The sequence below is a fragment of the Amia ocellicauda genome, chromosome 19 (assembly GCF_036373705.1).
Source record: "Amia ocellicauda isolate fAmiCal2 chromosome 19, fAmiCal2.hap1, whole genome shotgun sequence".
In the NCBI taxonomy this organism is placed as follows: Eukaryota; Metazoa; Chordata; class Actinopteri; order Amiiformes; family Amiidae; genus Amia; species Amia ocellicauda.
The window spans coordinates 13,293,934-13,366,022 of NC_089868.1; the positions used below are offsets into that span (position 1 = coordinate 13,293,934).

Sequence of the window (72,089 nt, forward strand, 5' to 3'; positions counted from 1 at the left end):
ATAAATATATTATCATTATTTTACTTGCAGGGTATAAATTCAAACACATGCACAAATAAACTATATATATACATATACAAGATATTACTGCTTGAATTCCTAAAGTAAACAGTATTAATTTAATTGAGATTTTTTTATTATTAAAAACTAGGTGCATATACTTATAAAATGAAACTCAGTCATCTGTAGTAAGTTAAAAATTGAAAGAACACTGTTGAATTGTATTTGCTGACATTGTGTAGCTGACATTAGTAAGATCCAAAGGTCCTCTGTTGGCAGATGCATTGCTGTGAGTGAAGATGAAAGTTCAACCACAGTTGCACACATGTCCTAAAGCGACTTACACTTCAGTCTCTCCAGAATGTTGTTAGAGGTCTGTAAAGCTTTGCATTTGTTTTATTTGTTCATGTTGGGATCATTTAAATTCGATTTTCCACAACTGATATGCTCATCACTGTTTTTTGCATATGAGATGTTTTTGCCCTTATCCATCATGATCTCTGAACAAGGTGTCTATTTTCATGCCCTTCTCCCTTTTTTTTTTTTTTGTATGCTAAACTTTAGCAACGCCCACTTAACTTCCCTTTTAAACAGTGTCAAAACCCAGCACCTTAAGGCACCTTTCTTCAAGACTGCACCTGTAGGCTAGTGAAATTCCCCTTGACGAGACCTGTCACAGGGAGTTCACCTCCAAAATGGTCAAGGACAGCACGATTTTCGCTTCCCCACCCCTTCCATGAAAGCAAGAACAAGAACTGCTGCCAACGTGTTTTGAGAACTGGTCCAGACTGGTTAGCTGGCCGTATCAGACGCACATTCAAGAGGGCTGATTCACGCCGCGATCTCTATCCAAATGAAAAATTAAACCCAGTTTCACTGCTTTTTTTGTTTTGTTTTTCCCACACCGCTGGAAGCACGAAGCGCTTGTGCGGTTGGATGCAACAGATCCAGCCCGTCTTCCACACACATGACCGGGACGCCTCTCCAGCACGTTGCCTGCTCGTAGGAAACCCGGCAGACATGTCGGCAGCTGCCAGCCAAAACCGGAATATGGGCTCGACCCTCTGGAGTATCACAACTCGGCAGATGCTGTGATCCTACACGCCACAACCGCAGACTTCAACCAGATCTCTCTCTCTCTCGGTAATAATTACCAAGACGCATCGGGGGCTGCGGTGTCACCCGGGCTGCTGCCGAGATCGATGCAGACCCGGCTAACGCGACGCGACACTGGATCCGCTGCTGTCACAATGGCGTGCATGCTTCTGCAGTAAAACAAAATCACCCCCAAAATGACGATGTTGCGATCGGTTACTTTGTATCTGCCATGCAAGCCATCTCGGTGCTTTGTTTTGCCAGCAGTGAGCCGCCAGTGTGTGTCTGCGTTACTGTAGCAGGAGGACTTGCCGTTGGACCGGCGATAGGCTTTCTGTGCCCAAACAAACGGAGAGCTGGCACATGTCATCTCTGCAGTCCTCACTGAGACAGTAAGTATACAGTTTTGTGTTTGGGCAGGCTCAGGAGTCCTCGATGCATATTTTCATGATACTACAGCTGATTGAAGGGTTATTGCTATGCGGCTCTGCTCAGACGAAATATTGCAGCTGCCGCAGCGTGGCTTCACAGTTGGTTCAAATAGGAGGTTGCATAACGCCAGAAACGTCCTGTGCGCCCTGCTCATACCACACACACACTGCTTTTTTGGGGAAAATAGACATGTATTTGTACCATAACCTGCATTGGAACTCAGCCCAATCAAAAGGCCACTGAGCACAAAGGGTTGTGTGCCTCCTGTGCAGACGTCTTGCATAATCGTCCAAAAAAAGTTCAGTTCAAGCGCCTTCTTTTGGGGTCATAGTTTTCTTCGGCAAAATAAAAAGTCTTGACTGGTTACCACTAAGAACAATATTCTAGTGCTTGGTCTTTTTTTTTTCCATCTCGCAAATTGTGAATAGTCAACTGATCAACAAGCCTGCCCTTCTTGTCACCAAAAATAACCTATAAGCCCTTTACAAACCGAGCTTGTAGGCATACTGTGGACACTGCAGTGCTTTTAAATGTCTCTCATGGAAACTGTAAGTAGTCCTGGATTAAGGTGCTTGCTAATAAAATAATGACAACACAGAATGAAATCTGAATCTGTAATGTTTTTGTTGTTGCTACATGAATCAGATTTTGATATATAATGTAATAATTCAAAATTGTGTATTGTTATTCATGCTCTGTGTTGCTCAGTGGAAGGGAATCTTGTATAAGTATACCTTTCTGAAATAAACAGTGCTGGGGGAGGATGGTGAAATCTCAAAACTAGTAATTCCCTTTGTATGTGGAGGCCTGGTGGGATGCATACATGTCAGGACAGCTCAGTGGGGCCCAGTAACCCGTTTTCCCTCTCCTGAAGTTACTGCACACATAGTTGGTGGTTTGTTTTGAATGGGCGCAGGAGGACTCGATACAGGGAGAGTGACCGGGTCAGGGTGGAATCGGAGAGTACCGTTCCCTCCTTTTCTCAATATGAGCTTCACAGTACAAAAAGATTTACAGTAACCAATATGCAGTCGTAGTCTATGAAAATAAAATGTTGCCGGCTCAGCTAAGCCCTGCCTTTTCCATAAGGAACGCCTCCGGGAATGTTGTTGTGGGAGCTGTGAATGCCAAAATGTGTGTCTTGACAGGCCGCTAATTGGGAGCCTTTTCATATGTAAACAGAAGAACAAACCCTAATCATTAAGCCATTCAGGGCTGATGGATAGCCAGTTACGTAACAGAATTAGAGTAGAAAGGATGGTTTTTATTTTTGTACTTGTCACGTGTCTGTAATTGGTTTTGTAATGCAACCAAAAAATATTAGGCCTCCACACTCAAGAATTTGAATGGAAGACATAGTAGTGACATGACACACGTGTTTTGTTGTCATGACAAGAAATTGACTAAACGTTGCTTGAGTGCTGGCTCTGTTACTGGATGCAAGTTTTGTCATGTCTTTGGCACAGTTTATGTTGACAAATGGCCTTGTAGTGCTGGAGCTCATGGCCTACTTTCTTAAAATGATCCAGATTGGGGTTAAGTGGGGCAACAGGATGTAGGTAATTGCCTTTGTGAGGCTTATGTGAGACATAAGAGGTTATGAACTAAGCTGCATAAACAGACAATGTTTTCCCCATATTATGAAATTGAGTGGCACAGCAGGAAACGGAGGGGTGTGGGTCCAGGCAGCCCCTATACAATGCCCCTGGAACAGTCTCGCCACACTGTGAGATGCCCTGAAGAGAGACCAGCTTATCTCACAGTAATTGAAACCGTAGGGTCGATTATTGTGAGAGAGGCTGGTGTCTCTTCAGGAGTTATGATGCAGCATTTCTCTGGCTAACTAGCAAAAGCATCGAAGCAGTCACTAAGGCCACTTTATCTATTCAGTGAAATTTAAAAACTGTCCTTTGCTGTACTGCGGTCACAGTACCTGAACTGAATCATTGTTATTTCTCTTTCACAATTCCTGCATTTTTTCACAATCGGATGTTGGAATATATCCCATCGATATAGAAATGGTTTGAAAAAGGCGTCTGTGTTTAACAGTTTGATATTTGTAGTTAATATCAACTTACAGTGTTCTTTTGTAACGCAAATCTGCTGTATTCATTGAAAAAAAAGTCAAGTGGAAGACAATTGTGTCTTTGAGCTGAACAGGAAGCTTTTTTCCACAATGAAAGTGCTGATCGTGGCTCGTTTCAAGTTCTCGGCGAAATTGCATTTTCCCACATGCTTATGACTGTCTTTACTGTGCAGTAATTTGGAAATAATTTACCAAAAGCTGTTGCTGCTCAAAATCGTCATGTAATATGCTGATGATTGTCAACCTCACCCTTTTGTAACTTTATTGCAAACAGTCCTATTCAGGTTTGAACAAAAATAAAGAACAAAATGACAGATTCACTTTTAAGTCATCTGCTTTTTCAGTGGGACAGGATAGTACAGGTTTAAGTTTAGCCTTAACACAGTTTCTATTTGAAAATACGGAAAATTAAACCGTTTTTATTAGTATACTTGCATTAAAAGATGTTGTATATTTTTCAGGTTTCTGCCATTCTTCTCCTCTACGAAAAGCTTTACATCTACAGAACTTTGCATTTCGTAGGGAAATAATGTGTTGTTCTCACTGTATCACTTATGTGGTGTCATGGTTTGTCGTTGGCTGGTCAAGTCCTCTGTTGACCTGAGGACATGGTGCACCATTTTACCACAGCGGGAGGTATAGTTCTGTTTACACCTCAGTACATAGGGAATGGATCAGTTAACCAGTATGCACTTATGTGATGGAAAAAAATTTGAAGAAACTTCCCAGAAAGAATGAATGTATATGATCATTAGTTTTACAAATGACATTTTGTTTCTTCTTCTTCTTTTTATAAATAAGATGCATCTCCTGGAAATTCTGGCGTGTATGCAAAAATAGTTTGTAGGAAAGATTCAGTCTTTTTAAAGGCAGAAATACGGTGAAGGGAATAGATGACAACCTCCAGCACAGAAACAGGACCTTCGATTATTTTAATGACACTGTGAAATATTTATAACTGAGCTTCAGGCATCTGCGTCACATTTAGAAATTCCTTCACTCAACGTCTCATGCTGTTGTACCATCTAAGAGTTTGTTTCTGCCCCATCAATCCTGGATTGTTTTCTTGAAACAATAATGCTCACATCCAAAACGATTTCAGTATTTAAAGAAGAGGCTCAAATGCACAGATTTCATTTTGAACATCAGCTGGTCTTAGAATTGCAAAAGGCATCTATATACTGCTTAATAAATACCATGTAATATTAATCTTTTAATAATGATGTATTTACACTCTCTGGGCCTCTGTTTACAGATGAAGTGTTCCGCTAAAAGGTTTGCGGTTTATCCTGACATTGTTACAGCCATGTTTATTAATTACAGTTTGTTTAAGTCAGAGGAGCTTATGTAAGGAGGATCACAGAGATGTTAGGAAGTATTGCTGCAAACACACAGGACTGCATGCCAGTAACCTCAATGTACTTTCTGGAGACGACAACATCCCATAATGAAATGCACGGACACAGCCTGCAGTGGCTGCATGGTATAGACTTGTATGATTTACATGGAGAAGCAGATGTTGTTTTAATTACACATTGTAAAGTCTGGTGTGCATTAAGGCTTAAATATGCAATTTATTTGTTGTTCGTGAGCTGCAAATGCTGCCTGTGTGCTTCATTAGCTTGAGTGTTTGTTGTTTTTCCCTAACATTATTTAGATATTCAGAGCTGCATGCTGTGACATTTTATATTGCACCAAAAAAGGTTCATTACCAGTGTCTGGTTACAAAGATACAAATTGCATAGTCTGTTGTGAAAGCAAAACACAAAATAATATAAGCCTTTTTTGTTGTTTGTTTGTAGTTTTGAGTGTGGAAACCCAGACCAGCTGTTGGATTTTCCTTCTAATTTTAAAATATTTACACAACTTAATGTTCCCTCTATTAGGAATGGATAGGTCTGTTTGTATAGTGGGCAGTGTGGTAAAACTGCTCTGTAGCATTGATTTACTTGAATCACTGCATTAATAATAGTTTGTTCAGTTGATTTCTAGATTTACTGCTGTGTGGTCAGTGTTAAGCAATAATTCCACTCTGATAGTTAGTCGGCACAACTATTTTTTTTTTTAATCCCATGTAATTAAATATGATGAGTCAAAGAATTAGCTAAACCTTTAAGAAATATAAACATTATTCCATTAAGTTTACAACTATGAGTGTTTTCCATCACAGCAGCATCTACTTTTTAACTCCCAGTGCCCATTTTCTCTCTGTTTTTCCCCCCTTCTTTCCTTTGTGTGAAACATGATGTAGTTAAAGTCTCATCTACTTGAAATTGGAACAGGATGTGGAATTTCCTTTGTCACTGTGGCTTCGATCCAGTTTCTTTTTTGTCTCTCTGTGCTTCTTGTTTTATTATCTCCTTAACCAGAGTTACTGAACATAATCGTATCTTTTAGTATTTTCTTCTGAAATTAATTGAATTCACTCTGTGTACCCTGGGTGTTTTGTAGTTGGAGTAAACTATTCTCACAATTGCAAATGGACTGGTTCTTCAGGCCGGAGGCAGAAGATCTGATTGTTTTCTGCTGGTGCAGTAGGTAATATATCAGGAGAGAAGAGAACATTGATAATGGAGATCTAGCAGAGGAAACAATCCATAACACAAAGTGAAAAGGGTAATAGGGAACTGCATTTTGTGTTTCCATGTTACTTCTAATTTCCCTGGCATGTCAGTTGGCGTAATTAAATAGCGTATAGCTGTATGACACTTGGTCGCAGTGCTGATAGGGATTTATTGCATATCAATGCTGGGCGTCTTGAACACCATGTCTCTTTAAACCTACATGCCGGTTCATACTAGTCAGTGGTTAATGTAATGAGCACAGACACAGATGTTCCTGTTTTATACGAAACGACAAAACTGTAGGGCTTGGGGAGGAAGGACGCAAATGAAACTTTGGAAGCACACATGCTTGAAATGCATGTTGTGTTCACATCTTCTGCTGATGCTACTACTATCTTTATTATCTTTTCATTTTGTATAATTATTATTAATAGTCAGTAACTGCCAGTTGAATGTTGAAATCTAGATTTTTATGACTACTTGTTTACAGGTTATGCAACTCAATTCCCAGTGTTCAGTTAAGCTACGCTCCATTTCTCACCAATGTCTAACTTTAAACTGGCTTGCCACTTCTAAATTATAAAAGGACTTTGTGATTAAAACAAAACTCTTACATGATAATTAGTTAGTTAGTCACAACATCCGTAGTATTCGGGGATTGTATAGATATTAATCAATAAGTGCAATATGACCAATTAAACCTCAGCTGCATTTGGAAATATTTGGTTTTCCATTTGAACAAGTGTGTGTGCTTTGTGAACCCCAAAATGGAGACTTCTCTACATTCTTGGGGTGGACACTGCAAGATCTTGATTGTAACCTTCCCAATGTCTGGATTTCAAAATATGAATGTGTGGGAAAAGGCTGGCTTGATCCTTTATCACCTTGTTATTTTGATGACTGTAGTACACACTGTTCTTGAGTATTGGATGAAGAAACATAATTAGATATGTCGAAAGAGCTTGTCAACGGCTTTCATTACTTAGGCAGGGTTTAGAAATAGTAGCAGGATGTTGTAAGTCCTTACAGCCACAGACAAGTTATGTAAGGGTGGTATAGTGAAGAAGATCAGTTGAGTATATATACCAACAACACCAATCTTTTATGTGGATTTAGAATATTATTATTATTATTATTTTTAAGAGGGGGGTTACTTTTATACAGCTGATATATCTGTAGATGAAAAAGGCCAAGGCCTACAAGTTGTAAGTGGCTTTAAATGTTGCTGAGCACAGATGTTTACAGTTACTTTTGTAACGTTAGATAAGGCTAATTATATGCTGGAATATAATGGTATGGAGGGTTCTCTGGGTCAAAAAGCACTGTTGGTGTTATAAATTTTACTAAGCGCTTGGGAGCAGAAATTACCACATCAGTTCTTACAGAAGTTCATGGCTCGGTAAGACTTCTTAATTATGCTAGATATAATAGCATCCATGCCAGAAGTTTTGTTTCTAAATTTGCAGGAATAAAAGGGAGATAAAATCAATATATGTGTCAATATCCATTCTGTATTTCCCTGGTATAAGGCTAACCGTAAAATTGCATTTGTTTCAAGTCACAGTATGTTTTAATTCTCATCTATGCTAGTACATCTTTAGTGCTATGCAAACGCTTTTTCGGAATTGCATCATTCTCTTTTAAGGTTTAGGCTGTTAAATTTAGCTGTACAATGGACAAAATAAGGTCAGTGGGGTAAGCTACAGTCTAGCATTACATAGCTAGCAGATTCTGTGATCGAAACAGTTTAGTAATTAAAAGCCTTAACATATGTGTTTTTCCACAGAATTAAAAGTCTTAAAAATAAAGGATATGTAGTAGATATTGCTTTATAATCATTGAGAATGATGTGAGCATGTTAATTTAAGAACATACACACAAAAAACAAGTCCTGAAGGATCAATAGCTCCCTCTGTGCTCTGAATCAATAGAGATTATAATGTGTCAGGGCACAGACAGGACACAACAAGACAAAGTGTCTTCTGTTTGCGTAAATAAATTTGTGTCAATAGTTTTAAAATGGGAGATGCCATTGTTGGCTTTTGAAATTGATTTTTCAAGTTAATAAATATCTGTGTTTAAACAACTTTCAACTTGTATTCCACATGGCTTCAAATAAACTAGACATGTTTTATTTTGTAGAATAAAAAAAATATTATGATAATAACAATAACCATAATTATAGCTGCGAGCAGAAATTATCAGTTGCCTAACAGGCATGGCATAGCAGACAACACAAATATAGATATGTGTCAGTTGGGCAGTCCCATATTTTTGTCACATTGTATGATACACAATAGAGCAGTACAAATAGAAAGTGGAAACAAGATCTTGGGACCTTGGGGAAATTTGGTGGCAGTAGCCATTTTGGCACCACCACACACCGGATGGGTTTGGAGCCAGAGCCACAATAGCTGCCACCACCAGGTTTGCCCAAGGTCCTAAAGACCAGAGATTCCCATTAGGAACATAATCACAAAGAGCAAAGCTGAAATTTGATTGATTCCACTCTACCCAGATTGAAAATCGCATCACGTGATCAAGAAAAACAATAAAATCCAAGTATATTTGCAGTGATGAAAAGTAAATAATAGTACTTCGTAACCAGAATTAATAATGATAATAAGAAAACGAACAACAACTTATCATTCCGGTTATCGGAATAGTGCTTTTTTTTCTTTCAACAACTAGATAACTATTGTTTTTATTTAAGTGCATCTTGAGGTTGGAGTATTGATTCACCAGCACTTAAACTAATCCTCAAGTCAATGAACATAGAAAAATCAATCGGACTTTCCAAGTGTAGAACCTTCAGAAAGTTTGCATCTTCTCTGAATCACAACCTAATTCCACCTGGCTGCAGAGAACACATGTGCAGATGTCTCCAGGAAAAGCATATTTGTTCTGTTGCTTGCGGGTGTTTTTCTGTGTTTGAACTTGAATTTAGTATTTCAATTTAATCTCCTCATGCAGTAAACTTTTGTCTTCTCTTGCATATGAATCCCACCCTTCCTCTTGTAATACAATGAGTATTTTTTTGTCCTAGCTGTTCTCTCTGCAGATCTTAAGCATTTCCAATATAAAAGGTTCGTCTGTTGTAAATGATCTGAATGCAAAGGACTCGGTTACAGGAAAGTATTGTGAAGCATCCAGGACTTTGTAAAATGATATGCACACCCTGTTGTTGACCATGTGCTTTCAGGGAAATGTAACACAAAGTGCATGTGCAGATATTATAAAACAATATCTTTGGCCATAAACTTCTCCCTTATGGCATGGTAATTTGTTTTCCATGATAATAACGTAGCACTGTACGATTTAATCTAATATGCTCTGGATCCTCTGGGGGCATGAGAGGATATGCAGAGTGCTCAACACACACACTCATCTGCCTTCACTCTCCGAAGCCCCAGTGTTCAGTGCTGTGATGAGCTAAACAAAGACAGTGATCCTTGCAACTTGATCTTTTTCTTTTACGTTTATCATGAGGGAGATTGAAAGGATCATGGATAAGATGGTGAAAGACACTGGAGGGGAAAGAAAAGTCGATGGTTGTGTAAAGGACTCCCCAACATTTTTTGTTGTTATTGCTTATATGTTATTGAATGTGATGTCACATAGACTAGGACTGGAACAGTGTTGGGATTGGAAACTCTGGAGATTTATAGGCCAGGATTGAAAAAATAAATGGGAGCAACTGAGAAACGGCATCAGTGTTCCAGTTCTATTCTATGTGACTTCACAGTCCATTTAACACCAACCAAGAATGTGTACAATTGAACAGTCCCTTACAGTTGCAATTGGTGGTCATCATGGGCAGACTGGGACCACAAAATGGTCCTGGACTTTTACCCAGGGAGGTGATGGCTGGTGAAGACTGCGCTCCGTGGATGGTGGGGCGTTGCCGAAGTGTGGTTCTGGGTGCTGACGAAGTGTGGTCCGCGGGGGGGTTTGTGTTGGTGATGTGCGGTCCAGTTATCTATACAGGGCGACCGGCCCACATGGGAATCGACCGGCCCACCGAACTAAAAAATGGACTGGCCCCGCTGGCATTTGCCAGCATTGCCCGATGGCTAGTCTGCCTATGGAGGTCATCACTATAACCTCATAACTATGACATTTCACTAGCTGTTTTCCGGCACTCTGTTGGGGTTTGAAGCTCCACTGGTGTCTTTAGATGGTTAAAGGCAACATTCTGCATATCTCATCCTCTCTTTTCTTTTTTTGCAGGAATGTTCACCCTCACCGAAGTAGCTTCTCTCAACGATATCCAGCCGACCTACCGCATACTGAAACCATGGTGGGATGTGTTTATGGACTATCTCGGTGTGGTCATGTTGATGGTGTCCATATTTGCTGGGACAATGCAGCTAACCAAAGACCAAGTTGTTTGCCTTCCCGTTTTGCAGTCCAGTGGAGAATCCAGGTCACTGCCGGCAGATACAGGTGCAGACAGTGGAGGGGTTGGCAAGCAGCTCACATTAACCACTGAAGAGTTACCTGCTGTAGATGCGAAGAAAATGTTCAGCCAGCCCGAGCCTACAGGCCTCAAGACGAACTTAGACTTTCAGCAGTATGTCTTTGTCAACCAGATGTGCTACCACGTGGCCTTGCCCTGGTACTCCAAGTACTTTCCATACCTAGCTCTTATTCACACCATTGTACTCATGGTCAGCAGCAACTTCTGGTTCAAATATCCAAAGACTAGTTCTAAAATTGAGCATTTTGTGTCTATTCTGGGGAAGTGTTTTGAGTCCCCGTGGACCACCAAGGCGCTGTCTGAGACGGCCTGCGAGGACTCGGAGGAAAATAAGCAGAGACTAACAGGTGCCGCCTCTCTGCCGAAGCACGTCTCCACCAGCAGTGACGAAGGATGCCCCAGCCCAACCACCCCGATGCTGACCAAAACAGGCGTCAAGTTCTCTGCTGAGAAGCCCGTCATTGAAGTGCCGAGCATGACCATCCTGGACAAGAAGGACGGGGAACAGGCCAAAGCCCTCTTTGAGAAGGTTAGGAAATTCCGTGCCCACGTGGAAGACAGTGACCTCATCTATAAGCTCTATGTTGCTCAGACCATAATTAAAACCTTTAAGTTCATTCTGATCTTGTGTTACACTTCAAATTTTGTTGCTAAAATCAATTTCAACCATGTGTGCATACCAGATGTTCCACACCTAACTGGGTACACTGAGTTCGAGTGTACTCATAACATGGCCTACATGCTGAGGAAGCTGCTCATTAGCTACATTGCTCTCATTAGTGTGTATGGCCTTGTGTGCTTATACACTCTATTTTGGCTGTTCAGACGACCCCTGAAGGAATATTCCTTTGAGAAGGTACGTGAAGAGAGCAGCTTCAGCGACATTCCAGATGTAAAGAACGATTTTGCTTTCCTTTTGCACATGGTCGACCAGTATGATCAGTTGTACTCCAAACGGTTTGGGGTCTTCCTCTCTGAAGTGAGTGAGAACAAGCTGAGAGAGATCAGTCTGAACCACGAGTGGACCTATGAGAAATTGCGACAGCACGTCACTCGCAACGCTCAGGACAAACTGGAGCTCCACCTGTTCATGCTCTCCGGGGTCCCGGACGTTGTCTTCGACCTCACGGACCTGGAGATCCTAAAGCTGGAGCTGATTCCTGAGGCCAGGCTGACGGCTAAGATCTCCCAAATGACAAACCTCCAGGAGCTGCATTTCTATCACTGTCCTGCCAAAGTTGAGCAGACGGCTTTCAGTTTTCTCCGTGACCACCTCCGGTGCCTTCATGTCAAGTTTACAGACGTTGCCGAGATCCCTTCCTGGGTGTATTTACTGAGAAACCTGAGGGAGCTATACTTGGTCGGAAATCTTAACTCTGAGAACAACAAGATGATTGGCTTAGAGTCTCTCCGAGACCTGAGGCATCTCAAAATTCTGCATCTTAAGAGTAACCTTGCCAAGATCCCAACAAACATCACAGATCTATCACCGCATTTAACCAAACTGGTCGTGCACAATGATGGTACAAAACTACTCGTACTTAACAGCCTAAAGAAGATGATGAACTTAGGTGAGCTGGAGCTACAAAATTGTGAGCTTGAGAGAATCCCTCACGCCATCTTTAGTCTAACCAATCTGCAGGGGCTAGACCTGAAATCCAATAACATTCGCACAATAGAAGAAGTCATAAGTTTCCAGCATCTTAAGAGGTTAACGTGCCTCAAACTCTGGCATAACAAAATCATCAGCATCCCTTTATCCATTAGTCATGTCAAAAACATAGAATGGCTCTACTTTTCACACAACAAGCTGGAAACCTTGCCCACCCCCCTTTTCACTCTCCAGAAACTGAGATACCTAGATGTTAGTCACAACTCCATTGCGATCATCCCACCCGAAATAGGCTTTCTACAAAACCTCCAGCATTTCGCTTGCACTGCAAACAAGGTGGAGGCCATGCCTAAGCAGCTGTTCAAATGCACAAAGCTCAAGACCTTACTTCTGGGTCACAACTGCTTAACCATAATCCCTGAGAAAATCGGCCAGTTAGTGCAGCTCACACAACTGGAACTGAAGGGGAATTGCTTAGATCGCCTCCCACCACAGCTGGGACAGTGTCAACTACTCCGAAAAAACGGCCTCATTGTTGAAGACCATCTTTTTGACACTCTGCCTCTGGAAGTTAAAGAAATTATTAATCAGGAGTCCAATGTTACCTTTGGAAATGGCATTTAGGTGTACAATTGCCAGAGCAAAATGTTCTCTCTTGTCTTTGTTGTTGTTGTCTTAGCAGCTGGCTCGGTTCATTAGCGAATGCACTTGTGTGATCGTAATGCATGTAGAGGTGGTCAAAGTTCACGTCTCTTAAGCTGCTGGTCAGGTTTTGACGGGAACGGAACCTCAGATGGAGGCTTGGTGGTGGGATTTTTTTCATTTTACTTAATTGCTAGCGTAAAGTACAGACAACATAGCCCTCAAGGGTTAAGTTACTCCAGCTGCTGGGTGGATTGTAATTAACACAATGTGGCCTGTCTCACTTCTGATAACCGTGCTGCGGTATATGAAACGACACAGTCGACTTTCTCAAAGGAAGTAGCAGATGTTTAGAAATCCAGAGACAACCCATAGGTACTTTTTTTTTTGTACAGTTAAAATCTATATTTTTTTATTTTACTTTGTTCTCTCGCTATGAGCACCCAATGCAAAGCTTGGTTTTAATAGTCATTGCTGAGATGGATTATTTTACAATAGTCTTATTTTAAACTTGTTTGTTTTTTCATTCTTCTTCATCTTGCCTGATAAAAGCTAAAGCACCTGGACTGAAACGGTCTGTTCTATCGAATTAGTACATTAACATGTTGTAGCTTGTGCGGGTGACATTGACCTTGAGGCATTTTGGAACTGGGGGAACAAATGCACAGGGGCACAATGGAAGAACAATAAACAACATAATTAACTGAGCTTTAAAACCACATAAAAACTGCAGAGAAAATGGTTTGTGGGGGAAGTCAAAACAAAATGTCGAATGGAAACTTTCAAAGTGCTTCCCTGGATTGTTCCTGGGCCTCTTTTCTGCACTCTGCTTCGATAAGCTCCAGCATGAGTTTTTATACACTGTGTCTATCTTCCACACTATGTATATAAAGGCTGTGTAAGAAGTAGCTAAATCTATTAACTTTGATATCTTACAGTTCCAGGTCCAAATGTGATCCCCTTTATTTGTTAATGTTAAGAGCAAAGCTAGTACAGGATCCCCAGATACAGGTTACACTTCCAAACTGCTTTTCCACAGCAAAACAGACTTTTTAAAGAAGCGCCTGGAGGGTTTTCATCTGTCTAAAAACCCCCATAGCTCTTTGCTTTGATGTTATTCCCCAGTACGTATACACTGTGCTGAGAACCAAAGATCTTTGATTCCAAATACATTGAATTTATTAGCATTTGTCTGAAATAGTGAAACATGTAAACTATTAAGATTGAAAAATGGCACCAGAGAATGTTAGTTTACTCTGTTTTCTCCTTCAATGCGTTTGTGAACCCAAAACAACTACTCATTAAAGTTTCTTCATTTTAAGGCATTGAACTTTAGATGTGATTTTTAATTTCTCCGTCATAAAATGCGTAGTGCTCTGTATGATGCAATTTTTTCCTTTACTATTCAGTTCTGCCAACCATTATAGGTGTAAAAAACCATCCAGAGTCAAGCTGTTGGTTTTGTCAGCTTTAGTTTTTTCGATAGAAGAAAGTTGTATTGGGACAAAACCATTAATTACATATGCAAGAAAATATACTTTTATTTTAATCAAACTTTAAGTTGCTGATTTGAACAAACCATCAAGGTATATACATCTTTCAAGTTGAAACGAGCCAATTTACAACAGTAGATATTAAATATGCTTATTGAGCTAAACATTAATTACCCTTTTTTGTTTGTTTAGTTTTTTCTGCCCCATCCAAGTAAATGCTATTCAGTGGTATAATGTCTGAAGATTAATTCCCATTTTATAAATAAAATATAAACATGCTATGTCTGATAGAGGTTTGGGTAACAAGAATACTTGTTGCCATTGTGTTCAGAAGCTTTGATGTTGTGAAGCAATTGAAGCACAGGTTCATGAGACGTCACTTCTTATTTTTGAAGCAACTGTTCACTCTGAAAGTTTGGTTGGACTCAGATGAACTTTTCTTTTTCAGTCAACACTACTGTGTAAAGACCACAGCAAGACCAGAATATAAGATTGTATTCCACATTACCTTATCCAGAAGGTTTAGGAAATTAACCATCATCCAAAATCAACAAAGACATGTTATATTGTATCAAATTCCAAACTTGATTTATTCAAACTGCGATAAAGGTCTTTGTTAAATGAAATGGCCCACTTTTACTCAACGTTTGCAAGAAATAAATGATAAAAATTGACTGCAAAATAACCCTCTTCTCTAAGTGCATAAACATGCAGTAACAGGCCAAGGTGATTTAATTCACAGCCGATTTGAAACATTGTTTTATTTTAAGGTCTGGCAGAAGAAATAGTTCAGTGTCATTCCATCCCCTTCATAGACTGGGTTGCATGCCTGATCTTGACAAAAGCAACCTGACATTGTTTAGTCTGTGATTTGTGTTTTTAATATATTATTTCCTCTTTGAGCAAGTTAATTAACAAAGTCTTAAATTATTGTTTTCATTTTGTTTCCATTATTATTGTGTTTTAAGTGGCTTTTGTATGAATATATGTGGCAATCTTTAAGAAACGTAAAGTTTTTCTGTACAACGTTTTCAGGATGCATGTCTCTGCTTATGTTATGGATGATATAATATCCATCAGGTTGCTTCAGGATTTGTAGGAGCATCAAGTTGTGATGCTGTAGCCTTTTCCATCTGTTGGGTGTGGTTTTAAGGGCAGGATTTGTGTCCTTCGGTGTCCTTCTGTAGAGTAGCCCAGGTGTGGCTATCAGGATTGCAGCATGGCCCACGTCTGTCGCCCGCCTGGCTTAGACAGTACCGTTGTAGCTAGTACGCAGCTCCGTACTAACAGTGCAAGTCACCGTTGGTGTTCATTTTAATTTCATTCATTTTATTTACTTCATATCGTTGTTGTGTTAAAACTAATAATAATTGAAGCAGTGTGGCTCTGAGCTTCTCCTCCGCCACCGAAACTCTCCCCATCAGAGGCCCGATCCCGCCCGGGACTTGGTCTGATCCTCATGGCGAGGCTCAGGGGCCACAGGGACCGGGGGCTCTGACTGCGGGTCTGTGGGGTGAGCTCAGCCCGCCGCGCCTCTCTCCCTGGGTCGAGCTCTCCTGTGGTGGCCGCAAATCTCAGCGAGTCGCGGTAATTGTCGCGCAGGTGCTCAATCAGGGCAGGGAGGGTCCCGCACTGATGACATCAGCTCGGAAAGACGGCGTGTAGTTTCCTGACGCAACATTTTCATTAAATACGGAGTGAGTGACGTCATGGCCAACAGCACTGAGGCCCGGTTAGTTTGCGTGTGAAGGGAACGGTGATGGCACTTCGTGCCCTGTTTGAAAAGCTACACGGGGAACATGTCTCGCATGTCTCTTTTAGGTTATTATTTTGCCATTCCATCTACTTTATTTAAATACACTTTAAACTAAACTTTTCCAACTTTATAAAAGTAGATGTAAAGTAAAAGTAAAAGTTTGTTTTATATGTGATTTCTGTTGGATCTTGCATTGTTGTTTCGTCTCGGCTAAAGAGTGTTTCCCACGTTTGCTTTTGGGTTTGTTCCCATACAGATTGACTGTGCTGCAGTTGGGCTGTAAAGGCAGAGCTGGTTAAAGGGGTTTGAAGTAACGGGTGGGTGACAGTGCTATTCAGATTACAGCTATATACCTTGTGATTTTATATATATATATATATATAATATATATATATGTGTATATATATATATATATATATGTGTATATATATATATTTTTTTTTTTCCAAAACTGCAATGGCTGAGGAAACATACAATGTTTTCAATAATGGCATGTCATCCATAGTCAGTATACAGTTACTACAAATTGGATCTACTTATAGAGAAGTTAATACTTAGACTTTATACCTTTTTGTGTCTGCATTATGAAGTTTTGCTTTCAGCCCACACTTGTACGGGTTACATATAGTCCACAAAACAAGAAAACAGAATTAGCATTTGATAAGTTGTAAGAACCAAAAAATGTGGTACATCATAAATAAGTGGTAGCATGCCATATATTATTACTGTTTTAATGGCCATTGTTTTTCTAATTGTTTTAAATTATTTTAATTTAATTTTATATCAGATTTCCAACTTTGTACTGGAATGCTTGAGTCATGGTAAGATTTGATGTTTCTTTAAAAGTGAACTCTTTTGTTAAGGAACAACTATGGCATAAAACAAATGGTTGTTGTGCTTGGGAGGTCCATGTGTACAACATGTATTGTAATTATTTAATGATTTAAATCAGTTAACTTTCACGTATATGACATGTATCAGCACAGTTCTGATCTAATTAGTCTCTTATGCATATGTATTTCAACCAAATTGGACTAATTCGTCACCAAAAATAACTGTATTTTCTTTGTTTGAGACGCACCAAATATATTTTAATGTTTTTGTATATCTCATTCCATTTGTCATATTTATATTGTTTTGAAATTAAACCATCGTATTCTGAGGGACAAAACTGTAATGTGTATGTTCTGCTTGGAACATAACTCACCAGATGTTACTAGCAACATGTATCAATGCCCGCATTGTACACAATGTACGCAACACAACTGACTCCACTGCAGCTCCTCTTATAGTCAGAATAATTGAAATTGGCAGTAAACTGGAATGTAACATCAGTAAATACTGCAATAATCAAAAATAAAATCAATCCATTGGTTCTTACTCACTCTATCTGGATATTTCTAAGTGCTGTATATTATTGGCAAGATCATTTTTTTGAAGAATAAATACAATTAAATGAAATATGCTTGAGTTCTGTGATCTGTTCTAGATAGCAACCATCTGCATTCAGCAAATATGGATAAAAGGAAGCATGTACTCTTCATATTCTCTTTCTGTTTTAATATTGTTGAGTCTATTGTCTGTCTTGCAATGATCATCTATAAGGAGGTTATCAAAAAGATAGCTTTTAAGAAAATGTGTTGCAATTGACTAAATGAGGAGAGTTTTAGCAGCAGGGTGCTACAATATTTAGTTTATATTTAACTTGTTCGTCTTAATTTATATGTATAATTTATATTGATAAGTTTTCTTGTTTAACCTTTTTGCATGCATATTTATATAAATAAATAAATAAATAAATGACTTTCACCTCTGCCAGGAAAGCTGCATTTTAAAACCCTGTTTCTTTTAAATGTAGATATTATGATTGCAGTTTCTGTAAAACATTATGAGCCATTATGTGGAAAGGAGAATGCATGATTACTTTGTCAAGCACGGCTCCCCAAGGCCACACAGCTGTCAAAGAAAAAAACAAAACCCAATGTGTTTTGATTGCTTGGGGCAATATCGCAATTCCTGCAGGAGCCTAACAAAGTTTACTTCTGTGTTTGCAGTACTACTATGCATAATGTATAACATTAAACAATATTTTGGTACCATGAGTGACACTCCCACTCCCAGGTAAGGCTTGTCCTTTTCTGAATGCCAGAGCTCCCCCCTATGGACAAAGATGGCGAATTCTATAAAACAAATACTGTATCATGGTTTATTATGAATTGAGTTCCAAACATGTCTATTCATTATGTATTTGACATATAATGTAAATACATGCTCTTGCACATCTGTATTTTTGCATGAGATAAAGATTACATTCGTACTGTATGTGAAAACCCTCATAGTACTTAAAGTACTGAGAAATGCAATGTTTTACTTATTGAATTACATGATTATAGTTTGCACTGTTCGAATACACCACACACATATTTAAAACAAAAGTTTCTTTTAAATGTATTACTTTTAAAGTTATTACTTAGTAATATTTGTAAGCTATTTGTATTATTTTTGATGGAACAATTTTGATCGGGTTCATTATTATTATTATCGTTATAATATGACTTCATACACGATGTACGTATATGCTTTGAGAGTATCAAAAGGATCGCTTTAATTAGGATTATTTTCATGACCGTTGTTACTGTTTGGTGCGGAACCAGAAAAATAAACCTGCATGCCGGGCGGACCGGTTAGTGTGCGACACAAAACCCACACGGGAGGTTTGAACACTAGCGTTGCAGGTAAATCATTTCAATGTCTGTATTATTGTCGTTAGTTTTCTTATCTCGCGTTGTGTATATCTTTATTTTAAATGTATAACTTCACTTAATTCGTGTATTTGCATCGCTTCTGTTTTTATGTCCATGGCGAAGTAAATAAATGCAATCTAGGCCTCTGTATAGCATATTTTCCTTCTTTCCCAACTTCCATTGGCCTTTGTGGGATATTAAAATGAGCGATTGAAGTTTAATTGTGAATATATATGATGTATTAACATTATGAAGCCAATGCAAGTAGAAAGCCCGTCCGTGGTACAATGCCCGGGTTGTTTCACACGACGGACGAGATTGAATGGCCTGGTGCTGCCAGAAACAACGCCCCTCAGTGCGGCTGTGCGAAATACTAAATACACCCCAATGTTGACAACGACGCGTACCATTGCTGTGTGTTAATGCCTGTTTCTATGCCCATGACATTGCTAAAAGAAACCGAGAAAGCTATATGCCATGAACAGAGAACTGCCATCACAGTTCAATTGGGAGAGCCCGCAGACTTTCACAGGTAGGTCTGATCATCCTTGAGTTTTGGGCTAAGTGCTCGTTTGTATTTGTTTCTGTCGTTCATCAGCTTAGTTCATGATGTTTTCTCTGCAAAACTAACTGGTGCACAGTAAATAGGTGACTTCTGCCTTGTGTGTGTTTCCCATGCAGTGCTTAATTGAGTAAATGAAATAATTATTATCTGGCCTGTAGAAATGATACGTGGAAATCTCCGAGGAAGGTTTAGCGGGCCCAGCCAAAGGTCTCTTGATCCATACAACTCCTATGAAAGGTAGGGAATTGATGGATTATTATCTTTATTTTATGTTAACTTTTCAATGGTGACCCAGTTGTAACTTAATTGAATGCCATGTAACTGAACTTGGCTAATGTAATTCTGTGGACAGTAGGTTTTTCATGTAATGTATCATGTAGGGGGCTGGGTGAAGTTGTGCACCTTTACAATTTTAAGTAAACCTTGTTTTACGTCTCAGGTACTCGGAAAAAGAAGACATGATGGCATCACCTTTGGGGAGTGCAGGTAAAAATGCTTTAAAGTGCTAAGATGTAGATATAGATTTATGTAGTCATTGGAATATATCTGAATTTATTTGTCAGTTTATTTACAGGTGTGGGATAACCCAAGTTTTTTTTTTTTTTCTCCCTATAACATCATTTGGAAAAACTCAAATTTTCAATTATTTGATGCACACAAAGGCAAACAAACGATTTGTATTTTCAGACATGAGCCATGGCTATTCTCACAGAAGATTTGCAGGCCCAACATCAAGATCCTTTGATAGCTTTGAAGGAAATAGCCCTGAGAGGTAAGGAAGATACTTCATTGATGTTATTTTTATTTTATAGGTACTTTCAATTCACCTACAAAATGGGCATATGTTTACCATCTTCAAAGATTCTTTAAAGTTAATGGATTATGCTTTTTTCAAACTGCAGTAATGGCAGAAATATTAATAACAAAAATTAAAAGCACAGTATGAATTGTTTTTCTTGGCTTATAGCCTGAAAAATTATTTTCTTGAATTTGTTACTATCGGGGAAGAAAAAAGTACCCTGAAAACTTCTGCTTCAAGTTCAGAGAATTTCAAATATTATTTATGTGGAACAGAGATCAGCAGAACTTGTCTTCGTCTTAAGAACAAAGGCGTATATCATAATGCTACAAGTTGCTGGGTATCCTTTGAAAATAAATGCCTTATAGTTAAAAAAAAAAAAACTAAACAAACTGTCATCACTAGCTTACACATTATTAATTTTTGATATGTTCCCTAGAACTTTATGTAGAAGGTTTGTTGTGAGAAGAACAAGGAAACAATACATGCATTGAGTGTATTTTTCTTAATATAAACATTAGTCCATTTGAGATTTAGTGCATTAAACTGAAACCATAAGATGTGGAGCATGAAAGTGTCAGTTTTTGAGAATTGTTTGTTCAATAGCTTTTCATTATTTTACAACATGTAGTAATATTTAATTTTAAAAATTAAAATGTTATGTGGTGCCGTGGTGTTTTACAAACCACATAAACAAATCTCCCCCCCAACTGTCCTATGTAAAGTTGTTAGTAATTAGTTTTTCTGTCATTCCTTAGTAATAGTATAAAGGCTTTCAATGTTAAAACTACTGATATGATAAGGATGTTGTACAAAGTCATTTTGAATCAGGACTGGGCTTCCAAAGAAATCCTTGATGGAGATGTTCAGTGATGAGTCAAAGCATGAAGATAATTGTTTGTGGGTGTCTGATTTGTCCAGTCAGTGCCCTCTGTCCTTCGCTTTCCTGGCACTTTACAAATCTACATGTATTTTCTTTAACATAGATGCTCAGGCAGACCCACACTTATTTAAATGTGACTCTTGGATTTTGTGCCCAGTCCTGTTCAAGATATGCCCACGCTCTTGTAACGCCCACCAAAGAGGATAATCTGTCTCTTTTGTGGAGGTGTTTTGTTTACAATATGTGCTTTGTGTGATTGTATATAATTTCTATATACGATCGTTCACCTCTCTCCTCACTCTGCGACTTTTCCAGGTTTGGACCTTACGAGTCTTACGACTCCGGGTCCTCTAAAGGTAGCCGAGATCTATACAGATCTGGCTATGGAAGTAGTTTTGGTGGCGGATTTGACAGCTCCTTCCCAAGTAACCGATTCGATAATGACGTGTCTAGCTGGGAGTCGTCCTACCTAAGGTCCAGTTTAAGGTCTGGCTTTTTGGATAATGGCGGAAGAGGTGGTTACTCTTCCTACAGCAGCCTTTCTTCACCCCATATGAAGCCTGCCCCTGCAGGCTCTCGGGGGAGGGGGATGCCTGCTTACCCTCAAAACAAATTTGGAGGTAGAAGCAGTGATCTGGGAGGACCCACAGCAGTCAGAGGCCGAGGCAGAGGAGTAAGTACAGAATCTTCTGGGATTCTATTAACTCACCCTTTCTGAACCCCTTTGACAAGCACAGCTTCAGCAGTGAGTTCGCACCAGAGCAGTGAGAGAGCTGCGTATCTATACAATACAGTATGAATGGCCTTCTTGACCGTATGTTTTCTCATTCCCTCGTGAAGAACACAGTCATAAAGTAACTTGTTCTCCAGACTTTATTTTCAATTGAAATCTGTGACATGATACCATGCAATGTTCTTTTCATCCTGTTCTGTATTTTATAGAAAAAAAGTCTACAATTACAATAAATGCAAAGCTCAGGGTCATTCAAATTCTTTCTATTTGGTCTGTTCAGTAAACTGAATAATAGCGTTAATTCGTAGCTGAAGGACACCTTTTATATCAGTCCCGCAATCAAAAGCCTTTGATTGCGCTCAGGAAAGACTGTTCGTGAATCCCAAGCAGAAGCTGGCACTTCTATCTGGAAGTCGCATTGCCTGCATGACGTCTTATAATCTTTTCAAGTGGCCTTATGCTGTATTGTTGGTCACGTACAAAGATTTGATTTCCCCCCCTGATATTTCACATGTTCAAATACTGTTTACAGACTGTAGAGAACAGAAAGAGGAATTGAATTTATTGAGCATTTATTCAAGATAAATTCACAGAAGGGGGATGTTTACTACAAAAGTAACCTTACTATTGTGTTGCAAAACAATCGATTGGCAGGGTAGGTGGTCTCTGCCCTTAGAGGCATGAGCTCAGAAGTGGTGCTAGTTTTCTGTATGTCCTGTTGTTCAATCCTCATGAATTAGCCATCATGTGTGATTAATTAGGGCACCTGGCATCCCTAAGGCTACTTGAAAAAGGGAAAAGAATGCAACGTGTACACAGCACAACACTGTTTAGGGTTGTTTGTCTGCATGTTCGGCCATTGTTGTGGCAGTGCAGCTTCCTATCAGAAGGATGATCGAGGCCATCAGAGCTTTCATTCCAGCCATAAGACTTGTCATTTCATAGCAATCCTATTTAGTTCATTTGGAGCTGTGGAGGAGTCCCCTCTGACTTCTGACAGTGAAGCTGACAGTTAATCCTAAAGGAAAAGTTGTTTCCCTGGAGGACATTTTTTTTTTTTTTTTTTTAATGTAATGTACCTGCAGTACCTTTAGTGAGACTTTAGGTAGTGGGCCTACACGTCTGACTCGGAAAGTAATGAAATTGAAAATACACAGTTCTGTTGTATGTCAGCAGTGCTTGACTACAGTAAATGAGACCTTAGCAGGCATGTTGCAACCACAAACATCTGATAATTGTGTATCTGAATGACTGTTTCAAATGAACTGTAGAGTTGTGCATTCAGGATCTGATCTGTAAATGAAGTGTCTTGTTTATCGTTGAGTGTAATACAGAGCTGTGGAGTTGCAGTATAAAAGTATGTCCGACTTTTGCAATTAGTTTGTAATTGCTATGTTTTGTAGTATGTATGTGGATGAGTTAAAATATATATATATATATATATATATATGTAGCTCTTAGGTATTTTTTTATGAAAATGTAAAGCAGAATAATTAAATTATCTTTGTGTGTGGAAGGTATGTTTAGCATAGGTTTATTCTTTTGTCAATTGGATGTAGAGATTTTTGATACCGAGCACAGTGATTACAAATGCCAGGGACAAGGGAAGTGTGTGACTTCAAGTAGAATTTTGGCCTTGCTTTTAAAAACAATCCTTGCATACATCATCTTCAGAAAATGCTTATTAATTTTAATAAATTAATGTTGAACACTTGCAAGCTACGTTTTTATGTTCTTCAGTTTAGGGATTTGAGGTTTTAAGTTGTGTTTTAGACACTTTAAAAATGTTCAATGAGCAAGCAAAGTAAAGACCCTTAAACATGTTTGGGTGACATAGGCATAAAGATTAAATAGTGCACTATGTACAGTTAGAGAGAGTTTCATAGTTTTGCACTTATAAAGCTAATGCTAGTCCAGCTAATGGAGGTTACAATAAAAGTTTTTCTGGACACCAGCACAATGAATTTCAGTATTAAAACACATTCAAATATAACAGGAAGTGAATTATATGAGCAGGCGTCACTGGATATCAAAGATGTATATTCTTGATTAAAGTGAGGATCCTCCCCACCTCCTCTTCAGTACTTTGGCCCAGAAAGTTAGCGAAGTCCCATAACGTGGCCTGTAAGTGTGAACTGGGCCTCAGATTTGTGGCTTGTTCCTGCTGTGCCTAAGTGACCCCGAGGCACTGACATTTTTCCACCCTTGCAGCCCATGGGACAGTTTGGGAAGCCCAGGCCGGGATTCCAGATCGATTATCAGCACCAGCCTGCTTTCAGGGGCGTGAAGAGGAAGATGATGTCGCCCACCCGACCCACCATGTTTGTCAAAAAGCAAAAACTCGCCAAAACCAGCCCAATAGCAAAGCCCACAATTGGTAATTTAAATTCCTTTATTCACACATACATAATTTGAAAAAATAAAATTATTTTGCTTTTTAAGGTTGTATTTTATATACATACCACTCAGAGTATCATCACAATTAATTGTATAGAAAGCCAATTTATTTTCCTTAAAAAAAAAAATAGTTTATTATGCTCAAATTGTGAAAATAGTGGGGCAGAAAGTATTCATAGTCTTGTCAAACACAATATGTTTACCTCTTATCACAACACCTGGGGAAAAGCAGGGACTTGATTTACGATATGATCTTTTTCTCAATTAAGTAGCGGTAAACGCACAAACGCAGCTCTCCAGAAATCTTTCACTGCAATTGTGTTTTCAAACTGCATCGCTCTCACTCATATGCCAAATTATCTTTCTGTCTTGACAGGACTGATCAACCCTCCTGAGGTAACCTTACTTTTGCTAAAGAATGGGGCAGAATTTTAATGGATTGAATTGATGAAGAGATGCATGTTGGAGGTTCTCCAACCTCCTTGTATTTCTTTTTCTTTATTAAAGCAGAACATGAGCATGTTGTATAGAACAGTCTTCAAATGGCATTACAAAAAATATGTATCTAAGTACATGCACATGAAGGTTTAAGTTTTATTTGAGGATAATACATGTACATATTTTAACACCATGGTTTTGAACTGGGTGGATAAGTGAAATAGTGATTGTGCTGCTTTGTAATCAGATGCCACTTCATGAACATTATATCTGACTTGCAGGATTGTGTGGAGGCTGAAGCCAGAAACAGTGGTGGCGAAACGGAAGGTAACACAGTCTGCTTCATTTGTGTATGAATGGCTGTAGACCACATTCATTTGTATCTTCTAATACCTTTGATTCTTCCCCAAGCTAATATCGAGGAGGAAAAGCAAAGGAAAATCGAAGCCAGGAGAGAGAAGCAAAGACGGAGACGCGAGAAAAACAATGAGAAGTACGGCGATCGATACAGGTATGAGATTGCTTCCCACCATTGAACAGCACATCGAGAGACTCTTGGAGAACTATCCAAAATACCTGAAAGTGAATCTTCATGACACAATAGGGGATGAATCAGTTTTTCACTTCCCGATCAGAGTGGCCTTAACATGGAGTGAAAGTTGGGCCTTCTAGTTTCTCATTCCTCTTCAAAATGGTGCCTGCTTGTCACCCAGTTTGTTTTTCTCTTCATAGACTGGCCTTCACATGCACTTTCTGCAAATTCCGCACATTTGAAGAGAAGGACATCGAGAATCACTTCGAAAGCCCTTCTCACCGGGAGACGCTCGACTACATCCAGAAGCACGCCAAGTTTGATGATGCCGTGATCAACTTCTTGCATGTACGTCCCCCGTACCAATTTTTTTTCAGTATTCTTACTTTTATTATGTTTCGTAAGCATTCTTTTTGTTACTTGTGCATTTATGGATGCAATATAGATTAACGATGCATGGGAAAATGTAATTATTTAAAAAACGATTGTGAAGATATCAGGAACTGGTGGCGTGTGCTGAAATCAGCACACGCCTCCAGTTCCTGATATCTTCACAATCATTTTCGAATATAGCAACTACTGCTATAGTTAATTGTCAGTATTTACTGTATAATTAAACTGTACAACATTCTGTTCTCTCTTTCTAGGAGTCCATGGTCAACAAATTTCGGAAGACAGTTTCCCGCAAACAGAATAACAACCACCCTGAGCAGACGCTGGAGGAGATTCATAATGAGTTAATGGAAGGTACAGTGTACTTATTCTCCCACATCGTAGACCAGGCAATAGCAGTTCATCGGGGGTGCGATGTTCATGCGAGGTTTCTGTCCTTCTCGGGGCTGTATTGAAGTCCAGTTCCACATCGGTCTCAACAGACGAGCAGACAAGTCTTCAAAACTCAGATCTTCGCTTGAGATAACCGAAGATTTTCCCTGCATCAGCATGACCTCCTTCTCGTCTTGGGAAAGCGCTCTCCTTCTTGACATTAAGAATACATTTGTGCAATTTCATAATCTCTGAAGTGCAAATCTACTGTTAAAAAGCTCCATCGGTCAGGTAAGCCTTTAGTGGCTTTTGGGATTAAAAAAACGTCGAACCAATTTCTTTGTTAATTAACCCTCGACGTGTCTCTTTATCCCGACTGATTAAAAGTGCCCTCTTCTGAATATGTGCGGGATAATTTCTTTTCTGTTCCCGTGCCCGGGTTAGTATACGATGAGTTTTAGAATTAGTTTGCCTTCAGATTAAATGTCACTTCAGATTAAAGCAGGATACATTTCTTAACTTGTTCTTTTAAATGGAGCTTTTCACGCTTTACTCTGCATTATCGCCGGGCTCTTCCTTTGATTGCCGCAGTTCTCTATGACTTTGCAGGAGTTACAGAAGAGGACTACATGAGGAAAGTGGAGATGATTCACTGCGTGGCGTGCCGTATCCACGTCCCTGCCGCGCTCTCCTCCGTACAGCAGCATTTAAAGGCACCTGATCACCAGAAGAATAAAGTGGTGAGTTAATTCACTATTTGCATTAGGTTTGTGCCAAAATATTGTATTCCTTTGTCATATTCCAGTATAGCACATACAGTGGAGAATATTGGTTAGAAACTGTCACACTGAGTGAAGTAAGAGGTGTATGTGATGACCTCTGTCCATTTTGTTTTGTCCTGAAGTTGTATAAAGAGCAGCTGAAGAAGGAGAGTGTTCTCACTGCGACCAGCATCCTCAACAACCCCATTGTGAAGGCTCGCTATGAGAAGTACATTAAGGTAGAGTGCTTTTTCCATGTATGTGTTGAATTGAACACTGTAAAAGATGATGTTTTAATGAATGCGAGAAATCCAGAGCTCCTGTATGGGAATAAGTTGTACTGTTCGAACGAATCGTGCTGGTACTAGCTGCAGATTATGAAGTATTTTATTTTTAATGTATTCATTTTTTATTTAGAAATACAAGAATGAACATCAGGTATTTACATGCAAGTTTAAAAACCAATCCTGCACATGTTTTCTTAAAAAGTGGATTTCAGTTCTTGCACGGTGGTATCTGTCATATGTGCAGTTAGTAATTAAATATAAAAAAGCCATCTTTGCATTGTGTCTGTCATCTACAACCTGATTCACAGTAAGGAAACCATCCCGGTTTCAGAAATTACCAGCAGCAGTTAGTCTCCGAGAATAGGTTTGATGGGATCACAAACAATGAAGTGCGGATGTGCCCCAGTTGGAAGCAGGTGTTCCAGAGACACAGGATTGACACCCCAGTGTTGCTTTTAGTCAGGTGACACACAGCTGCGTTTCTGAGAATCCTTCTCAAGGATCAGGATCGTGATTTCATAAAGCATCCGAGTTTAGGCCGTCCAACAAAATCTCACATGCAGAGATCTGATAGTGATTTAATTTTAGCCCCTGGTCCCACAGAGGGGGCTCTTTCTCACCCAGGAATATAACAGACACTGTTGCTAGTGAAGTGCTGTCAGGTAGTCAGATGTCTGGTTGTTTTCAGGGTGAGGATCCCTTTGAAGTTGAAGTGAAAGAAGAGATTGCAGAAGACAACCAGCAAGATGACTATCAGAATGACTCTGAGCTCAACCAGTTTGATGATGAACTGGGTGAAGACGCCGCAGAACTGGAGGGTAATTGAACATCCCTGCCGCGGCGCTGGGATAGATGGCTCGCTCTGTAAACGGGGGTTCTGCTTTTAGCACACATCCACAGCTGGTATTGCAGACATTGCAGGTACCCTTAGGTTACTAGTCATTTTAATCTGTCAAGCATGGGTTCAAATTAAGCTCTGTAACATTTTAGAAAAAGGGTTTCTGTGTGAGGCACGCATATATCATTACACCAATTTTGTGTTGCATATCTAGCCTGTAGTATTGTTGTTTATCTTGTCAGTGGTGTTTGCAGACTGACGTGGTGTTACCTGTGTCATGTGGATTTCTTTCTCCTGTACAAAATTAGCCTTGTGAAGGTTTTTTTTTTTTTTTTTTTTTTAAGTTTTAGGAAAGAGCATTGTACCTAGTTTCTGTACATTTTCAGTTTTTCTTTTTTAAGTTTAGAATAAAGAAAGTAAGTTGTATGAATTCATGGAAACATTGTGATGCTGTTCTCAAAGTGGGGTCTGGCAATAAATGTTTTAGCAATAGGTATTTGTTCAATCTTTATATATATATATATATATATATATATATATATATATATATATATATATATATATATATATATATATATATATATATATATATAAAGATTGAAGTGAGACTGTCCATTATCATGTATTGTCTTAAAATCATGGAATATGTATTAACAAAGTGAAAATCAGCAGAGGCACTGCCATGTCTTTACCTGATCCTGTTTTTGGAAATGTGATTTGCTTCCAGTAGACAAAAACATGGCTTTTATAAGCTATAAAACATATTAAATGAACTATTACCTCACATTCCATCTGTGCATTCTAGAACATGTTAACAGTACCTTACTTGTGATGGGGATGTGTTTTATGGTTGGAGGAATCTGAGATTGGGTTCTGATAGCCTCGTAAGATCCAAGGGATGCTTTACTGAGTATTTTAAAATGCCTTGTGCAATCTGTCAGGCAGCTGAAGCGTGGTTGCACACTTTTCAGCAGGATAACGTGCCAAAGCATACTCTCAAGTCTACAACCAAATGGTAAAGTGAGCATAGAATCCTTGTTCTTGATTGGCCAACACGGTCACCAAGACTCACTGGGGGAACTTCTGCATGGAGGAGAGCAAAGCCATTTCTACAAACGAGAAGGAGACGGAGCCAAGGGAAAATCCACAAAATATTCACCGGTATGAATTAATTTGGAAATATTTACATATTATCTAAACACAGAACCTTCAAAAGAGATTCTATTGATAAAAAAAATCAGTACTAACAATCATACATTTCTGAAATTACTGAATGTAAAATGTGACTAATCAACTATTTTCAGTCCGCAGACACTGCAGATGTATTGGTTGAGTAGAGCTTTTGGGTGTGAGTCAAATACCATGTTTAATTGCAGTCAAAATGTTTTTCAGATTTTTTTTGTTAAGTATATATCTAACTTTATATTAATGTGCAGACTATTTTAAAGTGCTTTCAGATCTTGAATTGTTTGTGGTTTGAGTCCCTTGGACATGTTGTGATTCCAGGCTGCTCGACTGAAGTTCTCTACAAAAAATACCGTTCGCCACAACCAGGTGAGTAACCAGCGGCTGCCGTCCTCTCGTCCTCTTCCCTGGGGCCGCCCTGTATACATGCTTTTGTTAGAAAAATAACCTTCCAGTTTGAATGTAACGTTAACATCTGTAGCTGCTGTAACGGATTACGCTCTTGGTTGTTAATCTGCCCGGTAAACTGCCGAGCTTGTCATGTTCTCGGTGTGTCGTGAGGGTGAGGAGGATTTCAGAGATCGGGTTGATGGTAAAGTAGGAAGGATGGCCATCATATTCACCTTGACACTGAACCTAGTGGACATGGCCGGCCATAGAGAGCTGATCTTATGATTACAACGTCATTATTTTCTTCGAAAGAGCAGTCTGCTGTGTGTGTGAGGGAGGGGGAGGGAGAGCAGAAGTTCCTCTTTAGTGTACCAGATGGGAAAGTCCTAATAACTGTACAGTCACTCTGGTTTAATGTCACGCAGTCTGAAGTTGCTGGTTAAAGTAGGGGGAGGATTAATGGGCTCCGGCCTCAGTAACTGGCTTATCATTCTCTGTCACTCTGCATAATTATCACACAAACGTCACAGACCATCGCTGACTCCACACGCAGCGCTTTACTCGGAGGATATAGCCTTTGATGCATCTATTGATGATGGGAGGGGGGGTAAAAAATAGGCACCTGCTCACTTTAATAAAATCACATTAAACTCATGTGTTTTGATTGACGGCCTCTAAAAAGTAAAGGTTTTTCAGATCTTGTCTGCCTTTCTATTGTTATATACCACTTTTCTGTGTAATTTAGCTCTCATGCATTAGTGGGCATTCGGAGTGATTTAAACAGCTACGGCATTAAGAGCCCCTGTGCTGACAGCAACATACAAACTCTACTGGGTTGATGGCTGGTTAGCTTTCACTTTACTTGTGAAGGAATTCTTGAAATTGTTGTTTCACTTGTACAGTGTATTTGATGGTAAAAGGCAGATATATATAGATCACGAATTTTGACATTTTTTGCTCATCAAGTCTTTGTTAATCTCTTCCAGTGCAAGTGATCAAAAAAATAGTCAAGTCGTGTGGACAGAAAATAATGCCTCTTTCCTCATCCAGTGTCATAGGAGAGATCAATTCACTTCAGGCTTTAAAGGTAATAATACTGTTACATCTGTGTTTGTGACTCAGTGTTTGAAATGCACTTAAAAGAAGTTCCACTAGTATTTCCTGTCATACCTACTACTAAAGATGTCAGTGGTGTTGATTAATTTTCACAGCATATCCAGATAATTTCATGTTCAATTGACAGGTGATTTTTTTCCCCCTACTTTTACTCATTACAGGTTTCATTTTTAAAAGTTATTAGTATAGTTACTTTTAAAGTATACAGTGGGTTTGTCAAAGCCATTTACAAAATTGTAAAAATAGTCCATTCTATTAATAAGCAGTTAATGATGCTAGTACCATTTTATTGATAATATTTATATGCCATTGTATGTAATATGTTGGTCTATACATTAAAAGCAGTATAGTTTAGTTTAGTTTGTTCAATTATTAAGCACTCTAAACTCATATTTGTTCTGAGATTGGACCACCCACCTGTTTTAAAATCTGCTCAGTTTGATTGGCAGCTTGAGTGGCACATTAATATATTATAAGCGTCAGGTTGGACTACTTCCTATTAAAATTAAAATATTCTGACTGTAGAAGGCACTTTTTTTTTTTTAAACCAAGTAAAGATAGCAGAGTTAAAGTGAATTTTGATTGAACATCATGTCTGTATCCACTGTAGTATCTCGGTTAACTACTGATGGTTCTGGTTCAAGAGTTTGCTCTCCATACTCTCACTTAAATATGTTGCAAGTTACAGGTTTTCTGTGGTTTAATGATGGGCAGGATGTTGTGTGATGTCGTTTGGAAGCTGGACCTAATTGATGGCCAAAGCTGCGAAGCTAAAGGAGGATAATGAACACAGGCAAGAGTGAGGGCCGAGATTCTGGTTTTGAAAACTTCTCGGTGTGTAAATCAGTGTAATGGCCAAGTCTTAGATAAAATACAAATAAATAAGTGTTTTACAAAGAGCGATGTGCCTTCCTGGATCTGAGGCTCAATTAAATGAACAGCGCCTCTGCAGCTGCACTTTGTAATGGGTGGACCGCCGCAGTGCTGTAATTATGATTTAATGACTTCTGGAGGGCATCAGCTTGGGTAAAACATGGAGTTCAAATTAAGACCTGGTTTGACAACATTTCTGAGCTAAAACGCATTTTTTAGAAGTGGTGTTCTCTCTAAAAGAAGGCTGTTAATTACTGTGTAACATGGCATGTTACTGCACCCAAGATGGGTGATCTGGAGGCGCAGTCCTTCTCGATGGGTTATTCTGAGGACTGATCGCCGCTGATAGGCTGTAATTAGACTGGCTTGTTTAAAAGGGCAGCGTCTGACTTTGATGACCATATTATACTGCGGCTGCTGCGAGTCGGCGTGTTCCATCAGTCGCCAGGGGTTTGGATGGCTTGTCATTTATTAAGGTCACTGTCACTATAAAATGACAGATGTCTTGATGGAAATCCCCTGCATCTTTGTGTGTTGTGTGAGTGCAACACACAGTCCAGGGGCTGCGAGGAGAGGGGTGTTGTTCCTTAATAACTGTTAAATCTATTCTTCAGAGGCCTCACAGTGCAGTCCTCTCGTTCCTGTGGCGTTCCCTCGGTGCCAAACTTGATGCTTTATCTTTGCCTCTGCCTCCAAATTTAGAGACACCTTCTCTCCCAATAGCTTTGGCCCTGCATTCTGGGTTCAGTGCCGCTGAAACGGTCGTAAATCTCCATTTTTTTTTGTTTGCTTTGCCTCCCCACCAGGGTTATGAAGATGAGGTTCCCGATCCCAGTGTCCTTACCCCCCCACTCTCTAGCTCCTGCAGGGAGGGAGGAGGCCAGTTCTTTGAGCTTCTTCCGCAGGTAAAATTGGAGGAGACCTTGTGAGTGCCGAATCTCTTAGAAGTGAAAAATCTATAATGTATTTTCATAAGGGCCTTTAAAACTGACCTGTTTAATGACACGCATGATTTCTAGAAGGTCAACCCAACTCCTGGTGAGCGAAATGGTGGCACCAATGAGGGGAAACTGGGTTTACAACAACAAAAACAATCACTCAGAGAACACAACTAGTTTTCTATCTTAGTTGCTTCAAGAACAAACTACGAAGTTATTTACTGAGCAAAGTCATGGTACATAGTAGGTAAGTATTTTTCAGCTATTATCCTTGAGTCTTATACATTTAAAATTGTTTAATTGAGCCATTTTTGCTTCCTTCAGTGTCTAATGGTGAAGCCCATAAACTTCACCCACAACCACTGCAAAAACTAAACAAGTCTTCCTAAATAGCAGGGTTAATCATCTTAAGAGTTCAGAATACTAAATTAAAAAGTGCTGGTTAATGAGATTAAACTAAATCATCAACCATACAATGTAGCTTTTGACTTCATAAGCCATCCAGAATATCTGATTTGGCCAAATCCAGCAAGAAAGGTTTTATTGAATGGTCTGTATAACAGATTAGTCTAGTGTTAGTATTTTTACCTTATTACTGATAATGATGTCATTAGATCTTTGGGTGAAAATGACAGAGCCCTTGACACAGGCTTGATGGTCATTAAATCATGGTTGAGATAGTTTGACAGTCTTAAACACCCCGTAACGTCCAAAGCGTGGTGGTTGGTGGTGGGTAATATAAACAGAAAATAAGTAATTTGTCTGGTGTGGATTTCATTGTGAGAGCCCAGTCCTTCATCATGTGTAGGTAAAATAGTGGACTGACATGTGCCATGAAAGAGAAGCTTGCACACTAACTTACTGGGAAAGCAAATCAAAACATGATTAAAGGGTACATCAGAAAGCAAGATGGTAGCTGGAGCTTACCTGCTGGACCTCTTCTGTGAAAGTAGAAGCAAGTGTGACTTGATGCTGGTCTGTCTTCAGGAAGACATGTTTATCAGTGGTCCTTCAGCCCTGTGTAGAATTGTACATAAAAGCAAGATCACAGACAATATTAGCAATCATGTTCTTGTACAGCATAGACACTCAAGTTTTAATAGTCCATAATCTTTCAGTTCATAAAAGTTCAGTTTAAAATAGTCTGGTACCCCAGTCCCTGTGCTGCTGGTCATTTAAGAGAGAAAAATACGTATTTGATGATATCTAAGACTGCAGCAGCTCGGAGTGACAGACTGAATGTTAAAATCATCTGCATCCTGAAGGCTTCACTTCATCATCATAGAGCCTTTTAGGGAAGAAATCTTGCAAGAATTGTTACCACCCTAGGATGTCCCATGTAGTTTTGGTTTATGTACTTTATTACATATTAGATTTGGATAAGGCATTTTCTGCTCATATGATTAAATTAATAATAAAATGAAAGCTACAGTCAGAACAGGCTGTTATTCCTCATGCAGGAGGTAGAGGGCACCCAAACCACAACTTTCAACAAGTCAAGTAGTATTTTCACTCAATGTATTTTTTTAAAAATTAATCTTCATTTTAACAACTCCAATAGGAAATCAATCGCACATTTAATTCATTTCCCCCAAAACATTTGTATTAAGAAAAAGCCAATGTTTTGACACTAACTGGCCTTCGTCAGGGTGCAGTTTACTTTTTGGGATTTAAGTGATGGCTTAGCCTTGTAGATTGGTACATTATTTACATTTCAGTATTTTATATATTAACATACCACAAATGTTCACTGGAATTCAACACGATACTTGAGAAATGCATGAATTTATGAAGCATGTCTGACATTTCTCTTGAAGTCGTGTAGCTTTAACACACAGCCTGCTGACAGCTCCTGATACACTGTGTTTAATATTCGCAGGAGGAAACTGGTCATGGACTACAGGAAGTACAAGACATTTTTCCTCTGGTTGTGTCTCTCGATAGTTCCATCCATTGTTCTTATTTACACACATTTAATTAAATAGGCTTATATTTATTATCAGACAGAACACAAAACATAACTTAAACTTAAACTATCAATACATAGCAGTACTGATTTAGCAGACACCATCAATCTGTATGGTACCTTTATTTACATTTATATTATATTAAGGAACCAACATGACATGGTTTTTACTTGTCTGCACTGTCAATTAAGATTCATTCTTAGAAGAAATGCAAAAATCTGTTTGCCCTCATCATTAACCTGGCATATTTGATTATCCTCCCATTTTAAAAGCACTTTTACAGGGGGTTCTGTATTCAAACTCTTGAAGAATAACATTGCTTTGTTTGAGGGACACATTTAAAAAAGAATAAAGTACCCTCGACTTATTTGTATAAGCACGCTGTTTTTGTATTGTTGGAATTGGTCATTACTTCCTATCAAGGGTATTTTAAACCTAATGCTACCTGACAGTTATATTCTGCGTTTGACAGCATTGAACTCGTTGAATTCCCACAGAAGTTCTCTAAATACTTGCTATTGCAATCAGTTAAACAACCCCTGGAGGCTATAAAATGTTCCCCAGAGTGTTTGTTCAAAGGAAACGAATCCTGAGACTGAAAGAGGACATAGGGGTCTTAGAGAGAGGGGGCAAAGTTTATCTATGATACCATGACTAATTTTTCTTCCATTACAGAAAGAAAGTGGGAGTTTGTTTTAAGAATTAATCTTTAACTGGGCTTAATTTCCTATGTTCAAGTTGAGTGGAAGAGATTTTTTTGATACTGAATTCTTTGTCAGATCCTACCTACCAAGAAAACCCAGGGGCAATCTAAGAACATATGCATCACCTAGATTTGCCTTCCAGCCACAGTAGCTTGAGCACCAGTGTGTTTTCCCCACTGGCTTCTTTGTGTAAAAGAGTAGAAAGTATTTTGGAAATCAAATTTCAATTACTTTGTATAAACCTGATCTAGGCTTCAAGTCTGGATATAGCTTTTAAAAATTACTCTCAAATTCCCACATTGCCAGCTGTCTTAGGAGATAATTTTTTTCCTATTTTATTATTGTCTTTAAAGTGACTTGGATAAAATAATAAAAACTTTTGCTGATTGCCCAGAGATTTGTCAACTGAAGCTATCAATTTAAGACTTAAATAAAAGGATAAGCAACCATTTTTTTTATATTTTGAAGGTAAATCCACAGTCAAAACCAGAGGACAGTGCCATATATAAAGGTTTATCTCAAATACCCTTGAACTGCTTTTCACATTAGTGGCAAAACAACCAATCGTTCTGTTGTGCCCTTCAAAGCAAGCAATGGCACTAAATTAAAACTAAAATCTCATAGCATTATCATTCTCCTACTAAAACGAAGACAGGCGTGATTACATTCCGTGTCACTCTGTGTGAATAAAACAATAACGCACCCCTGTCACGGCAGCCCTCTGCTTGTTGTGAACAGCCAGATAAGAGCGCCCCGGCGTCGGGATCTCAGAGACGGATGGCTGAGAGTGAGTGTCCGTGGAAGCAGCGATTCCCCCAGCGCCCTCCCTGCATTGACCAACGTGTCCATCAACACAGTCTCTAGGGTCTCGCAAGAACAGCAGTGTTTGCAGAAAAACAACACCCCTGGAAAGTGCACTTGTGCCTGGAAGTGGGTCATGATGGATCGGGTCTGGGGGTGTGTACAATGCATTGTGACAAAAAACAAACCGTATCTGCCAAGCAAACAATTCCAACACTGTATTTCACAACATTATTTTTAAAATTGATATTGGCATTAGATCTAATTACTCTGCTTGTTGAAAGGAGATGACAGGAGATGGTTTATTTGTTGATATTTAGCATGTGGTCAAAGAGAGGGTGTGAATTATCTTGATGAGGTGCAAAGCTGTCCTTCATTTAAATCTATTCATTTGGGGGGTAAATATATATTTTGTTTTCAGATTTCAGTGTTGCCTTACTGAGCTAGATAACTGATGATGCCTAGCAGAATTTCTTGACGAAAAAAACAGAGTGATACCTATCTGTCCCTAGAGCACAAACACAAGCCCAGAAAGGACTCATTTGCTGTATAATCTCACTCCTTTCCTTTGAAGAGAAGAAGACACCGTTCCTTGATGTTCACCAACAGCTTATTTAGGGATTTCTTATTTTCTGTCTTAGTTGTTTTAATTAATGCACGCTTTTCATAAATTAGCCCTCAGAGGAGCTATAACTAAAATTCTTGTATTTATGTAAGTAATAGGTTGGAAAAAAAAATGCTAAACTGAAATAATTATGCAGTCCAACACTTTGCTTTGAGAATAAACTGGGAGAGAAAAAAACTGATGAAATATGAATGTGTTTAGGGTGCAAAGTTAGTTAAATATTTACAACCCCGTGTTAGTCTACAACCCCTGTAAAGATGCTAGTCAACTGCAATAATTGCTTTGCTGCCAAACTTTGCACTTAATTTATTGGTTTGCAGTGCATAGGAGTTAAGGCTGCAGGTTTTTTCACTTCGCTCTGGCTTGCTGGGAATGGGCTAAAAATAGTTAAGATTGGTTTTACAAGTCATACATAATACATATTTAACAATGTATAGGTCTGAGTGTTTTTTTGTTGTTTTTTTTATTTTTTTTAATAGACTCTCATGCAGGTATGTTGATTGCAAAGAAAAACTTCAGTGTTTTTCATCTAAAAGTAGTCTGTCTCTTTATAAAAGGGGCGGGGGAGCAGTCCCCTTTGAGACCTATCTTATATCAGGAGATCGCAGATTTTTACGCTAAAAGAGCTATTCAAACCCCCTGCAGAATTAATTATTAAACTCGCTGTATGTTTTTCAAAGGCTTGATTTAGCTTTTAGGTAGGGAATACATCGAAGTCATGCTTTGCATCGTCTCGTTCCACCCCCCCCCGTCTCTTTCTCCTTCTTCTCCTTCTCAAATGACCTTTACTTTCTAAGCATGCTTTTACTGGCTTTGAAGAGTTATTTTTGTTGATGAAAAAGATACTCAATCTGTTCAAATGTACCATGGCTATTTGGACAGGTCTTAAATAATTTCCCAGTTTAGTTCATACATTTATTATTCGTAAAATACACTAGTTTCATGGTTCGCTACTAACCACAAGCTTCAGCAGCCATGATAACCTGAGTGTGGGAGAAGAGGATGCGCTATTTGCCTTTGAATCAACAGAAAGTGTGTCTGTTTTTCAACATGAGAGTTCTTGGCAGAGTTTCATCAATGCTCCGCTTGATACAAAGATACAGTACAGAGGCCTCACTTGTTAACAGCTTGTATGTTAATGACTTGTATTAAAACTGATCAATTTGCTTAGACACAAGTATTCCAGCGCTTTGAAGTACATCATTGATCGGACAGAATATAAAGGAATTAAACAACACGTTGACTAATGTCTCCTCGCTGAAAGCCCTTTCAAATAAAAAGCGGTACTCACTCAATCAAAACGGGGGAACATCGCGCGCCGAGGAAAGCGTGCTGAATGGCAAATGCTCTGCTGTGCTGACCAAGGAAATTAAAGACCTGAAAAACAAGACCAGATAAAAATCAGTCTCTCCACTCTGCTGCTTTTGAATTCACCATTCATCATCTTAAAATAACACACCAATTAGGTCTCCAAAATATGAATAATAAAAACTCGAGTCTAGTATTTATTTTTATAGCAGTGCCATGATGTGCTAAATTCCAGACTCCAGTGTCCAGGTGGGATTTAAAAAACAGGTAATTTCTGATCTGAAGTTTAATAGGTTCAGTTTAACATTTGACTATGCCATTAGAATGAAGACTATCTTAATGAGTTGCATAATATTTAAGATGGCACTAGTGTCATCTTTCTTGGCATGACAATTTCAATAGTGTTGTATAGGTCAAACTGATATACTTTCTGCTTAAGAGGTGTAGGATTCACCCACTGTAGGCTTGTTACGAACCTGGTGACATTTAGTCGCTTGGAACTACCTTCCTAAATCGTTTTAGAGTTTTATTGTACTCTTTTCCCAAGCTCTCAGCTCAGTGTTGTGTGTGGATGACAAGTACGCAGCTGTGGCCCTAAAGGTCTGGAGGTCCTCCATCTTTTTGTTCCATCTGTTATCTAAATCTCTTCACTGAACTCATTATTTGCTTAATTGGACCAGAGCAGAATATTCAGAGGTCTTAAACTGTTTGATTTATGTTCCTGATTCCAGCACAATGTGTAAAGCACAAGGCCTCGATGTGACTTTCTGGGGTAGTTCGTTAATGAGAGCTGCTCGTTTGGAATAACTGTCAGTTTATAGATCTTAGCAATGTATAGAGCTGATATGTAAATGTCTGCATGCATATCTCTCCCCTCTACCTGTGTTCAAACCTTGAATTGGCATGGTTTTATATCTGTTTTATCTGACAAAGCATGAGCAAACTGTGAGCTCAGGTAGTCTCCGAAATAAAATTGTGGTGAAGCATTCTGTGAAATGAATTAATGTGTGATTGGCACAAATGCTTCACCATTTACAAGAATGTCCCGTTCTGAAGCCCCCGTGTCGATGTGTCCGGAATGTCGCCGTTCAATTTTAAGGAACGGGTTAAAACCGACTGTACGAAGTCCAGGCTTTCTTCTTCTTCACTGAGGGCAAACTTTATTCCACAAAGTAAGTTTGCTAGCAAGAAATGAAGAGAGAGGTTGCAGTTTATTATACAGTACTTTTTGTAGCTTGCCGTTTGATCGCCACTGGATAATTTAAAGACGAGGGAAAAGCAGGCGCAGCGGAAACATAGTTTTAAGCTACCCCCCCACCCCCACCCCTTAATGTGCGAGCGACGACAAACAGTGGGTAATTAAAGCAATAATGCGAATAGGATGTCATTGATAAAGATTGGAACAGAGGAGTATTCTGCAGTATGTCAGCATCAACCACGCTGTCCCCAGATTCCATTTTCTCCTTTCATCTCCAAGACTGGCTATAAAAAATTTATCTGAGACCTAGAGAAATATTTATTGAAAACTTAGGAGAAGTGGTAGCGCTAAAAAATTAATAACCATGTGGATTCCAACAGCTGCAGATCGTTAATTAATTTGATTGCCCGTATTATACAATAAATCCATTTATACAATATTTATTGGGATTTACCAAAATTGATCAAATACATGTATAAAAAGTTAGCCTGGGAGCCCAATCGGACTGAATGCGTTTCTTCTTGTATTTTTTTTTCTTCCCTCCCTCCCTCTCTCTCTCTCTTTTTATTGCACAAAGGCAGAAGTAGCCCTTCAGCAGGGACCTTCTCTTTAGGTCCAGAGGTGCCTTTGATCATAGGATTCATTCCTTCGCCTTCGCACTTTGATAACAAGATAAAATATTGCATAGTTAGTCATGACTCTCCGAGCAGCAACATTAGATTTCACAGTTAGAAAGCTCTGTAGCCCAGCTGTTTGAGTCCAGTGCACAAAGCCTTTGACTAGCAAGTCAGCAGTGGTTGCCATTTTATGTGGCTTATCTGAACAAACACACACACACACAATTGTGGACCGTGGACTAGCTTCTTCACAATCAGACCTATGAAGTCCTGCATTCTGCCTCTCTACCCAGCTGACACGGCCGGGCCATTGGCACAGGAACGACCCACCGAGCGCTGGGTCCTGGCCAGCATGGAAGCAGATGTGTGTCAGCGGGTAGATGAGTGAAGGGTTAATAGGCCGCTCTTTGGACATGTAAAACATGGCCGAGGTCATCCTTCTTCCAAAGAAGGGTCTGCCAAGGCTTGATTGAAGTTTTGCTTCTATTCCTAATGACCCTCCTTTAATTAGCAAGTGTTAAAGAGCTGCGTGATCATTTCCATCAGCATGAACTCATTTCACAATCTCTCTCTGTGCCAGCGTTTCTCACGGATAACAATCCTCCACGAGACGTCTCTCCCAATCGCTACCCAGAGTCTCGTGTGGCACAGCTGGCTTTCCTCTGGTGTCTTGGGCTCCTGCCCCATGAAATCCCCTCTGACGTGTGGGTGGCCACCCTGCTGACGGGCTCACTAGGGGTTTATACAGCATTTCCTAATTACTGAATTATAGGAGAGGAACGAGTGCAATTAGGATATGTGTAGGACAGTTAATGTTGAAACCATTCACAAAAACTCAGGCATTGAGAGAAGGGAAGAAGAGAAGAGAAGATATAAATATAACTAAAGCAATAGTATAATCTCCAGCCTTCCTTCAGAAGACATCCACTGCGGCCACGGACTTCTCCCGTTTTCCCAGGGCAGAGAAACACCTGCATCGGCACTTTCTGTGTAGGAACCCACATGAGTGATCCACTATAGACAGGCCCCATTTTCTGCTTTCTAAAAACACTGTCTTTCAGAGTCACGGCATAAAACCGGCTTCCGACTGTCATATTTATATGTCTATTTTTTTCCCCCATCAGCAGACGTGAGAAGGACACCTTTCTATGTCACCAACCCCTAATGTGAAAAGATACCTAGAGGGAAGTGTTACAGTGATGATTGCTTCATGACCTGGACTGGCACTCAATTACAGCCATAATAAAGTCCACTTCCTTGACACCTCGTTTTAAATGGGATGGCACCGCGCTGCACAGTGCAGCCTTTGATTTTATATCAGCGCTGGCATTTGATCTTTAATGCTTCGCTTCTCAACAAGAGATTTAAAGAAGTTTCCAGGTTGGGTTGCAAATGATGTAACCACCTCGAGGACCTCCTCTGTACAGTAGCCCAAATGAACGCACTGGTTTACTGAAAGTTAGCACCATCCTTTGAATGCTTTGATGGAGACCTTTGACTTTCCAGGCAGCACAGAATGTCCTTCGACTATGGCAACCGTGTTCAACGCACATTTTAGTTTCACTCGAAGGATCAACGTTGGGCCAAATGTGTTAATAATCACACGAACAATAAATATCCTGCATTATAACACGCAAGGAAGAGACGGAGCCCATATAGTAAGTCAACAACAATTAACCTTTAACTGTAATACAAGATTGATTGCTGAAAGAATCAAATAAATGCTGCGGCTTCAATTCAGGCATAGATCAGTTTCATGTTTAACATGAATTGCATGATCTATTCTGGCAGTCTTTGTTTACGCACTGTACACAAACTTTTCTTTTTTAATTATGAATTTATTTATATAAGATTTAATGTGAACATCAATGTATTTTTAATCACTGTTCTCAGACTTCAATTAAAAGTTATTGGGTTTAAAAAGTTTTAGACACCGATTATATTTGGAAGAGTGCTTAGGTGCAATGATGCATATGGTTAAATTAGAATAAAATCAATACAGTTAAAATAAATACAAATTATGTGTTAATTGTGGTGTAACATTAAAGTACAAAAGCAAAAAGATCTTCCACACTGTGGCATTATCAAGTAAACGGTCTGTAATGACTGAAAACGTGTTATCTTATCAATTACATACTTTTTACTTGCCAAATAATTATCTATTTTATATATATACTTCAGTGAGCTTGAAGAAGTATATTTGCAGTTTATTGGTTTAGTTGATTTAAGGGTACCCTTTAAAAATGGCTGGATTGGGGCTCTGCTGGACTGGGGTTGAATTCAGCTGCTCTAGGTCTGAACTCTTCATCATTCTTGTGATTCCCAGTTCTTTCACTTATCTACCCATTTCCATGACTTCACAACCATCTGCCTCTCCTTCACCAGCAACTTTGTCAGCTACCAGGCCGCTTACTAGCGCGTTGTCTCAGTATATTCATTCTTTTCAGTACATTCTCAATTCAGTCATATTCTCAGATTTTGTATTTTGTTCGCTTTCTATTCTTTGCCTTGATGCAGATTTCCATCCTAGCATGCTTTGGGATATTATGAAAAGATACACAAGGAACTGAGGCCTATTCATCCATTTGTTTTAAAGATTTGTCGTCTAAATCCTTTTTGCGAGATAATAATATTTGAACGGCATGCAAACAACATCCAATAACTCCCACTCATCAGCTCCTAAACCCATCTATTATTGAACTACGCCGAGCCTTATGTTAACACTAACCACATCAGTCATCCCTGCATCATGCAGTGATCAGGATCAAATCCTTTATTTCACATTCAGATCTTGTTGGGTCAGGACTTGAAAAGTGCTTCCTTTCTTATATCTCACAAAAAGCAGAAAAAAATAATAAAACAAAACAATCCACAGTAGAATTACTGGAGCACATTCTTTCAGTTACTCTGCTTGACAATGTTTTTGATATGTCACCTTCTGATCTGTAATAGAATTGTGATGGTCTTGCCTTGGGGGTCAGCTATATGCATGTCCAGGAGTAAGAAATGGTTTGCATTCAATTACTCCATATTTTACACTTTCCTCTGCACTGGCAGAGCCATAAATAGACAAACTGATCTCTAGAAGATGTTTTTTTTTTTCCCCTATTGTCAAATGAATTTAACTGTGACTGCTGGGCACAATATGATTTATTGATTTTTTTTTTTTCTTTCCCAAAAGCCATCACTCTTAATACTTACAAGAACAAAAGGCAATGTGGCCCCACAGGGAGTATATTATATGTTTTTTTACATTTGGTGCCAGTATGATCTCTTGCTCAGGAATTTACACCACATTTTCTAAATGTAAACAAATTATAAATGAGGTAATAAAAGGTAATAAAGCATCAATGAGCTCCCAAGATCCCCAACCTGGACATTTGTCCATGAGAGTTTTCCTCCCAGGGAAGAAGAGTAAATTAAGCTTGTATGCGACAACACTGATTTATATTTCCCCTGCATAACGTATATATTTGAATGAGTACTATTGCTCGTATTGTATAATTTATGGTATTCATGTTAACACAAAGATGGAAAGTACAAAAGCTTTTCTATTTGAACTTTTTAGTGGTATTTTTGCATGCACATACATGACACACATATCAGTGTAATGGCTAACATAAAAAGGTTAACTATATTATATACGTATTTGAATCAAAGCTATGTATGGATTTCTTATTCTGTATTTTGCTGAATGGACCTCATAATTCTAGAATATTCATAATGCTCTTTGAAATAAGCCTTATAAGGAGAACAAAAGCATCCTACACACCTAGTGCTTTACAATGGCTGCCCTGTCAAACACAATTAAGGTGTCACCTCTGATGATTGAATAAATTGCCTTTGAAAAAGGTTGCAGGACAACAGAAACAAAACCGTAAACCCTCTGTTGCCGTCCCTGCAGAGTGCTGTCAAAACGTCTCGCTGGCTTATCTAATCACGGTAGTCCCAGGACTGCATATAATTCCCTCTCATGATTAACACCACGATTAACATTGGGGGGAAAAAATAAAAAATGTAAATATAGGTCAAAAATCTCATTAAGTATTTGATGTACTTTTGTCCTTATCAATGTTTGCTAGATAAAATATTCTTCAGAAACCACCCAAGGCCCGTGTCAATTAAATAAATAACTGTCCTTCAAGCATGGCCTGGCCCACTGATGATGGTTCTTTTAATGATTTCTACTAATGTTTGGAGAACCTTATAATTATTAACTTACAGATTTGAATACATTAGCAGACACTACAAGAAAACATGCATTTTATCCCAAGCTAAAGGAACTTACTATGGTTGCACAAAAGAAAGATACAATCATGTTGGTGTCATAACTAAATTATCGTAACTCTTGCCATAAAGAAATTCTAATCTGTTCGTCTCAATTTCTGTTTGATTATAAAGTGTATATATAGCCTTTTAAAATCCTGGTGATAGCCCTGATTTCATTTAGGAAAACTTAAACAAAAAAGAGAAAAAATTTGATCAGAAATACACACGGTTTACTATTGATCCCAGCTCAATATTAAAACATCTCCTAGGTTGGGTTTAACAGCACATGTTGTTTCCTTAATGCTCTCAACTTTGCCAACAGATTTTTCTCCATTGTGTTTGTAGACAATAGGCTGAGTTTTATGCTGGGTGTCATCAAAAGGAAATCAAACGGAGCGATTGTTGCTTTTGATGTGAACAGATTAAACCATCAAAGATTTTAATTGTTGCTAAAACTGTTTCAGATCCCAGTATTCCCTTTGCAGAAACTCGCTTCCATCTGTTTCCAAAACCAAAACTGCGGGAGAAATAGCAAATGCGCAAGGTGTGGTGTGAATTCAGAACAATTGACAAGACACAATTGGGGGGACCTGGAGGGGCCGGGACCCCAGTGAGGCCCTGCTGAGCCATCAGGCATCTCTTGCACAGTAGTTGGTGAGTAAAGATACGACAGTTCTTCGGCATGTGACTGTAATACGCCAAAAATCTTTAATTAAAGGTGTTCATAAAAAAAAAATTACCTAAATAAAGCAAGTGTAGTAAAATCAGCCTTGTAAAAACCCTGTCTGTAATATAATAATATCAATAAAACAGTTTGTCAGTTTAACTGTACACACACATATATATTTAATCTCAATTACAAAATAAGATATGGATTTCATGAATAATATGTAAAGATTCATGTTTTTTTAACACGTCTTGGTTTGTTTACACACACACACACACACACACACATATATATATATATATATATATTCAAAAGCCAGATCATGTAAAGAAAATTAAAACCACAGGCGTTGCTTTTCCTCGGCTGTAATGGCCCATCAGTTCCAGCTGACAGTGCAGTGGTGTTAACCCGACCACTGATGTGAATAAATCTGCCCTGTTTCCCCTCATATCCAGCGGCTGGACTACCAACCAACATGGAGCGTAGCTAACCTCTTGCTCCGCAGCAATGTAACAATAGCCTGCCCCATTGAATACTTTATTAGTGAGGAGCAGATACATCCGAAGCAGGGAGCGCTTAAATAGGCTTACAGTGCCACGGGTGGCTGGGTACTAAAACGGAACAAAAGGGCAGGGCAGGACTCCCGAAATGTCCTCCTCTCCACAAATGGCTCCTGCTAGGTAAATGTGCGCAGGAAGATTCATACCTCGGTGTGTATGTGGGGAAAAAAAACAAAACCTAGGAACACAGGTTTTATTCATTAATGAAACCGTGGCATATGACATGAAAACGAGACCACAACAAAAAAACAACAAATCAAGAAAGAAGCGTGAAAGTTGTTTTGAGTGGTGGAAAGCGCCCAAACTATCTATTTTCTTGGCGAGTAATCTCTGCCTCACAGTCAGAATTGGCCCCTTCTTCAACCTCCCCCTTTTATCTTCCTTTTGTGGAGTGCCTGTGCTGAGACAGAGGTTTTCCCACCTCTCCCAGCCTTGCTGTGGCTCCAAAAAGATGATTGCCTTCTGGTAACGCCCTTTTCCCCCTCTCCTGTACCCAAGCTCTGTGCTTAGCACACATCAAAAAGACCTATCATACCCTGATGGTTTAAATCTTTAAACAGGGAATAACAGCCTGAGTACATCCAGACCCCTCACATCCTACAGTCATGTCACTATGTGTTCCTGCAACAATTACCAGGGGAGGGGAGGCAGCTGAATGAATCAAGTAGCGTGTGTTGTCTCCCCGGACCGCATGCTGCCGCTCTGATCAGGGGATGGGCAAAATTCTGTTTGAAATGAGAATAGGCTAATTTTCATCAGATTCTTCTCAGAGGAGTCCCAGGTGACTGAGCATGCCAAGGGTCATCATTAGAAAGCTGCCTTCAAAAGATGCAAGGCTTCTTGTGGCAATGTTTTCTCTCTTTGTTAAATTTATAAACATTAATGAAGAAATTTACACTGGGTATGTGCTCCTCGCGATGCTCCTGAGCCCTTCTCCTTTCTTTTTCTTTTTTTCCTCTCCCTTTTCCTCCTTGTACAAATGCCTACACTGGTTGGTGGGAAGTAAACAAACAAAATAGTCGCAGGAAAAGGAGAGAGGATTGAGGAAAGGAGGAAAAAAAAAAAAAAGCTAGAAAGAGAAAAAGAAAAAGCCCCATTTCTGATTTAAAATTCAGAAGGATTCCATGATCAAAGAAGGCTCAATAACTCCCAGCTGTTCAAAGGGACTTGTATAAAACAAATCAGATGTGACCGAGAATAGAAAAGATCTCATTAAGAGCTAAACTAGATAATGACAGGTGAAGCGAGGAGCTGCGTAACTGCTGTGTGTGTGTGTGTGTGCGTGTGTGCGTGTATATATATATTAAAAAATCCCCCCATAGTCGACATTTATTTGTTTTGTTTTTCAAACCCATTTTTGCACATGATATTGATTAGGAGGGGAATTGGAAGAAAGAACGTGGGGATTTGGAGAGAGGCACGGCTTCCCCTTGCTGGTGTGACTCGCGCGGCGCTGGTGTTTCAGAGATGTTCAGAGTCTCTCATGCTCCTTTTTGCATACACAAAGTAATACGGGTCTAAACGCTGAGCTGCTGGCCTAAGGGTTTTCTTTTCCGAGACGTCTATTTTTATTTTTTTTCCCGGCGTAAAATGACAAATGCGATGGCTAGGAAGATGGCTACCTAGCAGATGATTCCTGACAGAAGATAGAGAAACAGCTGCAGATCCATGGCGACTGGTTAGGCACGCGATAGGGGAAGACATTTTACAAATTTATCAGTGGGTTCTGGGGACGCAAATAACAAGAGAAAACTGCCCACCTGGCTGCTGTGTTTTTAGGTTTTTGTTTCACTAGTCAGGGGAGAGAGAGAGAAAAATAGATATGCTTGCACTGTGCCCAAGCGTGGCATTTATCTGTCATTAAAAGGATACACATGCAAAACAGCTTCACCCACAAAAAAAAAAAGAAAAGAAAATCCAATCTACCATTTTAGAGTCCTTTTATACACACACATCGCTAACAACTTATTGTTTCAGTTTCCTTCAGGCAAGACTTGCATCTGTTTCTCAATTCTGGGCTTTGACCTTCGCTGCGCTCATTTTCCAGCAGCAGCAACCAGTTTTGTAGTCTTTGTGTGCTTGAAGGAGTCATGAAAAATTCAGACATAATGTTTCCCTGAGACCAGGCTGGTGGCTGTGGCTTTGTTAGCATGCCTGCTCTTCTTTGCATCACTGAAGAGGTACACACTGCTGCCAGCATTAGCACTAATACCACAGGTTATCAGCACGGATATCACCTGTGCAGCTGGGGACAAGCATTCTCTCTACCAGTTTTTGTAATCCTATTATTATTATGTGTTTAAATACATATACATACACACACACACACAGTTAGTAATTTGTTTCTCATCATATAGAGCAAGTATTTGTGCACATACAATGTCCCTGCACTGACTTTTCAAAGTTTGTGTGTAAATGTATATATTATACACACATACATAAATACACATATATGTATATATAAACACACACTATTACATGTTATATGTTGATTATGTTTTAATTCATTTGCACCAGAAGTACCCCGAGTAACAGTAGATTAATATATATTTCATTTTCATTGTAGAAAACAAGTGCTTTTGTTTAGTATCTTAAGACTGAGACTCGGGAGACAAAGCCAGGCATGAGGGGGCAACATTCAAACAAAATACTTAATGAAACAAACCTCTATGTGAAGGCTTAATAGGAGAGAGCACAGATATGTGTAGTATATGACATACTGTGATCACTTCAAAGATACCAAAGTAGACACGAAAACCTGACCCACACAAGTGCTTTTACACTTGTTACGTTTATTCACGGTGTAGAAAATTAACTATCCTCTATCCGTGTAGGGACAGCGTTTCAATTAAGATATTACCTGATGCCACCGGATCCCTGCACCACAGTATTATTATTATTATTATGAATGGGTTATGAATTAGTCTGTGTGATGTGGGAGTTGTGCATGTACTCACAAGCACACCGCAGCAACAAGGAGAAGCACATATGTCCGTGATACCACGCAGAAACCCGAAACGCAGCTCTGAGAGTACGTTACCGAGGCTGGAAAACGCAAAAGAAGCATATGTGGCCATCCCTGTCTGCGCACACTCCTGCGAGGGGATGCGTATGCTTTAATATGAGCCCCTCTAATGTGCCCTCAGAGCCCACACATCCCTAATCCACCCAGACGAGGAGTTCGGCTCTTTCGGTTTGCATGGGCTTCTACAGCGTACGGCTGCCGATACAGAAATCCTTTTTGCACCCCTGATGGCACATTTGCTTTAAGTATTATATTAACCTCAGTCATAACTGTCTGAGGAGCTCAACATGTATAAATCAGGCTGCGGACAATATGTATTCATGGAGCATTTCCAGTGAGGTGAAAAGGAAGCTAACTCCCTCATAAATAATTCCAGAGCTCCTAATGAACATGGAAATCCCTGGTAGTAAACAATGCCTGAGCAGCTTATTAAATATAGAGGTTCCCGCTCTCGTTCACCTGGGCTGTGTTCTGTCTGCAGACACAGAGGGGCACAGCGAGCCGCGGCGCCTCCAGAGTCAAATAGGATAGTCATTTGAAAACGGAGATGTGTCTCTCCATTTTACAGGGAGACAGTTTTACCTTGCAGTCCGCGGAGACATATTAGGCTCAAGCCTGCACCTGCCAATAAAGCCCACTGCTGCTTGCCAAGTGTTTCTTCTTTGCTAAGAAATACAGACAGCAAAAAAGAAATATATATTTTTAAATACATTATTAGCAAAACAGCATGTGATCAGATTCGAAGGACGGACAGATGGATTGGGTTTCTTTATGGTAGAATATTCCGATGCTCCTTCAGATCTGGCCTGCTTAATTCAAATTATGTTTTATTTGAATACGAGTCAATTTTCACATCAGTTGTGTATTGGAGTTTCTCGTATAGCAATGCACACATATAAATATATACACACATAAATTGAGCAATGCTTTGCCAATTAAAATCTAAATCTTGCTCATTACATCTGGATAAACTAATAGAAGCACATTAAGGGTCTGTGGCAGTCCTATTATACTCTTACACTGCACTTGCACGCTCACACACAACTAAACACACACACACCTTCAAGCAACAATCACAAAGCAAAAAGCCCTCCCTCTCCATTTCTAAACTTTATAAATTGCTTTTTGATTACAGTAAAGGATATAGCTACTTAGATCAGTGCAACGTTAAAGCTACAATGATTCTCTGTATATTGCTAAATTTCCCAGTGGAGTCACTGATCAGTCAAGCAGAGAGAGGCACTGATTTCCACCTTGCAAGCGCTCACTGCCTCACTGGGGGGCAGTATAGGACTGAAAAATGTCCACAACGGCTCTGCTAGAGCAAAAAACGGTGCTACACTGGCTAGAATAACACAAAAAGACACTTCTGCCGCCACTACGACAAAATTGCTGCTTTAAAGTATTAATTAGGTAGATTTTTTTTAATTGCTTCTGCATGACACATCCTTTAAATAGAGATTCAAAATCAGTAAATATCAGGTGATTACAGAGGTAACCTTAATTTATTCCCAAGAACAAGAAAAGGCTATTAAGCGGTCCCACACAAAGGTAATATATACAGTGTAAATCCACAGCCACACCATTATCACAAACTCTGTAGGAGGGGTTTCATTTGATGTCTTTATTTTCAGCTCCATCCTATGCTTTATAAATGGTGTACGGTGTGTTCATGAATGATTGAGGTTCCTAAAGTTTCGCAGTTCACCGTACTTTACCGAACAGCATAAACTTGAGGCTCATGTCGCCGGCCCCATCTGAGTGTTAGGGATAACCTTTTAGCGGTGGAGCCATACAAAATACATAAAGCTACCACTAAAAAGCTTTAATAGTCCTGAAAGGCTGCTCAGGACCGCGGTGGCCTTGTGCATGACACTGTTTGTCGAGACTACTCTGTACCACAGACCAGTTTACTTATCTTGTGGTATTGTGTACTACCACAACATTGGACTTGACTCAGAAAATGAATGCAGCCTTTATGGAATTAATGGAAGACACTAAAGGAAGTCAAAAATGTCCACAAGATTTACTACAAGAGCATAGTCATGTGATCTCTAAACAGTGTCCCCCTTTCCTTAATATATAGTGATACATAATAATGTAATTAAGGACCCAAATGGTTGTACCAAGCACAATCTAGATTAGGGTTACATCTACAACCATAAAAAGTAAAAGAAACCCATAAATCAAATAATAAAACATAGATATATTGATAGAAAGATAGATGGGTAATTAGATGTTGTTATATATTACACGCAAATAACTCACCAGTTAATGAGAAGGAGAGACCCGAATGTTTTCTTAGGTATATTTCATACATATTTCATCAGGTGTACACATACAAATGTGGTGGGCTCTAAAATATTTATTTCAAAGGCTCATGGATTAACATTTCGAAAAAGTCTGAAAGCATTAACAAAATCAGGGGACAGTATATGAAATGCTCTTACTAAATGCAAAGTGATTTTTGGAATATTTGCTTTTGTTTCTGGATTCATTCACAGCCCCAGATTATTTTACTACTTCAGAAAATAAAATAGTTCTGCATATTGTTTACATCCTTACTGCCTACTGGGCTTTGGAGAGAAAAATTATGAATTAATACAGACCATTCCCTTTAATTTGAGTACATCATCTTCGAAAACAAAGTTAATGATTCTTTCAAGAAATAAGTAGGGGATCTAATTATTATCCCTGTTTCTTTTTATCACAATGGTGAAAGAATAGAGAACGCTGTCTCCAGTAATATGAATTCCCATTTGCCATGTGGATTTACAGTCTTTAAACAAAAACTGATTTAAAAGTTAATCAGATGGAACCTCTTTTTTTATGGGAGCAAAAAAAAAACACTAAACATAATAAAAGACAAAGCAAATACAAGCCTAAGCTGTCAACAACTGCACGAGTTAAAACCGGTGAGATACAGAATGTTTTTTTTACAATTTGAATCCAGAAAGAAACCACAGACTGGAGACTGTATTCATTCATCCGAAACCCAAGCAAGCTAGAACATTAACGGGCAGCGAGGCTCTGTGAACAGTGTCAATTACACTTGGTGTAAATCTTTTTCAATTAAATACCTTATACACAGGGGCACACAGGCTCACACCTTATAAAAGAACAGATGCCACTCATGTAATGCCATGGAAAGGAGATGTTCATTAAGCAGTGATATCTCTCGTGGGTCTGTCCACCTGCCTTAATCAAGTTAGCATTAATAATGCATCGCCAGTGGTAGTAATACAACTATTACATTCCCACTAACTCCTGGCTTTGACACCAAAATGTCGAAATAGAAGTTATCCTGAATCACAAGCTCCTACACAATTTTGCCACCAAAGTTAGAGCTTCTTCGAAAATGGATTTAGCCTTTCACATCAGCTTAAAAGACAGACAGGCCAGTGCAGCCCACAGATGAAAGTTGTCAGTTTAAAGTCATCAGCACTAAAGAACGTTCATTTGTGTGCAATAATTCGAACACCACTAGCAGACCTGTCTCTCTGTCTCAAAAGTGCTGTAGTTTCTCAACTGGGTGAAAAAGAGAAGAAAAAAAAGTCAAGACAATTCTGTCAGACACAGACACGCTTCTCAATACCGATAAGATCCACTGAGTGACCATAAATTTTAATGTTAGCTGAAATTGTTAGAGGAGATTGCTTTAAATTACTGGATTTGCCTGTTAAGATTTGCCGAGATTTGCATAGATTTAAACTGTCTAACGAAATCTGAAATGGTTTCAGCTGCTGTTTTAAACAGTGGGTTTTGCGAGAGAGAAAAAAACGTGGGGAAGATAAAGAAGAAGAAAAAAAAAACACCGGCTCAAGTCCTTTTTAAAATTCACATAATAATCTCTTATTATCGCATCAAGTTCTTACTGTAAATAAGCATAGTTGAACCAGTTGAATGTAGCATGACTGCTCGCTAGTTCAGTAAATATTACTTATTATTTTTTAATGTAACGGTTCTAAGCCCGAGCTCAGATTTCCATTTGGAGGCAGACATTAAAGAGATTCAGAAGTCATCCAAATGGCCAAGTAATTAATGTTACCATGCACGCCCAAGACATTAAAATGTTAACAGTGTTGGAATCGTGTGCTTTGGAATACAGAGTGAGGGCTTTATTACAGAGGGATAGACAGGGGGTGACATCTTCTCTAATTGAGGACATCAGGGCGCCTGCTGCTTTTTCTTATCTACAGTTCAGATCTCCTTTTAATTTATTCATTTTTTCGTATCGCTGGAATCTGCTCTCATTATTAGTCTGCCGTGTTCCTCATTTGCATTTCAAGTGCCGGAGCGTTGGGGTAATGGCTAGTGTGCATGTTAGAAGTGCACTTCAAGAGCCGGTGCTGTCAAATAGACGGGCTGCATCGCACCGAGTCCGACATCTGGGCGACTCTATTCCCACAAGCTCTGCAGTGTCATTAACAGGATTAATCTTAGCCTTAATTTCATAATGATTGCTGTTTTAATGTATGTGAATGAACACAAAGTCTCTTGACTCATTATCACCAATTTGCCCAAGACATATAATCAGACTCTTTACATTCACCAACATTTATTTTTGCTAATACATTTAAAATTGTAGATTAAGCAAATACAGTTTAGTTCCAGCTGAGTGGATACCTAATAAGTCCTTATTTATGTTTTAACGGCTGAAGATTTGCAAACTCGGGTTTTTATAAATGAGTTCATTACGTGAAATATTAGCACTGGGGTCATTGCAGCGGGAGGCTAAGCAGTTTGTTCACATAAACAGCCTCGGTTTTCCTCGCCATGGAGAGGTAACTGCTCGTGCGTGGGCTACTGTCACTACAGGCCATCGAAAGGGGACAAGGCGTAAGTAGTGTAGCCCCTGTGTGCAGGTGATATAACTATACAATAATATTATGAGCTATGAATGTTAACAACGCACAATCTGAAGTGTGTCGCTGTATAATTGCAATTACATGTGGTTGTGTAGCACTACCTACTGCCAGGTGTTCAGTAAGGCGCCTGGAAACAAACAGAATCACATCGGACTGTCTCAGAATGAAGCAAGTCTTCTTCCACTAAACCACAGGAGTCCCATAACTATCTTTACAACAAGACAGGGATGCCAATGCTAATTTTGAACTGCAGTGATTCATAAAGGAGAGTGTACCAAATTAAAGAAAATGGAAATCAACATATATAGAGTAGATGATTTAATAAGGTGACTTGGTTGACTAATATTTGACTCTTGAATCCTGGTTAGCAATTCCATGTATGCAAATATTTCAAATTCTCTTCTTACGTAGTGTGCGATTGTGTTGATTGTGTGTGTAGGTCAATTTGAGGACGTCGCTTTACCACACCTCAACCTCAAAGAAACCACTTTGCAAACTGCTTTCAAATCAAGAAACTCCTCTCCACAGTACTGGAAGAGAAACTCACACATTTGTATTTGGGAAATACTAGGAGATATGAATCCTGGACTCAAAATGCATTCATTGCTTCCAGGCAGTTTGGGGCAGTACTGTGAAATGGGGGGGAATGCAGTTTTGAAGCGAGGGATCCCAAACCATGGCCCGAGGGGGCTGTTGATGCTCTCCTGACCATAGAGTGCCTCCCCTGATCTCTGTATTATGTGAAAAGGGCCACTTCAACCATTTTCCATTAGATTTGACATATAATTCAAGGTAGCTGCCAACAGCTTGAGGAACTAAGAAACTTTTGATTAGTGTGAAACGTTTTGGGGCAGGACTTTTCATCTGAAGGCTCTTCCCATCGATCTGGCTAGTGTGAGCCCCTCTATAGCCAGGGTGGAGTAAAGGGGCCGAGGCCGGAGAATAGTGGTGTGGGGGTTTGGGAACATCTGTTGATATTCTGTAGTATTTTTATCTCGACTTTGCCTCCGGTTTTTAGGTTTGGAGTAACTCATTTCCAGTAGGCCAATTTTCAAAACATTAACCTTTCTGCAATTATGCATGTATGCAGATAACTGAATTGTGAAATGTTGTTGGATTCTAAAAATAATTTAAGCTGTAATAGCTTTGAATTACATTTAAATGTGCTGTAAAAGGTATCAATAACACTTTCAAGCTGAAGCCAGAACACGGTCAGGCCCGAACTGTAGAAAACATCACACGTGTTTCTGTCTGTTCATACTTTGCCATTATAGTAAGTCAAAGCACATAGTTAATTTAATCAAGCAAGGTGTTTAAAATTAGATCATGACTCATACTAGTTATCAGGTTGTTTTTTGTTTTGTTTGTATTAAGTATTGTCCTGTATTTTCATGTTTATTTTTCGTGAATCTTTAAGTCAATGAAGCTGGGTGATTCTACCAGCCATTGCACCATTATACCAGAGCGCAATGCAGTATGACTGCCTACATTTCTTACCAAATTCCCTCAAAGGGTCGAAAGTAGACATGGACCATTCCACCAGTCGACAACATCAAACCGTACAGCTGCTACGGCGACACACAACTCAATATTTGATTATTCTTGGATAAGATCATTAACCATATCAAAGAAATGACAGCCAATTTTGCATGAGACAAAATATTAATTAAAGTATTGTAAATGCCAACTTGTTAATTGGTTTGCACCTGCATGCAAAGAGTAGGTATTAAGATTTTTTTTTTGGAGCTGGATATTAATTTTTTTGCATGTCTTCATAATGCTCCAAAAGACCCTCATACAAACACATCAGCGCAGAGTAAATATTGAATCTCAGACTAAACTCCTGGCTGTACACACACAGAGTGGGAGAGACGAAGGCGGGCGGGGGGGGGTTTAGAGTTTGGAGGCTCCTAATTAAGTAGCACTAATCAGGCTTGCTGCTGAGGGTCATTTCCTGAGAGTAATTTGTGATATTAAATTGCACGGTTTTTGTTTGTTGTGCTTTGTGAGCTAAAACTGATCCCTTTTAATATAGCAGCAAATATGCAAATTAATGTTTCATTATATTATGCAATTTATGGCAATCTTCTCTAATTTAACAAAAGGACAAGATCTTGACCTTGTCATTCAAACCCCCCCCACCTCCAAAAAAAAAAAAAAACTCTACCTCCCCTAAATGCTAAGCCGAACTAATTAAATGATGGATCGTCTGTTAGGGGGGAAGAAAAAAAAGAAAAGAATTCTGAAAGTGAGTGGAGTAGTGAGATTATGAATGTTGTACATTTTCTTTGTATCGCTGTAGTTGCACACTTCAGTCCCCTGGTACCCGCGATGGCAACCTGCCTACCACAGCAGATTCCCTGCGTGAGTATTGGACATCTGTGGAGAGTCCGTTCCAAGCCACGTTGGGGATGCCCTCACTAGTGTGATTACAGCGAAACCCACGCCATTGCACAGCTGGGAACGCAAGCCTTACATCTTGTGTTTTTTCAATAGCGTTTCATCGTCCTTTACGAAAGATCTACACTTTTACATACATTAACCTGTTTTTGCTGGCTTGGTTTTGACATTTCCTAATCTCGGCACCATACCGTGATTTACCGAAGTAAGCGGTTGTACACAGTTGGAGTCATACATGTTGACTGTGGTGAATCATGCTTTGAGCATACTCTGCCGTAGTGACAAGCAAAGGTAAGCTTAGCAAACCACAGAAACGCACCATGTAAAATCAAGAAAAGACACGGTAAAAGTGCAAATTCTACACTTGCTATAAATGTGGAAAATGTATATAAGGGATAACAACATAAAAGCTCTGTGCCTCGGTGACTTTTCACAATGTTTAAATGTAAATAACTCATATAAAGCACCTACATAAGCACCAAAGGTTATAGCACGCGTTTCCGTTTGAAACGTAATTGAAAAATAAGATCGCAGCTTCTAAAAGGGCCAGTCGTATGAGGGGAGGGTCACTCTCTGAAATGCAGCTTACACACAAACGAACATAGAAGGGATCTAAGATAAAGGTCTTCTGGGCTTTTCTTCTGGAAAAAAAAGTAAAACAGAACAGCACTACAGACTTTTGAATTACATTTTCAATCTAGAAAAACTGCCGAACAACCTTTGTCTGACTTTGACTCTCATTTGAAATGTCGTTGCTCATGTTAGTAAAGATGCATATCTTGGGTCCATATGCATTCATAACTACTAACAACTAACCTAACAACACACATTAAGACCACTTTTGATATTATTTGCTACTGAGCATTTGTGGAACAGCAGTGCACATGTGCAGGACTATTAAACAATGCAATTTACTGATGAGCCAATAAGAGGGGTTTTGAGAGAACGTCATGGTATATTGTTTTCTCAAAATCTTGGTCTGGTCATCAGTGATTGCCGAATCATTCCTTGGTCTTGATGCAAACTGTAAGGCTTGCCTGCTTTTTTAATATTAATTTAAAGCTAACAAAGCATACTATGACTATCCACAAACCACCATTTACTAAAACAACAAATATTTTGATATTTATTAAGGCTTTGACTTTGAGGTCATGCTTATGATAAAAGATGTATATGATATACTGAAGTGAACACATCTTTTAAATATGCATATTTCATCCATATATAATAAAGATACATGCTCATATATATTGCATGGGTGGGTTAATCTTTATATATTATAAATGTGCATATCGTAAAATCAGTCATACATAATAACATATCAAATTCTTTGAATTGTTTTAGGGCTGCTTTGTTAGGACAGGATGCTTTACAACCAGACAAAGATAAATCTTAGTCAATCAGTATGAGTTCTAATAAAAACTGCATTAAGACTGAAAGCAATTAATTATCATACACACAAAAAAATTTAACATAAAATTTGGAAAATGTACTATATATATATACATTCATAGACAATACTTAAGTTAAAACAACAGTATATTTAGCATTGGTGCTATATTGTGCAGGGAATGCAAGTGGTTTTGTTAAGGATAAGCACATCTGCTTGGAGGGAGCTCAAAGCAACGGTATGATAGCAGGTCTTTCAGTACAGATACAACACACACATCATCATATTTTACTTCAGCTCATATGGGTGATGTAACTTAACACCAAATGTGCTTGCAGGCTACTGAAAAATAAAAACTAAAAATATATAGCTATTTATGTAGAAAAAAAAAGACAATTAATTCACATCCCAACCAAAACCTCCTGCTTCTGAGCAGATTGTAAGGTCTCTCTTGCATGTTTTACTCCACAGCTGTCAAAAACGGAGACACAGATTGTGTTTAAAAAGTGGAAATCGATGTAATGCTATAGAAGGAAAGGGGTCTTCTCACTGGCTGCCAGAGACTGAGGCAGTATGATGCGTTTGTTTTCTGGATTCATCAATTTGCAGGATGTGTTTTTTTCTTTTTCTTTTCCAGTTTAACCAGTGAATATGTGTAAGCTAATACAACACACATTGAAACATACCATATACATTTTTAAGAGAGAGTTTACTTTTTTGCCTTTTTTCTTTTGTTGTTGACATAATTATTTCTCTTCATACCGGGGAAAGGAAGTTCAAATAATGATATTCTAATATTTTATCCCTCATATTTTACCCCCCAGTTTCTTTAAAACATATCAATCTTGTAGTGACTGTAAATTGGGAATAATAATTTACACCAGGAATTCAAAATCAAATTAAGCTCCTATACAACAAAGGCAACATGCAGAAAAGTACATTCCCACGACTATGGAACAATATCCATTGTAATTATATTGGCAATGCAGTCAAATATGCAAGATGTTTTAGACACTTTATTCCCTTTCAAAGTAGCAGGGGGAGTGTTAGTTGATTAAGTATTAAAACTGCTGAAATGTAATACAAAACACTTATGCAGCAGAGGTTGCAAAATACAGTGCCCACAATTCCTAAAATATTCAGAAAATACTTTTCTGTGAAGATGTTGCTCTGCCTTTTGTTGGATATATTACTTATGCATGTGGTTGACAAGAATCATAATACAACACTTAATATCTACACCAGTGTGGAGGTATTTCATTAGCCAATAGCAAACACAGTTAATTGAATATTCCTGTGTTGATATTGGTAATGATTATTTTTAACCCCTTTCTTCCAGAAACACATCATGCAAGGTCATCAGGGTTTTGTTTTTAAAATGCATTCAAGTATTCAAGCAGGATTTTATTTAGAATATTTGAATATTTGAATAATTTGCTCTCATCCCTTCATACGAGAACAAAATGCTAATTGCTTTGGATTATCAGTGCATTATCTTTCAGACAAACACTGAGTTGTCAAATTCATGAAGTGAATGTACTTCTTCCTAATATTTCAAGAAATCATTTTTGTAAAAGAATAAAACGTTGCTAAATCGAGAAGCAGAAAAAAATACACTAAATTCCAGCCACGGATTTCTAGGTCACTTGGACTAATTGCATAAAGGTTATTGAATTATTAAACATAATAGGGATACCTACTTGAAAAGCATAAATAATAGTATTACAAAAAAAATCAGTATTGGTAGCAGAAACAGGACAGCTGACGGGGATGCGCCCCTTGTTTTAGTCCATTTTGATCTGCTTTCTAGAAGACTCTTTGGGATGGATTGGATAAATCTTAAAAAATAAATTCACCCTGCTGCATGTTCAAAGACTTCACTACAATCCAGCACCAACGGCAACGGATGTAGTCTGAAGTGATCTTCTGAAGATGAAGAAATGGTTTTGTTTTAATGACGAGAGAAGAAAATTAACATTTTTTTTTCTCTACATACGGCAGGTTAAATTGACTTGAAAATGAGATTTTAGCAGCAGATGATATAATAATCTGGAGCTGAGACTCTGCATTGTTCCTTGTTAATGGAGTGAGAGCAGGAGAGAATTCAGTGTTACAGCGTCAAAAGGAGGTGAATGGAAATGAGGAACCTATACGTGATCAGGCAAGAAGTCAATTAGACGTGAGGAAACAGCAGAAAAATGTATAGGATAGAGGGACCCGTGATGAGTAAGCAAGCTGTTTTGATGGGGAAAGAAAAAAAAAAAAAACAGTCAAGATGCGAGGAGGCAAAACAAGTGGTTTAAAACATCCAATTCCACTTGAAGAAGAAGAAAACATTATGTATTGAAAATATTAATTGAAAAAGATCCATCATATTCCTGGCTTCAAGTCTACATTTAAATGCAGAGATTTTGTTTTTCTTCTTGTGTTTTATTATCTTCACCTTCAACAGTGTTGTGAAGCCAGGTTTTGAGATGCCAGCGATAACTAGCTAGGGGAAATCAATGAATTGCTTAAATGTATCTGTGCCTAGGTGAGCATCTTATTCATAATGGCACACACTCTTTATATTTATATTCTCTGTCGTGTAATTGTTTCGTATTTGCACAAACATGTTCTGATCGCTAGTAATGGTTCCAGGCCTAGCTGACAATAGTAGAGACACGAACAGCCGCACGGAAGAGTGCACGGAGATGACAGCAGAACATAAACGGGCAGGCTAAAGTTGAAGCAAAATGAAATGGTGAACCCTGTTGCTGACGGGGCGTAAGGGCATGTACTAATTATTCTTATTAGCATATCAATTATGCAATTAGGCTAATTGTTAGGGAGGCTCCTACTAACCATATTAGAGGTGATGGGGCAATCAAAATCCTTTTTTTTTGGCTTGAGCTACACGCATGCAGATTATCCCTTGCTTATCTGCTACTGTACTTGTTATCCAGCTCTAGTCGCCCATTAACAGTATCCCCAGCGGAAGGCCATTTCCCTGCATTACATTGTAATGTTCTTGTTAATAATAAATTGATGAAGAGCCGCTTCTTCAGATTAGGTGGCGGTTCCTCTGATAATGGGCTTGGAAACAGGCCAGGCTTCAGGCTTCAGGCTGAAATCTAACCTGAGGTTAAATAAGCCTTTGTTGGATAGAAAACACCCCCTATCTCGGGAAATGTAAATGATTCTTTTGTTGCTGAGACGAGAGAGAGATAAAATGATGGGGGGAAATGGAAGGGGCAACTGCTGTTTTTGAAAGGTCCTCGAAGGGGAGGTTCTCTTGAACGGCACGATCACAATCCGCAAATGATGAACAATTTTTTAAGACAAATAATTGTCTCAGTCTGTGACACATTTAGAGTAATGAAATTAAACATTCCTCGTCTTATAGGTACATTATCTTAACTGTCAGTGCATTTGCTCATATACTACAGTGACATATTTTTTGCGGTCTTCTTTTATTCCCTCCTATTGTGTTGTCACTACATTTGAACGGATACATAGTACTTTCAGATGAGGAATGTTGTTAAATGCATTGCAACAAAATATTCAAAAGAGTAAAAATGCATATCATACTCACTATGCAGCAGAAAAAAAATAACAATATAAAGAAAAACAGTAGCTTAAATATTATAAATGCTTTCCATTCTTTTGGACAGTATTGTACAGGTAAAATGCATTTCCATTACCCGTCTTGTAAGCCTACTGTTTGGCAGGCTTTTCCCAAAATCTGTCTCTTAATAGAAATCTTGATAGAAATATCTAAAGAAAATATTAATCACAGAAGTGTTGTGCACACTTACTTATCTGAATCACAAAGGAAGAAAGAGTTTCAAGCCGACGCTGTCACCTCAGCCTAACATCCCTTGTCAGGAAAAAATGTGCCTACAGACACATTTCAAATTCAGGCTATGTAACACTTGCCAAACTGCAGAAAACTTAACAGAAACGGAGAACAAACAGAATAAATAAGCATTAGGAAATAAAATCTGATAAAATGTTTCCTGAAGTCAAATATATTTAAGGAAGCCTTAAGGAACACATTTAAGGCAAAAGGTAAGCAGAGCCATTAGTGTTTATAAGAAACCTGAATGCACTGGGATTTTGGGGGTTCGTTTTATTTCGGGGGGGTTGTGGGAATTGTTTTTTTCTTTTTTTCATTTTATTGGTTGTTTTTGTGTTGCAGTGGAGTTTAATATTTTCCACAGAGTTGTGTTTAATTGTTTCTCCTGTCTCAAACATTATAGCGGTTATGAGAAAAAAAATAAAAATAAAAAGCCTTTAAACACACACACGGTATATATATTTAAAGCAAATCCAGACTGTTTCCATTAAGCAATTTAAACAAAGTGGCAACATTTGAACATAAAAAAAAATAGAAATAAACTATGTAGACAAAAGAAAAATCTTTAAAATATGCCAGATAAAAAGGCCACAGCACTATTATTCATCTCAAATTAGAAAAATGGGTAATGCACCATGATAAGTGTCTGCCGTACTAAAACTATGTGCTTATACTACACTATATTATCAACAGTCAAAATAAAGAAGATAGCCTTGTGTAACATTATATTACCATGTCGGCCTTCTCTTTACTTTAACGACTTTGCATGCATTTTAGGAACAATGCAATTCTGTCATTCAATGTTCAAGGTCAACCCAGAGCTGTTCTAAGGGCTCCAGGTTTCAAAACTATTGTTCTTGAACAACTTGTCTGCACTCTTATTACTGTGGCTCTCAACTAATTATAATCTAGATAATGAGGAATCAGAGAAAATGTATTTCAGATGAAGATGATAAAATACATCTCTTAAATGATCCCAAGGCTAAATAATATTATATTAAATAACACATACCAAGCATATTTAGGCATTGTATTTCTGATATACATTTCTGTAATACTAACATGAGTTATTTTTCATTCGGGTAAACGTGCTTTGAAAAAATCCAATACCCATTGCTAGCTACTTAAAACATTAACTTCAATTTTGTATATCTGTGAGGTTTTTAAACTGTATTTCTCGTCTTTCTCGTCTTTCTTTCTGTGTTACGAAATTGCACAGTGAAATGCACTGGAAGAAAGAGCAGTATCTGTTATTAGTAAGTACATAAATAAATTCACAAATACATCCATATGAAAAGATAAGATAGACCCTATCTGAAACCAGTCATATTAAATTAGGTCAAATAACCCCTACTTTATATAAAAAAAAAAAAGTTGGGATAATTTGAAACTCCCTTAAGTTCTCCAGTTATCCCTTTCTACTCATCAATACATAAAAAGGGCATTTCATAAAATGTTGTCCCAAAGTAAGTTCTAAAAGACATTAAAATCATTAAGGATGATTTTTTCAAAGGGTTGCAGATTGAAAGCCAATGGGAAAGTTGTCTAACTTTAATCTTGTGCTTTTTCTAATGAAACGTATGGCCATCTCAAGTGTGGCTTTTCAGATAATTTCAGTGAATATATTTAATTTCTGAGAGAAACGCAGATTCTTGGTTTTGGTCTTTGGTCCTCAGTGCCTACTGGGATCCAGTTAGGATATTAATTGAAGTTTAGAAATTAAAGTGAAGGAAGAGGAATAATCCCCCGAACCACAGCTCGGCCCCCGAGTTGATTTATTTATCAGGATCTCGACAACACGAGAGGTCCTTAGGAACCTAACACCCAGTTGCCAAGGATGCCCCAGGGGCAGCATGTATAATACACATTCATGTGCATCTCGAGAGCAGCGGTTCCACTTGTGTCGACATCAACCAGAGTATCACTAAAGTAAATACTTATGAATGGGAGAAAAAAAGAAATACACAGGTGTGCAATGACAGCTCAATAACTGTTCTGTAAACTCTGAAGTAGAGTTTGTGCAGCTCATGCCCCCCAATATGCATACATTCACAGAAGCTCTTCCACAATAGACATCAACCTCTCGATCCAGTCCCACCAGAGACCGACCCCCTCGCAGCGCGGCATCTGTAGGCACACTGGCTGGCGTTTCTCTTCCTGGCCGATTACTGCCCCTCCATTCTCACAACCCTACAGTGCAGTACCAGCTGTGTACTAAAGAATGAGTGACACAAAAGCCATCCAAAGCAACTCCGAAGTAAACATGTCTTAGAGAAGGAAAAAAAAAAAACTCACAAAGCCCTTTTGTTATTCATTTCAAATTGCTCTTGTTGATAACAGAAAACTATTCTCCAACATAACGTTTAAACATGTTTACAGTATATGAATCAACTGATGAAAGAACATCTGGAATTTGTGCATCGCTGAAAGGATACCATGCATTATACATGATATTTTGTAAATCTGCCAAACACCCTATTATGCGGCAGCATTCCTCAATCAAAACAAATATGCACAATATTTCACTTTTTTTTTTGCCACCGGTTGACGTACTTTGTATATTTGTTTCCAAATAGGAAACCCCCCCACCCCATTTTTCTTGGCAGCGCAAGATGCAACAACCTGCAAGACACAAATCTAGACTGACAATCCATGTTATGTAAATATGACATTGTTCAAATGCCTTTACTAACAAATCCGTGACATTTCTTTCCGGAAACAGTCCTGAGTTTATTCAAATGAATCTTTTCGGAAAGCCAGAGTGAAATACCGGGTCATGCTCTGTGGATTCAGGCACCATTGACAGAGTGAGAAACAAACCAGATGGGTTAATAAAAGTGTGAAATAACACTTCTTACATTCTGCCAATACTTGCACTAATCTTTGATGGGGTGAAATATTACTCTATTTATTTTTAGGCCTTTATATTGTTTGCTTTGAAAGAACAGATTATGACAGAACTTAAGTTTTAATGCTACAAGTGTTGAGCATATAAACATTAAAGTACACACAAGCACAATAAAGATCAAAAGTTTGGAAGCAACATATGGGTATGTCTAAATGCCTAAATATCCCAGTATCTCCAACCACATAACCACCTTCTCTGTAAAAATACACTGAAGACAATTATGAGGTCGTCTAATAAGGGCAAGGGCCAACCAACAGGCCATCCTATTTTTATGGAAGCCCACAAATCTGGAGATGGCAGGCTTGACTGATAATTGACTACTTATAATACAAATCTGCATATTCTTGTGATGAGATAAGTGTTTCATCTCTCCAGTGATGTCAAAGCTAAGTGCATGTAGTATAATAGGGTTTCATGGTGTCTTACACAGGCACATATGTTGCCCTGGCACGAGAGTCATCCCTTTACCGCTCCCGTCTGCAGTGTTGCATTCAACAGAGGATTTGCAAACTACTTCGTTCCGACTGCTAGATTGAAACCCATGAAACAGGAACCTCTATCCAGGAAATCGCTGCACAGGCTGTGAAGCAACACTGAAGATCACTGCAGCAGCTCAGGGCGAGAGTCTTTAACTTGTGATTACAGTCTGTTTACAGGAAGCCAATTAGTACTCATCCAGTCAAACCTCATACGTCTCTGATGTGTTTCTGGGATTTTGCAATAATTTTCATGACGCACGGTATCGAAAAATAATCTCCATGATGCTACCGTTTGCCTTGTTCCTCTCTGAGCGTTTGCGATTATTAACATGTATTTTTTCCTGGATATAATATAACACCGTGAGGGAAATAGAAATAAAAAATAGGAAGAAAGAAATACATAGAAAGGTACTCTGAGGAGAAACTGGTCATGGAAAACACTTGTTTTCATCCGTTTTGTTTTTTACTGAGATTTTGTTTCTCTTCTGTAATGAACGGCCGCGGCCATATTGTCTAGTGAGTCACCAACTGGGAAACTGAGCATCTACCAGTGGGGAGAGATTGGAGGGACGTGTGTACTTGACAAGCAGAATAAATGAAGATATGGTTGAGGCTGCTGATTTGGAAAACATGGAATCAGAGAGCACGGTTAACTATCCCCCACACTCCCAATGAGTGTTTGGAGTCCCAATAAAGGAGGTGCACTTTGTGTTGTTGAACTAGACGAGTCACCGATCTCTCGAGGAAACGTGGACCATTTGGTCACAGGATCAATGAAGGAGGAAGTGAGGATGAAATCAAAAGGAAAGAACAATAACCTATGTCAAGAAGGAAGCCGAGACTTCCAAAGGCAGCCGGGGTCCGAATTCCCTGCTAGTAACGGTGGGACATTCAAAAGCACCAGGACCTCGGCCACACGCACCTTTTGCTCCTGAATTAAATCACGTCCTTGCCGCGCTAGCCCTGTTCCCTTCAATCTCAGCCTCCCACAAAGGCAGGAGAGCACCTTGAAGTGTGGCAGTTGCAGCCACTCGGCACTCTCCGCAGCTGAAAGGTCGCGCAGCAACATGCCCCTCCGGCGAGAGACCATCAAACACAGAGCTCGGGAAGGCTTCACCACGAGACGAGACACCGACTGAATATCGGAGCAGCCATGGCTGTGAGGTGCTTTGAATGAGTGTGAACAGCAGTTGTAGGAAAAAGAAAGGTAACAAAAAAAGAACTAAAATATTTAGATCGGTGTGTTCTGTCTTTCTGAGCTTAGACTGTCTGTCTTCATCTCCTTGGGGTTCAGTTCCTCACAACAGCAGAACCCCCAGCCCCCCACATCATCTGTTAGGGATTAGAATAAATTGCTGCTTCCTTATTTGTCACCTAGCTCACTTGCAGGCTCGTTCTTGTTAATTCAGCTATTTTCTGCCTGCCTGCGTGTCCACACTTAGTCTGGGGAAGATGAGGAGCCTGCGTCTGGGTAGGGGAGAGCAGCGGTGGCTGAATGGAGATGAAAATGAATGATATTTTCGTACCCATGACAGGGCCACAGAGGCTAATAATTACATTAAAAAAGGCCCTCTGCAGGTAGGTGTAAATAGGCTAGTCTAAACAAGTGCCAGTATTTTAATATAAGACACTGCAGACGATGTCATTACCTGACGCGCCTGCCACCTTTCACCTCCAGCCATTGTAATCTGTTAGATCTCACTAACAGGGAGAGTGAGGAACTTGTTTGCAGGGGATTTGTTGTCTCACGCTCAGAGGCAGCTGAGAGCCTTGCCAAGTGACAGGAAGAAGCTTATATTCACAAGGTGCGATCGCCTAAGTGTTTGCTGGTGCCTAATTAGTTCGCCTTTGCTGGCTGGCAGTCCCACCGCCCTGGAGCACATTGACTCTGCAGGCTTTGAGCAAAGAGACATGATTACGCCCCTGTCATTGCTATTTGTTTGTTTAACCCCTTCACTGGCCCTGGTCTTGGTTGGGTTATATTTAAAGTTCAGACTGCAAAAATCCTGGTAGAGCTTAATTATCCCCCTCGGGTTATTCTATTCTCAACTAGTAGCTCCTCCGACAGAAACGGCTTAATTTGAATAATTATGGACCTGTTCAGAATACCTGGCTTAATCCAGCAGTTTTGTCCTGAAAAAAGCCACCACAACCAATTTGTGCACAACGCAGTGGGGTATCTCTGTGCTGCTGGCAAGAGTTTCAAACAACGTGCTACAGAGGAAGCAACAGAGGAAGCAAAAGGCAGTCATGCTGTAAACTAAAATATAGGTGAGTTCAGTACCTCAAATCACAGAATGCTGTGGAGGAGTCTTGGTCACTGCATATGGTAGATTGAAGGCACATCTAAATACAGATGGCACATGACAGAAGGGGAAGAACCAAAAGCAATGACAAGGAACTGATGCTGTAGTTCATTGGCAGATAGTTTTGCTAATTTTGAACATCTGTTGATAAAAATAACCAAAATGGACTATGAAAAGAAACATACCATCTGAGGAAACTGAAGAAACATACATTTCCCCAGGATGCCTGCTCTGATTGGTAGATGGGAAGGTCCCAGTGGAGAACCCAGTCTTCTGACCTCCTGATCTGTGGACAAGAGTGTGGTCCTCATGTTAAGTGATGACATTTGGGGCTTTCCCTTCTTTAGTGAGCTGTTTAAGTTGCTGTTGACCTGAAGTTCAATGTCTGTTTTCACTGGTTTATTCAGCTCCATGGTAGTAGTAAAAATATGGACAACATTGTTTGTCTACGTTCATGATTCCTTTAACGCAGCCTACAGCATTTTACCAGTCAATTAAGTTGACCCTTTCTTTACTTCACCCACAATTCCTCTGATGTAAGACCCTGTGACCTGCCATGGCCTTTGCCTTCACCGTGATAGGCTGGGTCCCTTTTGGATTTCCAAACCATAAAGATCTCTGAGTGGACAATAAAAGAAAACCCCTGTGTAATGGGTTACACAGCCCAGAGAGATTAGAATGCCATAGAAAAAGCTTTTGAGCAATATTTACAAATTTAACTGGGATTGCTTTTCTGTGTTCATTCTGGTTATTATCAGCAGTAAAGGTTTATATGGCCTTTAATATAACCTTTCACTTCTTTTCCCCCCCCACAAAGTATAAGTTAGAGGTTATTCTACCTTTTTAAAAGCGCCACACTAAAGCACCAGTGCTATGCATCAGTCTCTTGATTAAAGCACAAGCATGGTGTCCTCCTGCTCACTGGAACAGCCAGCATTTAACCGTGTTCATACAAATCTTTGTTTTGAAATACGTGACAGGGCAAGAAGCCAAACCAAAATGTGCTATAACTTTTTTTTAATTGCATTCAGTTGAAATGCACAAAACCAAGAGACCAACAGCTAAATTAAAGCAATGGCTTATAAAAACAATGTGCATATTCTATCTAGTATACTCATTGAACTCATTATAAAAAAAGATTCAAACAGAATATATATATATATATATATATATATATATATATATATATATATATATATATATATATATATATATATATAGCAAATAATGGTGAAAAGGTCACAAGAAACCATTCCATTCTGATGAACACTCTGCATTTTTGGTTATTTTGTATAATATAAAAATACAGTAAGACATTCCCTTAATAAGTCTCAAAGCTTTCAACTCTCATGCATCTAAATTAATTTCAAAACACATATATAAGCTGCTCTCTACTTTGATGATATCCTGAGTGCCTCAGAGGTGTCTCCACATCTTTTAAAAAATGAACAATACATTTAATACCTTTTTTGACCCTTCTGGTGAAAAGAAATGCACAACTTGGTAAATGTATCAATTCATAATTTAAAGAGATATATTTTATGCACAAAATGTAATAAAGCTTGATGTTATGTTTTTCAGGTACAAGAGCAGCATAAATCATCGACATCGAGGGCATCAAGCCTATTGCCTGAGCGCTGTCTTTGAACAACCTGGTGAGGGAAATGCACAAAAAGAGGTTGTGTTAAATGTTCAGTGTTTTGAAGCACTTGATGAGCCAGATATGTTTCATAACCCTGGCTCTTAAAGCAATGTTGACAAAGTTAATTTTCTCTGAGGGCTGACAGTCCAGAGCTCGGGTTAACATATTCTAATTCCTTTGGTTTTACACGAAAAGCCCTTGATTTTAATGAGGCCTCCTGGACCCCCTGTCACGAGCTCTGAACATTCAGGGGGGCCCAAGCCCCAGGTTGGGAATCACTGTGCTATATCAACAGCACAACATGCTGTAGTGTGGCAATGCAGGGCCTCTGAATGGCTATAATGTTTTATTAAGCAGGTTCACAGAATCATTGAGCTTTCTAAAAAAAAAAAATGGCAGTTGAACTGTCAATCACCTACTTGGTGCTCAATGCAGCTCAGAGCTAGGGATTAAAGCTGTGCTTACTTACAGGGAAAACAAAATGAGCATTTTGAACCTTTACTATGTTTTCCTTACTGATTTAACAGAAGGAATGACATGATTTGAATGACTTTACTATTTGCTGTATCACCTTATTGTTCGATTCAATATGATTATAAGTTCTACAAAGCATTCTATATTACTAAGATGGTGTGAGTGACATTTGACAGCTGTCATCTGGTACCAATATTACTTAGGTAAGAACATGTATATATTTTTAATCACTTTGTGAGTTAAGTTTGAATTGGTTTACGTACTCCATTTGCATACATTCAAAAGACCCTAAGAAGTGTCTGTAGCACAGAATAATATCCCGAGAACTGCTCATTTTCAACCCTGCTCGAACTTTATACATTTTTAAGAAAACGTCAAAATGGAACACTATAAAAAAACATTACAAATTAATATCACGATCAGCACACACAAATCTAGTATGATTTCCCTTGGATTCATACATTTTTCATTGCGGTGACTCACAAAAAAAATTAAGAAAAAGGACATTACTTTACTGTGCATATTTGTTCCTAAGTTTCTAACCATGCATGAGGTTTTAGCTTTCTCTCTCCCTCTCTCTTTCTAAATGGCACTTCAGAGCATTTTGCAAGGTTTAACCGTGCGTATTTTGTTTCCCCCCCATCATTTTATGGAATAAACACATCATGGCTGTCTGTGTTGTTCCCGTGATGACAAACTTCTAATGAGTGTTTTGAATCATTAAGATTATTAGCACTGCTGCTGGGGCCTGTTCCTGTGCCTGTGCATTAGCATACAGATCTGGGAGGGGGGCACAGGAGTGGGGGATGGGCAGGTGACAAAGGCAAACATCTTGTCTTTTTTTCTGTGTGTGTGTGTGTGTGTGTGTGTGTGTGTAATGGTACTGAGTTAGATGTGACAGGTACCCCGAGAAGCAGGAAAGCACTAGGGGACATGCGATGTGTGCATTAGGTTGAAGGGAAAGGAAATTTTCCTTCAAAGCAGTCAATTCAGGAGAGAATATGGTAGCTCTGGGATTAGCATTAGAGGGGGCCTTGTTTACTTAGCGAGAGCAACAATCTGGGTATTTTTGAGAAAATGTTACAGGTCCAAAATGCATGAGCGGTCCATAAGTGAGAGTATCAATGACCATTATCATTGATTTTGCTTGGGGTGCAGGGAATAACCGAGGGTATGTTCATAATCCTAGTTAAAGAACAAACACAAAATCTGTTTGCCCAAGGCCACCTTGTAAATTTGCCTTCACCAATTATAAACATTTGTACCTGAATACAAACTAGTCTGCTCAATGTTAAAGGTCCACAAGGTGTGTTTTGTTGCAATATTACATCTTGAGTACAATGTCTTACATCCTCAGACTTCCACAGAGCCCCCCCCCATATCCCACAGACATTTAGAAGTAATGCTCTGCAATTTTGTCTATCACAGAATGCAACATAATACAACACTAACAACTTTATTTAGATGGATGAAAAAGTATCAAATCAACTACACAGAACAATGGATATTATAGGCCCTCGGCAAAACAGTAAGTTATACACAAAATTACATAAAGTATTGATGCAACAGATACATAATCAAACCAGTTTTCAGCCTTGAATAACTATACTCCCATCTTTGTGATGTTATTGTCTACAGACCCTCACCAAAAAATTCCATCAATATATTGTTGTCCAATCTATCACATATTTGCGGTACGGTGCCCTTTAAACAAACACCTTCTAAATAGCACCTGGATTTGAAAAAATGTACGACCAGAGGATAGAGGCTTTATACATCAATTTGTATTTTTGGTAATATAATACACTGTGTGCTACCTTTGAAACACAAATACATGAAAAAGCTGGACAATAAAATACAAATAAAAAAACAAAAATATTTGGTTGATAATACCAAAAAGATGCTGCTTATTAAAAACAAATGTGTGACAGACTTTTGGGGTTTCTTTTATCTGTATTTGATCAGTTACTGCTTTAAAAAAACACGCTGTTTTAGTTTCGCAAGTTAAATAACACTGCCGTATGCCTGCACATCTATGTACTGTAAATAATATTAGTGCAAAAAAATCTTTACAGCTTAAATCTGTATTTTGATTGTTTGTCTTCTGAGGTCAATGTCACCACAAGCCCCCTACAGAATATATAATTACAATTTATCCCGTGTTGACAGTCAGAATCAGCCCTGGCTCAGTTTGAGGTAGCAGAGGGTGTTAAAATTATTATAGATCTTTTTAAATTTTAATCCTTTCAAGGGGAGGCAGATTTATTCTGCTAGGCAGAGCAATGATGAGTGTTGATGTCTACCCACAAACCTTCATAGCAATTAGGTTTGAGACGGCAGCGAAGAGAAGGGAAGCGCTGGAAAATGGCATGCCGTGCTTTTGCTGGTGCCCTTTGGAATTCCATTGGCGTTCATACTAATGTCTTGTATCATCATTCATAGGCATGTACAACAAGACCCCAAGTAATTCTAATGCTGCTTGTTAATGTGCAGTTTGGACAATGTTAACATCATCTCAAATATTCAGGAAAAGTGAGCAGCCTAATTTATTTCCACCAAAGAAACCTAGACAGGCTATTAACAAGAGGAGTCTATGGAACATCTGTTACAGTCATGCTGCTGATTTCTGAATTAGGCCTCCAAATCCAGACAAGTGATCTTGTGCCTCCAGAGCAAAAGCATGTTGTAGCATAGTACAAACTTCTCTCTCAGTGCTCGTCTAATTCGCCAAAGCACATTTCTGCCGAGGAAAGATTAAATAATGAAGCTTGTGATAAAATTTTACCGTAATGTATTCCAAACAGCTGGAAAAGCTTGCTGCGCTGTGCTTTGCTGCAAAACATAATTTACTTATTATGGTATTTCAATTTTTTAAAAGCAACAATCGTCGTCAGATGATCAAACACATTATTCAAATAGGGCTGTCTAGCTGAGAACCATGTGTGTGTGTGAGTGTGTGTTTTCTTTTTTTATTGCTTTGTTCTGTTTTTTAACCTTTGAAACAAAGTGTCCTATTTAGAGCATTCTTATTACAAATCGCACCAGAAGTAAGAAGGAAAGAGATGCTCTAGGAAAAACTATATGAGATATTGAATTACACATTGCTGCACCTTCTGCCTTTTGGATTTCATATAAAAAATTAAGGGAGATTAATAAATAAAAATAAATAAATAATCAATCTTTGGGGTGTGCTAAATGATCCGCACTGTTACGCAGAATTTAAGTTAATTGATTAAAATGGGTTGGCGTCACTTAAAATAATAAAGAAACACAGATGATGTGTTTTATACACTGCCATAGAACAGCATGTCTCTTCTCTCAGGAATTCTTGATTTATTAAGCCCTACTGTGCAACAGGGCCCTCTTGAATGCACAAATGTAATAAAAGGTAATGGGCTGAATCACTAACTCTTAAAGTACATTTAAAAGTTTGGAGACTCTCTTAAGTTTACATTACTTAAAAAGCCAAGAAAGACGTGCAGGCATTATTTACTTTACCTGAAACTCAGTGTCAACTTGAACTTAAAAGTTTTCAAGTTTATTGTGTCCTGTCATATTGTGGTTAAACTTTAAAAACTAAAACACCATTTAGGCTACACAAAACAATAAAAACCTGTTTTAATGTCTCGCCACCGTCTT

General features: G+C 38.9%; 2 protein-coding genes across 4 annotated transcripts; both read left to right on the top strand.

Annotated features, from left to right (window-relative positions):
- Positions 1 to 531: 531 nt before the first annotated feature.
- LOC136714451 (volume-regulated anion channel subunit LRRC8D) lies at positions 532 to 17,621 on the top strand. Of its 2 annotated transcripts, none has more exons than XM_066691961.1 (2): positions 532 to 1,487; positions 10,408 to 17,621. In XM_066691961.1, exon 2 carries the CDS (start codon positions 10,410 to 10,412, stop codon positions 12,891 to 12,893), a length of 2,484 nt encoding a protein of 827 aa, XP_066548058.1. In that variant the 5' UTR covers positions 532 to 1,487; positions 10,408 to 10,409; the 3' UTR covers positions 12,894 to 17,621. The 2 variants fall into 2 exon arrangements, with proteins under 2 accessions (XP_066548058.1, XP_066548059.1); XM_066691962.1 differs by lacking the exon at positions 532 to 1,487 and adding an exon at positions 7,244 to 7,576.
- A 1,184-nt stretch (positions 17,622 to 18,805) lies between these two features.
- On the top strand, positions 18,806 to 28,394 carry znf326 (zinc finger protein 326). 2 transcript variants are annotated; one of them, XM_066692027.1, is made up of 15 exons: positions 18,806 to 18,895; positions 19,361 to 19,436; positions 19,628 to 19,706; positions 19,909 to 19,955; positions 20,157 to 20,241; positions 21,467 to 21,824; positions 24,096 to 24,261; positions 24,658 to 24,677; positions 25,001 to 25,046; positions 25,131 to 25,230; positions 25,452 to 25,599; positions 25,899 to 25,998; positions 26,626 to 26,756; positions 26,921 to 27,016; positions 27,753 to 28,394. In XM_066692027.1, exons 2-15 carry the CDS (start codon positions 19,382 to 19,384, stop codon positions 27,888 to 27,890), a joined length of 1,569 nt encoding a protein of 522 aa, XP_066548124.1. In that variant the 5' UTR covers positions 18,806 to 18,895; positions 19,361 to 19,381; the 3' UTR covers positions 27,891 to 28,394. The 2 variants fall into 2 exon arrangements, with proteins under 2 accessions (XP_066548124.1, XP_066548123.1); XM_066692026.1 differs by lacking the exon at positions 19,361 to 19,436 and having other exon boundaries at positions 18,814 to 18,895.
- The last annotated feature ends 43,695 nt before the right edge of the window (positions 28,395 to 72,089 follow it).

What these genes read in the sequence shown, in the direction of transcription:
- znf326 (XM_066692026.1), top strand. Translation starts at nt 18,829, where the DNA reads ATGCCGGGCGGACCGGTTAGTGTGCGACACAAAACCCACACGGGAGGT. An exon ending in GAAGGAAATAGCCCTGAGAG is followed by an intron (nt 20,242 to 21,466) that starts GTAAGGAAGATA and finishes CGACTTTTCCAG; the next exon opens with GTTTGGACCTTACGAGTCTT. An exon ending in GACTGATCAACCCTCCTGAG is followed by an intron (nt 24,678 to 25,000) that starts GTAACCTTACTT and finishes TCTGACTTGCAG; the next exon opens with GATTGTGTGGAGGCTGAAGC.
- LOC136714451 (XM_066691961.1), top strand. Translation starts at nt 10,410, where the DNA reads ATGTTCACCCTCACCGAAGTAGCTTCTCTCAACGATATCCAGCCGACC.